This window comes from Microcaecilia unicolor, chromosome 9, assembly GCF_901765095.1.
Source record: "Microcaecilia unicolor chromosome 9, aMicUni1.1, whole genome shotgun sequence".
NCBI classification, from domain to species: Eukaryota; Metazoa; Chordata; class Amphibia; order Gymnophiona; family Siphonopidae; genus Microcaecilia; species Microcaecilia unicolor.
In genome coordinates, this window is record NC_044039.1 from 77,245,898 (window position 1) to 77,317,986 (window position 72,089).

At 45.3% G+C, this 72,089-nt stretch overlaps 1 long non-coding RNA gene across 1 annotated transcript; it reads left to right on the forward strand.

The window, feature by feature from the left end:
• The first annotated feature begins 16,055 nt into the window (after positions 1–16,055).
• On the forward strand, positions 16,056–31,110 carry LOC115478232. Its single transcript, XR_003943469.1, has 4 exons — positions 16,056–16,143; positions 16,499–16,501; positions 23,326–23,329; positions 31,100–31,110. It is a non-coding gene; the product is annotated as an uncharacterized LOC115478232 (long non-coding RNA).
• The last annotated feature ends 40,979 nt before the right edge of the window (positions 31,111–72,089 follow it).

Genomic DNA, 72,089 nt, shown 5'->3' on the forward strand with positions numbered 1-72,089 from the left:
AATGATGATATGTTTGTTGTACGGTGGTATGGTTCTCCAGATCAATGTTGATTCCAGTGTAATGCCTTTTCGTGATTCAAAATCTCACAATCCATCATGACTGATGTCTAAATAACTAAATTCTCATTCTTTATGTTCTCAACATGGTTCATGTTTTGCCATAGCTAGACATCCTCAGGAGAACTTATCTGAAACATAAAATAAACAAAAAAACAAAAATATAGTTTTCAGAGACTTAACTCTAAATTCACTATTTACCAATCTTTCTTGCAATTTATACTTTGTTCAACAAATAATTTTAAACTCGGATATCAGCTAACCTGTGAATGGAGCCAAACTCCACCCAAGACAGCTTACAAAAACGCCAGCACATGTGTTGTAGATTTTTATACATCACCTACTATCACTATCTACGAGAAAACTCCAAGAATTGTTAACCATTCTGTTTCCTTATTAAAGCCCCTAGGGGCCACTGTGTTCCATTTGAAGATGAACTGCTTTTCCTTTTTGTAAGAGGACCGCTGAAACATTGCCCCCATCAGGTAAAATAATTTGTACTAATACTACATATTTCAGATCTTGTTCAATATGATTAAATTGCTCTCAATTTTCAACTAAAGGAGCTTCTTTTTTGTGGACCCTCAAATTGCTTAGATGTTCCACTATTTGTTGATTTATTTTCCTTTTTGTGTATGCAATATACCATTTTCTACATGAGCGTAATATGCCATATACTACTTGAGCTGAATTTGAATCTGTGTGTCCCCGTAATTTAAAAGGTCTTTCTGTCACTGGGTTAATTACTACATTGGTTAGCCAGGCAAATTTACAGTAAGCATGTTTTAATTGTGTACTCATATTGTTTGCCCCTGAGAGTATTTCTCCCAGATTTCGTGCTCTAGTATACGCAAAACGGGCAATCTGATTATAACCATGCAAAGAAAGTAAGGGCCAATGTTTCTTGATAATGTTTCTTATCGATCTGATTTGACATGAATAAGGCAAAATACAAGTTAATCTATCTTCCTGGTCCCTAGTTGTCTTAGATGTTTGTAATAACCATTGGCGATGAGCATTCACTGCTCGCTTCTGTGCTTTGTTAATAATTTTGTTGGGATAACCTCTTTGTTTAAATCTTGCTTGTAATTACTTAGAAACTCTCAGGAATGCCACATACCTTTTCTAGCCTTAAAAATTGGCCTGTTAGAATCCCATCCAATCCCACGGAACCTCTCCCATTTCCAATGATTTATTAAACAAATCTTTAAGAGGACCCGCCAGAACCTCTCTGAGCGCCTTTAATATCCTGGGGTGGATCCCGTCCGGTCCCACGGCTTTGTCCACCTTTAGCTTTTCAAGTTGTTTATACACAGACGGTGCTATATCTACTCCATTTTCATTTGCACTTTTGCCAGTCCATTGCGGTCCTTCTCCAGGATTTTCTTCTGTGAATACAGAACAAAAGTATCTATTTAGCAAATTTGCTTTTGCTTCATCATTATCTACATAGCGGTTCGCAGCGTCTTTCAGTCTCACAATTCCCTTATTTGTCTTCCTCCTTTCACTAATATACCTGAAGAAATTTTTGTCACCCCTCCTTACATTTCTAGCCATTTTTTCTTCCGCTTGCGCTTTCGCCAGACATATCTCTCTCTTGGCTTCTTTCAGTTTCCTCCGGTATTCCTATCTGTGTTTGGCTTCTTGAGTTTTGGTGTATTTCAGGAACGCCAACTCTTTAGCCTTTATTTTCTTGACCATTTGCTTGGAGAACCATATTGGTTTCCTTTTTCTCTTGCTTTTATTTACTCTCCTTACATAAATGCTTGTGGCTCTATTTATAGCTTCTTTCAGCCTGGACCACTGTCCTTCCACTTTTTGTTCGTTCTCCCAGCCCATCAGCTCCTTCCTCAGGTATTCCCCCATTTTACTAAAATCAGCACGCTTGAAATCTAAGACTTCAGCTGTCATATCGAACCAAACCGTTTGATGGTCACTGCTGCCCAGGTGAGCACCCACTCGGACATTTGATACACTATCCCCATTTGTGAGCACCAGATCCAGCGTCGCTCCCTCCCTCTGGGTTCTGTCACCATTTGTCTGAGCAGAGCACTTTGTAAAGCATCCACTATCTCTCTACTTCTTTCCGATTTCGCAGATGGAACCTTCCAATCTACATCCGGCAGACTGAAATCTCCCATCAACAGAACCTCTTTTTTCTTTCCTAATTTTTAAATATCTGCGATCAGATCTTTATCTAGTTCCTCTAATTGTGTCGGGGGTCTGTAGACAACACCCACGTGGACAGAGGTTCTATCCTCTCTTTTTAAGGTGATCCATATCACTTCTTCCTTTCCCCAGGTCCCTGTCATTTGTCGCCATGATATCATTCCTCACATACAGAGCTACTCCTCCACCTTTACAACCCTCTCTATCCTTCCTAAATAAATTATAGCCTGGTATGTTTGCATCCCATTCATGGGAACCATTGAGCCATGTCTCCGTGATTGCAACAACATCCAAGTCTGCCTCCAACATCAGGGCCTGAAGGTCATGAACTTTATTGCTTAGACTGCGAGCATTTGTGGTCATCGCTTTCCATCTACATTTCCTGGTATGTGTTTCAACATTAGTGATTTGGGGGTTTCTTTTCTTGTTGGGTACCTTCATATCTTTTTGTCCCACTTTTACTGTTTTTTCTTTGGCTTCTGTTCTGTTTTCAAGAACATCACAGTGCTGTAATGGAGTAAAAGAATTTTGTAGGGGCAACACTTGTGAGGTTGGATGCTTTCTTGTCACATAACAAAGTCTGCCTGAACCTACCGTGATCCATCTATTCTTAGGTGGCTTTATCCTTTTTGGTAGTGGTGATAATTTGGTATGATTCTGTGCAGTATGATATTGTGCGGTCCAAGATGCTGCTTTAAGTGCATCTAGTTCCTGTTTTACTTTACTGAGCTCGTGTTTTAATCTAGTGAGCTGCAGACAGATAGGACAAGCCTTAAGTCTCCAGACAATTGGTCTTGAAACTAAAGCACCACAATTATTACAGAGAATAAAAGTCATCCTGATTGGTTGAAATGGGTATGAACAGGTGTGATATATAGTGATAATAGCAGCCTATGGATATGTTAGCTGAGATCCTTATTATTAGAGCAGTAATCCTTAGCTGGTGAGTAGAAGACTGGGGATTCCTGTGATAATGAGGGGTTTTCTTTTCAGAGACAGGACGTAATGGGGCAGTTCGGCAAACTGAAGAGTAGCAAATCTCCTGGACCGGATGGTATTCATCCTAGAGTACTGATAGAACTGAAAAACGAGCTTGCGGAGCTACTGCTAGTGATATGCAACTTATCCTTAAAATCGAGCGTGGTACCGGAAGATTGGAGGGTGGCCAATGTAACGCCCATTTTTAAAAAAGGCTCCAGGGGAGATCCGGGAAATTATAGACTGGTGAGTCTGACATCGGTGCTGGGGAAAATGGTAGAGGCTATTATCAAAAACAAAATTACAGAGCACATCCGAGGACATGGATTACTGAGACCAAGTCAGCATGGCTTTTGTGTGGGGAAATCTTGCTTGACCAATTTACTTCAATTCTTTGAAGGAGTGAACAAACATGTGGACAAAGGGGAGTCGGTTGATATTGTGTATCTGGATTTTCAAAAGGCGTTTGACAAGGTATCTCATGAAAGGCTACAGAGGAAATTGGAGGGTCATGGGATAGGAGGAAATGTCCTATTGTGGATTAAAAACTGGTTGAAGGATAGGAAACAGAGAGTGGGGTTAAATGGGCAGTATTCACAATGGAGAAGGGTAGTTAGTGGGGTTCCTCAGGGGTCCGTGCTAGGACCGCTGCTTTTTAATATATTTATAAATGATTTAGAGATGGGAGTAACTAGCGAGGTAATTAAATTGCTGATGACACAAAGTTATTCAAAGTCGTTAAATCGCGACAGGATTGTGAAAACTTACAAGAGGACCTTACGAGACTGGGAGACTGGACGGCTAATGGCAGATGATGTTTAATGTGAGCAAGTGCAAGGTGATGCATGTGGGAAAAAAAGAACCCGAATTATAGCTACGTCATGCAAGGTTCCACGTTAGGAGTTACGGACCAAGAAAGGGATCTGGGTGTCGTCATCGATAACACACTGAAACCTTCTGCTCAGTGTGCTGCTGCGGCTAAGAAAGCGAATAGAATGTTGGGTATTATCAGGAAAGGTATGGAAAACAGGTGTGAAGATGTTATAATGCCGTTGTATCGCTCCATGGTGCGACCGCACCTTGAGTATTGTGTTCAATTCTGGTCGCCACATCTCAAGAAAGATATAGTAGAATTGGAAAAGGTGCAGCGAAGGGCGACTAAAATGATAGCGGGGATGGGACGACTTCCCTATGAAGAAAGACTAAGGAGGCTAGGGCTATACAGCTTGGAGAAGAAACGGCTGAGGGGAGACATGATAGAGGTATATAAAATAATGAGTGGAGTGGAACAGGTGGATGTGAAGCGTCTGTTCACGCTTTCCAAAAATACTAGGACTAGGGGGCATGCGATGAAACTACAGTGTAGTAAATTTAAAACAAATTGGAGAAAATATTTCTTCACCCAACGTTTAATTAAACTCTGGAATTCGTTGCCGGAGAAAGTGGTGAAGGCGGTTAGCTTAGCAGAGTTTAAAAAGGGGTTGGACGGTTTCCTAAAGGACAAGTCCATAAACCGCTAGTAAACGGACTTGGAAAACTCCAAAATTCCAGGAATAACATGTATAGAATGTTTGTACGTTTGGGAAGCTTGCCAGGTGCCCTTGGCCTGGATTGGCCGCTGTCGTGGACAGGATGCTGGGCTCGATGGACCCTTGGTCTTTTCCCAGTATTGCATTACTTATGTACTTATGTAGTTGTAATATGGGTGGAGTTAATTTGTGATAAGTAATGTATTTGGGAAAGTTTTTTTATGAAGTGTCCGTCTTGGGGTGGGTGGGTTGAGGGGCAGGGTGGGTGGGCTTAAGCTTAAGACCTTAGGAATGTGTCTGCTGTAACCTATCTGTAGAGCTGCATTTAAATGTACCAGAAGAAATGTCCAGGTGTACAGCTCTAAGGATTGGGACAAGCAAATCACAATTTTAGCAGAGTAGATTAAAAAAAACAGGAAAGATATAAAGATATAAATGCAGAATTAAAGCCAGAGCAATTCTTATCTGTGAGTGTCCTTTAGGCAGGAGTCAAGAAAAGACCATGTGGTTTAACTGCTCCTCCTTCAACACAAGCTATCAGCCACACCTTAACCTACAGATTTACAAGCCAGATGGAGGGAGGATACACTTTTTTGAAGCAAACAAAGATCTAATTCTTTTGGTAGTTTTCAGATTAAACAGATATCAAACCAGTTTAAAACACAGCAAGTAAATCACAATATTAGCAGAGCAGATATAACAGGTTTTTTTTTTTCTAGGAAAGCTTAAGACCTTAGGAATGTGTCTGCTGTAACCTTACCGCATGGCTATTTCTTTTCCAGCAAAAAGACAGCTTTTTACCCACTGCAGTAAAAGGGGGCCTCAGCGCACATCAAAAATACGCTCTGATGCTAGCGCAGGGCCCCCCCCCCCTTTTACCACAGCTTAGTAAAAGAACTCCATACTCTTTTCAGACTGACACATACTTATCTCTTCTCAGGCTGTGCTGCTGCTTCTGCTGCTGATGTGTTTATTCAGCCAGTGCTTCACCCAAACAGTGCTCACAACCATTCTGTAAAGTTTTTGCATTTGCTTCCAACCCTTTTTCTGATTACAGCAGCAGCCCGTTCACATTTTTCCCTATTCTTATCCCATTTCAACAACACTGTTCCATCCTCTAGTACACTCACTGGTTCCACTAGCTCTCTCCAAGGTCTCATTCAGAACTTGATCTGACCAACAAAACGCACACAGTAAAAAAAAAAAAGCTCTTCCCATTGACTGGATTTTACGACAGTCTCTGCACTGGAAAAGGAGGAAAGGGCCACACCCAGCACACACCATTTCCAGCACTATTAAAATATTTTCTATTTTTGTAGCATTGGTGCTTACTTGGCACTAATTGGCCCTGATGATACCATGGGCAGCCTTTATGGATATTTTGAGCTGTTGAATTCAGTGAAGCAATTCTGTCCAGAGCAGTTGTAAAAGACTCATTCCATGATTCTGCTTGTTCATTCACCAAGTGTAAGATACTGGGCTGGGAAGAAGGTAAATAGTGGCAGAGATTTATCCAGATCAATGTTGGTGAAATTACGAAATTGACAAGCAGAGTGGATAGTTAAATAGTGAGCTTGCAAATACATAGCTAATAAGTGCACTTTGAAGCAGATCAAAAAATGATCTGTCCAGGCTAAAGACCATGATGAAAAGGAGTCAACATGGAAAGGAGTTGAAATAGCGGAGATCACTAAATCCAGCATATGCCCGCCCTAGTGAGTCAGAAAAGTGACTAGTTGAGCAAGATTTAAATCATCCAGTAACATTGAAAATGATTGTACCAAGGGATGAGAGGAAGAATCCATGTGAATATCAAAAGCCCCTAGAACAATAGTGCAACTAGAAAAGGTTCAGAGTAGGAGAAAAAAATGATAAGGAGGATTGAATACCTCCATTATAAAGAGAGACTAAACAGGTTAAGGCTAACTCCCGCAGTCGGTGCTGAGCCCAGATAGTCAATGCCGTACCGTTTTCTGTGACCAGCATTGAATATCCAGTTGTTAATCTGTTCGTGAGCCCTTGAGCCCAGGCTGAGGCCTAGGAAGGATCTTGGCCAAGGCCTAGGGTAGACCAAACAGGCACTATGCACAACCCCAGCCACCAAGCCCCGCACACACAAGACAAGCAACTAGCACCACCAGGAAAAAGGGAGATAGACCACTCAGGCGGGCCTCATGGCCGAACGGGAACCCACTGGTACAGAGTCCAAGCGTGCAGACCTCACGGAGTCATACACTAGGAAGGGAGAAAGAGCAACAAGGGGTCCCCAAGGGACTGGAGCACAAACAACACACACAGCGCAAGCTAGAGACACAAGGGAAAGGGTGACAGCCAGAAGCTACTATAGGAATACACAAGGCTGTGCCACACGGCAGTCAAGGCAAAAGGAAGCCACTCAAAGGAATACTTTAGGCTGTACCATACAGCATTCAAAGGTAAAGGGAAGCCACCAATAGGAATACACAAGGCCCTGCCACACAGCTAACAAGAGTAAAGGGAATCCACACACAAAAATGAAAAAGGCTGGCCCCACAGCACACAAGGGTAAAGGGAAGCTGCTTATAGGAATACATAAGGCTGTGCCACACAGCACACAAGGGTAAAGAGAAGCTGCTTATAGGAATAAACAAGGCTGTGCCACACAGCGCACAAGGGTAGTAAACAGAGAAAGTTGCCTTAACATACACAGATCAGACAAGGAGCAATGCTCACCAAAATCAGGAGACAGGCTCAGCAAACAAAGGGAAAAACAGGCTAAAGGGAAGGCTGCTCCTGGGACACTAAACAGCAGGAAGCAGGGCAAACACAGCAGACAAATGTAAGGCAAACAAAGGAAAACTTAAACAAACGAACAGGAGCAAATACAGGGACAGGAAGGCTGCCGACAGAGGCAGGACTACAGACGGCAAATACTAAATTCAGCACATAAAGGGTTACACTGAGGAAAGGGAAACTAAGCAAATGAACTGGAACGATACAAGAGACAAGCTTACCACAGACCACACTACAGCAGCAAGCAGGGAACAGACTCAGGTGCAGGAAAGTGAAACAATCAAGCTCACGCTGGGAACACCCAGCAAACACAGAAGCTACAAGCTATGAGGAGAGTAGCCAAAGTCCAACAAACACACAGTGTGCAACAGCACAGACTGAGAGAAAGGGGATCAGGCTTCAGCTGACAGGAATCAAACACCCCTGACAGGCCAATCAGAAGCGAGTCCCAAACATATCCCTGCCTGTCAAGCAGAATCATAACACCGATTTATTTTTGGCTGGTTCAAACTTAACCGGCCAAGCTGATATTCAACACTGGCCAGTTAAGTTTGAACCAACCAAAGATATTCCAAGTATTGATGAGGCCAAATATGGCCGCCAAAGTCACACTGAAGATTGGCGGATAGACAGTTATATCATATGATATAACTGACTATCCCCTAACTGTGGATTTTTCATTGAGTCAAGGCAGTCATGTCCCACTGAAAATTCACGGATAGCTGGTTATGGGGCATCTAAACGGTCAGGTGCCAATGCTTTTGAATATCGAGGGCACACACACACACACATATACATGGGGACCACATCAGCCTTCTTCCTTGTGGAAGTTAAGCTTAAAAATGGAGACATCTTCCCCCAGATTCTATATAGCATGCCTAGAGATCTGCACCAAAATCCAGACATATTCTATAACAACGCGCATAACTTAATTGGCTTAACCAGCTAATCAGTGTTGATAACAGCACTTAAAAAGCAATAATGAGCACTAATTGGTAATAATTAGAATTTACACACACAACCCACTTAGCATATTCTGTAACGCAGTACATCTAACTTCTAATGCATGCAGGCAAAAAGGGGCGTGGTTATAGGCAGAGAAATGGGCACGTCGTGGGTGTTCTAAAATTTGGCATGTTATAGAATATGGCCCTCTACGCCTAAATCTACATGCCACGTTTTTGTCGGTGTAAATGGAGGTACATAGTTTTAGGCACTAGAATATCAACTAAGTGTATTCTATGTACCATGCCTAAATCTAGGTGCCACTTATAGAATATGCTTAGGCAGAAATGTTTTCCGCATGGATTTTTTAGGCGCCACATATAGAATCCGGTCCATTATCCACCAGATTCTATAAAATCGGGCGCCCAAATTTCCAACTAGTGTGCAAACTTGGGTGCACAAGTTATAGAATAGTGCTAGTTGCACACCTAAATTAATTGTTAAATTAGGTGTCAATTGGCATTGAGTAACAATAATAGCCTTTAAGTGGCATTAATTGGTGCTAATCGGCACTAATTTGTAGTTACATACATAACTGCATTTAGGTATTATTCTATAATTATAGGGGGTCAGATATCAGTTAAAAAACTTTTTAAGAAGTGTCTTCGGGAGAAGTTTGGGCTCGTAGAAGAGGCTATACTACCATTTCATAAGATCTTTTATTTGCCCTGCAAAAGGAGAAATGAAGATCAAGGAGCTCAAGAAGTAGCTGAAATTGTCTCCCCAGATAGTTTAAATTTAACAACTTATTTGCAGACATCTCTAGATGATGTTAAAGAAAGAGCTTCTCTCCTTATTACATTTGTAAATGAGTCTGATAAAGACTCAATACATAGATTGTTTTTTCATAAGAAAAGGTTGAGTTTTTGGGTAAAAGAATTTGCATGTTTCCAGATGTCTCTACGCAGACATCTGGAAACATCTGAAGAAACTCATACCAAACCAACCTGCTGTGGGCACATTCTACATGCTACCCAAAATCCACAAACCTGGAAACCCTGGCAGACCAATCATATTGGGTATTAGCACGCTCACGGCAGTGGCGTAGCCACAGGTGGGCCTGGGTGGGCCAGGGCCCACCCACTTCAGACTCAGGCCCACCCAAAATTGTGACACTCTTGCTGTGGCTCGTGGGGATCCCCAAACCTTGCTAGCTGAAGATTTTCTCTCCTTGGGCACCAGTGCTCTTCCAAATGTCAGCCAACGGCACTTGCCTGGAGACCGGCCCTTCTGCACATGCTCAGTTTTCGCACATGCATAAGCACTGAGCATGCACGACAAGCCGGTAGCAGCATCAGTTTGAGGCAACTGCTGCCGGCTGCCTCGAGGAGGAGGAGGAAATCTTCAGGAAGCAGGGTTTGGGGATCCCCGCCTGCTCAAGTATTTAATATTTGGGGTCTGTGGTCAAGGAAGGGTGGAGAGAGGAGCAAACCAGAGGGGGATTGGGGGGGATGTGAATTCCATGCCCACCCACCTTGGGCTCAGGCCCACCCAAATTTGACCATCTGGCTACACCCCTGGCTCACGGAGGAAATATCTGGACTCATACAGGGAATTCAGAAACCTCTCATGCACAAAACAAACAGCTTCATACAAGACACCACAGACTTTCTGAATAAATTGAAAAATATCAAGCAATTACCACCAAGCATCCTTCTGGTCATGATGGATGTAGAATCACTATACAGCCACATTCCACATGCGGATGGCATAGCTGCATGTGGAAGACTCCTAAAAAAAATCCACACTGGGCCATCAATACTCACCAGAAACTATTACAAAATTAATCAAATTCATTTTAACTCACAACTACTTCCGCTTTAACAATGATATCTATCTACAAATAATGGGCACTGCAATGGCACCAGGACAGCACCCCAATATGCCAACCTCTTTATGGCTGAGCTGGAAGAGACATTTCTGAATACATACCAGACCAAACCCCTAAAATACTACTGGTACATCGATGACATTTTAATGATTTGGACTGGGGGGAAGAAACTCTGAAACAATTTCACAATTCCTTGAATTCATACCATCCTACAATCAGATTCAAAATTGACTACTCCCCAGAAAAAGTCAATTTTTTTGACACCACAGTCTCAATCAGCGATGGCTATATACAAGCATCCATATACAAGAAACCCACAGACAAATGCAGCTACCTCCACAACTCCAGCTTCCACCCTTCACATACAAAAAGATCCATTATTTACAGCCAAGCCACAAGATACCACCGTATCTGCTCTGACCCAGGGGACAGAGACAGACACCTCGAAACCCTGACTGCATCCTTCGAACAGAAAGGCTACAACCCCAAAATAATCTCCAAGAATATTGCCTCCTCCCTCAAAACACCCAGGGAAAATCTGCTACAGTACAAAGTTAAAAAAGCCACAGACAGAATCCCCCTTATAGTGACATACAACCCAGAGCTGGAAAAATTAAGAAAAATCATAAGATATTTGCAGCCTCTACTCCAGGAGGATGAATTACTGAAAGAGATATTCCCATCCCCACCATTGCTGGCTTTCCGACAGCCACCCAACTTAAAACACAAGCTAATTAGAAGTAAGCTCCCAACACAGACTCAAAAAGAAAAGAATGGCACACATCCTTGCAATATATCTAGCTGAAAACTATGCCAAAATATCTCAAAGGACCCCACGATCATTCACAAAGGAAAAATATTCAACATTAAGGAATCTTTCACATGCTCATATTCCAATGTGGTATATATCATTCAGTGTAAAAAGTGCGATGAAGGCTGCTACATTGGAGAAACAAGTCAGATGCTAAAGAAGAGATTTAATTTACATAGACATCATATGAAAAATGTCAGTACAAACAAAGATGTCACGCCTGTGGGACAGCACTTTACAAAACTAGAACACTGTACCAGTGATTTCATAGTAAGGATCCTGAAAGGGAACTTTAAAACAATATAGGAACGTAAGACCCTTGAAGTCAAAATGATTAAATATTTTGACACCCACCAGACAGGACTTAACAAAGATTTGGGTTTTCTAGCCCATTACAAAGCATAAAATTGTATTGCTTTGTAAATTGTAGTGCTCTCCTGTCTCCCTGACTCTCACCAACCCACCCCCATCCTGTTAGACTGTCACTGAAATGCTTTGATGTTTTCACTCATCCCCTGTCTCCATGCATATAGACTGTCACTGAAATGCTTTCATGTTTTGCTCATATATACTGTCATCTACCAACATTTGCTTATTTCCGATCTGACGAAGAAGGGCAACCTTCGAAAGCTAATCAAGAAATGTATTATGTCCAATAAAAAAGGTACCATCTTATTTTCTTTTCCATGTTTTATTTCTATTGATTACCAGGAAAAAAGAAGAAATTTCTTTACTATGCATAAGGAAACACTGGCACTTGATGGTCAGTTTTTTTCTACAATTTCCTGCTAAATGTATGATAAAACTAAATAAACAGATATACGTTTTTTGGGACCCTAAACAATTTAAAGTATTTCTAGATTCAAAGAAAACTGTTGCTTTACCAAGACCTTGGAATGATAGAATCTTGGAGTTACTAGAATTATTCAAAGTTATTGATTTGTAATGTACCTACATAGTTGATTTTCCTTATTTTAATAAACTTATTGATGTATTATTTAGTTAACATCATCTCTCATTTTTGTGTTGTTTCTCCTTTCTAGTTGTGGGCTTGGACTTTGTTGTTCAATATGATGAATTATTACTTTTATGTTTATTCTGCTTGAACCTCACAATTTTTCTGTAACAAAGTCTTCTTTTGTTAGGTTATTTGAAAATTTTTTTAAAATGAAAGAAAAACATAGGAGTCAATAATTAGCCAGCAGCAGTGAGCGTTTCCCAGATAATCAATGTTGGGCCATGTCCGGGCACTGACCTTGAATATCTAGTTCATGTGGCACCGACTACCACATTGCCAGTTCAGTCAATATTCAGAACAAGTGGCCATGAGTTGCCACATAAAGGTAAGACTGTGTTTTATGTGGTCCCATTTATGTTTTTATTGTATTTTATTTATTTTTTGATTCTTGCTATACCGCCACTTGCAGCAAGTAGTTCACAACAGATTACAATAAAAATAGTAACATAGAACATGTAGAAAAAGAACTACAATTTTTGATAGGAAAGAAAAGATAAGATAAGCACACATTCAAATGAAACGAAAGACAAGACAACGATAGTTTAGAGACAAATAAGTACTAGGTCTTCAGTCTTTAGTCACAGTGAAAGAGCCGAGAGCAGCGTCAATTAAGAAGGGGGAAAGGCTTGTTGGAAAAGTCAAGATTTAAGGAGTAATTTGAAAATTTTCAATGATGTTTCAGCTCTGATGGGAGGGGGTAAGGAGTTCCAAAGTGCTGGGGCAGCAAAGAAAATGCCTGGCATCTAGTTGATTCTAGGGTGGCTTGTTTTGGATTTGGGAGGACAAGATGATGGTCATTGACTGAACAGAGTGTACAAGGGGGGGCCGGTTAAGTGCTGAATATCAGTACTTAACCAGTCAAGTACTGTCACTGCTCCCAGAATGCCCCCCCAAAAAGCTGTTTTTTATTTAGACACTAACCCCTAATTTTCAGCAGCACTTAACCCATAACCGATTAAGTTTCGCTAAAAATTAGCGGATATCCCTTAACAAGCAATTTAACTGGTCAGCGGCCATTTCTGGTTGGTTAAATCATTTTGAATATCCACTAGACTGCAACTAAATGCTGTAGTGCACAAATAGAAAGGAGGTGGACCCATGGGTAGGTCAGAGGCGTGTCATGCAGTTGCAGGTGTAAATTGCAGAATGCAATCACTTATGTGCACAACTACCAACTTTAAATGCCAGCATTTATGCCAGTCTTTGACATGACATAAGTGCTTGTGCCGAAAGTTACATGTATGCCGACTTTCATCCTATGCTATAATGGAGATCTCCCCTCTCACCTATCCTGTTCAATCTCTTTATGTCATACCTTGCCTCAATACACCTGGGACTTAATGAACTACTATTATCTAATGTGGATGACATCCTGCTTCTCTTACCAGCAGGGGCGTAGCCACGGGTGGGCCTGGGCCCACCCACTTTGGGCTCAGGCCCACCCAGCGACTATGCAGAGCGATGACAAAAGAATTAATCCCCCGCCAGCACGCAGGCCTTCTTTCCCCTCCCTCCCTCCCTCACCTTCGGGCAGCGCCGCTGTCTAGCGCTACAGCTGAGCAAAGCTGCAGCGCACCGGGTTCGTATCCGTCCTGCCGCTACTTCTGCCCTCTGGCTCCGTGATCTTTGTTTGCTTATCTGCAGCGGTTCCGGATCTGTGCGCTCCCAGGGCTGTCCATGTATGCTGCCTGCGACTGCTTCCTCTGCGCTGGGCCCCGCCTCTTCAGAAGAGTAGTGGACCCGGTGCGGTGCAGCTTTGCTCAGCTGTAGGGATAGACTGCGGCGCTGCCCGAAGGGGAGGGGAAAGAAGGCCTGCAGCCAGGTGCCAGACTGTCGCTAGGGAAAGGGAGGGAAAAACGTGTGTGTGTGTGGTGGTGGTGTGTGGGTGGGGGGTCGGGGAGAGACAGGAGCACTGTTGGGATGAGGGAGTGAGACAGGGTAGAGCTGGGGAGGGACGGAGAGATGCTGCAAGGGGAAAGAGAATGAGAATTGTTGGATATGGGTGGGATGGGGAGAGGGAGAGAAAAAAACATTTTGGACATGGAAGTGGAAGGGAGAGGTGAGAGGGGAAATGTTGAACATGGCAGTGAGGGAAAGGAAGGATGGAGAGATGATGGTGGTGGGGGGGGGGGGGGGCAGAGAGAGATATCAAACCAGGGGCTCAAGGCAGGGAGAGGGAGAAAAGTTGGACATGAAGGTGGAGAAGAGGAGAGGAAAGGAGAGCTGCACAAGTGAGGGAGGGGAGAAAGAGGGAAGATGGATCCAGGGAGAGAAGATAGACAGTGGATGGTAGGGAAGAGAAAGGGAAAATGCTGGACAATGGGGGAGGGAAGAGAGAAAATTTTGTGCCCACCCACTTTGTGCTCAGGCCCACCCAAAATTGGCTGTCTGGCTACGCCACTGCTTACCAGTGATAGCATCAAGCATAGATCCAACTCAGTGTGTAGCAAATGGTATGACTACTGTCAGCACCTGGGCCATGACCAATAAACTGAAATTGAATGCGCAAAAAACTAAGGTCCTGTGGTTCCGAAATCAGGGAGTTGAGGTCCCATCATCAATATTTTTGACCAATTGTCAAATCTTCACAGACGAATCTGAAACCAGAATACTAGGGGTCTTGCTTAAACCTTCACTTACCTTTTCTTCCCATATTAACCAGCTATGGAAGAAAACACTATTCAAAATGAGACAGCTACATCTAGTCAGATCATTCTTTGACCAAAAAGCCTTCGCACTATTAGTCCAAATGTTAGTCCTACCTCTCTTGGATTACTGTAACGTTCTATTTCTTGGCATTAAGTGTCAATATAAAAAAAACTGTAAATCATACAGAACACAGCTGCTAGACTAATATACAGATTGATTAGATATACTAGCGTTTCAACTCATCTAAACAAACTGCACTAGCTTCCCATAGCAGAAAGACTCAGATTCAAAGCTGCTTGTTTAGTTTTTCAAACCCTACAGAGGGCTTCACCTGAACTGCTAAGGCCACTTCGCTATGTCTGGTCCAGTCTAACATACTGAAACAACAACTGATGCTAGCATCACTGTTCCACAAGACAATTAGAAACCAGAAAATCTCTCTATTCCCCGTTCTTGGAGTCAAAATATGGAACTCTCTACCTATTCCCATCAGAACAGAAAACAGCTACCTCAGCTTCAGGAAGAGACTAAAAGCCTTTCTCTTCCCAAAGACTGCTTCATAACAATCCACCATGACTTCTACCTCTTAGTATCATCCATTATCCTTTCCTTAGTGTTTTTAGTCTCATGCATTAATTCAATGGTCTCTAATGTTTCTCAAACCTCACACTAATGCTATTTGCTTTTGTCTCACCTAGAATGTAAACCGCACTGAACCCTGGAAAGGGGATATTAGTGGTATACAAGAACTGATTTGAAATTGAATTGAGTAGAACTCAGGTGTAATGTGGCTTACATAACAATTAGAAAAGCATGAGCATGTTCAAAATATATTAACAGAAAGTAAAATATATCATATAATGTTATACCAGTAAAACTTGAGTTAGGAACAGATGTAATTAAATACTTAGGGCATATTTTACAAAGCCGCACTAGTGATTCCTGTGTGGCAAATGAGAGGAAGCCCATAGGAATTGAATGGGCTTCCTCTCATTTGCCACACCAAGAATTGGTAGCGCAGCTTTGTAAAAGAGACCCTTAGCGTGCGTCTATTTATGGTCTGAGCCCTTAACGCCACCCACTGACTTAGCAGTAAGGACTCACTCGTTACCCTTGCAGTAACTGACCAACTCGCACCAACTGCTGATTACTGCCAGGAACACCCCCGAAGTAGAAAATAGAAACTTATTTTCTACCGCAGGTTTTCGGCGCACGTCAAACTCGAAATTGCCACCTGACGCACGTGCTAGCCAAGTGGTAATGTTGATTTGACATGTGCTACACATATGTAGGCCCTTACGAGCCTTTGTAAAAGGGCCCCTCAGTGATTTAAGCTAGATAATTGAAATATGGAGGAAAAAGGTAAAGGGCTATGATTAACTGGGATAGACAGGAGTAGTGGGATGTGGGATGAGGTAAAAATGCCATGTTTATTTGAGAAGAGTGCTTATTTCCTTAAAGGCTAGACTGAAGAAGTGAGTTTTCAATTGACTTCGAAATAACAAATAATCATTGGTGCATTTGATGGTTTTAGGTAAGGAGTTCCAAATTTTAGTGCCTTGATATGAAAAGTTAGCAGTATGGATTGTTTTGTAGGTTACTTTCTTACAATTCAGGAAATGTAGAATAAGATATTCTCTAGATGATTTAGAGGCATTACGTGAGGGTAATTCAGTGAGGCTGTTCATGTATATTGGGGCCGAACCATAGTTTGAATAATATTCTATCTTTTATTGGTGTCCAATGCAAATTGTACAGAAGGGGGTTGCTTTGGTGAAGCATGGTAGTCTGAATATGAGACGTGCAGCAGTGTTTTGAGTGGTTTGTAGTTTTTTGAGATCTCCTGTAAGTCCTGCATAAATAGTTTTGCAGTAGTCAAATTTTGTTAGGACTAGGGATTGAACTAGGGTACAGAAGACTGATTTTGCGAAAAATGGTATATGACCAGTATATATAACTTATTAATCAAACAAATTTCATGTAAGGCTACAGTACAGTTTGCTGGACAGTGTGAAGGGGTCTACAGAACATTGCCCCTCTCCCTTAAGAACAGCCCCTCCAATAGCCTGGACCACCTTAAGAGCACGAGACTTGCCCCGGGAGGAAGTGAGCCAGGAGGGGCAGAGACCAGACCTGGGAGTATAAAAGACAGGGCCAGGCTTTGATTAAGGAAGCCCAGGGAGAGAAGATTTGAATCCCCAGCACATGACATGGATGGTACTGGTCTATAATTGTGACCTAGCTGAGGTAAACCATTTGATTTACCAGATTGAACTACATAAATTTTTTCTTTGAGGTCTGGCTGGAGCCAGACCTGAACCCGGTGGAGAACTGTGGACCTTTTGGCTGTTTGGCAACCCCATCACAGTCACAGCCTGTGCTTGACCTACTGCCAGAGGCCGCTAAGACTGAACATCTTGACCTACTGCCAGAGGCTGCTAAGACTGAACATCAAACTGCAGAAGTTTCCCTACCCTATATCTTAGGCCCTGTGAAAGAAACAGGCCCAAGATTTCCCTTGAATAAATACTTATTTTGGTTTCACCCCTTTGTCCAGCTGTATTATTTCATCCATCCACACCCAATCCTCACTCGGGTTCTCATATGCAATTTATTATTTGTAAATTTTGTCAGAATTGTCCAGTTTTACCCAGTGGAATAAATTAATGCAGTTTTTTAATCAGTTGTATCCTTAAATATGATCACAGTGCAGCTATATGCCTACTTGAAAGAAATATTCAGACTGTTCACATGCATTTTGTAGCATTATTCATGAACAGCAATTTCAGACAAGCGATTAAAATTTCCATCTGTTTCTTTTCCAAAATATACAGCAGTGAGCCTATCTTCCCTCATCGGATAACTTTGCCCACCTGCTGAACATTTCATTCTGACAGCTAAAGGTGACAATTTGTTAGCAGAAATGTTTTAATTGAGTGAATTACTGCAACAGTGAGCAGTTCTGGATGGGGCTCAAATGCACCTGAATTAACTTGACAATATGCTCTGAGTTTTATTTTGGTTCATTCTACAGCCTGTTTGAGATGTCTGTTTTATAATACTTTGCTGTTGTACAAATAGATTCCTAAATATACCCAACAATGCTCAAAAGTGTTGGACTCGACTTTGCCACTGTTGATATTTACCACTGATAAGTTGCTGTAATTAGCAGTCATAAGAAAGAAAATCTCTAATAAATGACATCTCCAAATCAAAATATTCATAGCAAAATGTAAAAACTAGGCTCCCCTTGTGTCACCAATTTCAAGACAGATCCAATGGGCACCAACCCTCTTCCACAGGGTATGGTACAAAAGACATCATCTCTCCATGGTGTGACAACAGTTTCCCCAGAGGTAAGGGAGAAAGGTTGGCATTATAAAATAAAATAATGATTAATGGGTAGTATTCAGCTAGCAGTGGCCAGCTGATACTTAATATCTGAGTCTTCGACAGATGATATTCAGTGTTGTACAGTGGCATAGCTAGGTGGAGAGCCAGTGGAGTGACTGCTCCCCCAAACAGATTTTGGACGGCACCGGCACCTAATTATCAGGTGGTCCGTCACTCCTACGCAGTGCGCGCACATGCCTCTCCGCTCCCCCTAGCGTCACAACCTGGCTATGTCTCTGCCGCTGTACCCGCATAGCTAGCCAGGCAAAATTAGGACTACCTTTTATGCAGTCCTACCTGCCCGGTTATGTAGGTACTGGAACTGAATATCGTCCGTGTCCAAATAACTCCTGGCTCCTCTGTGACTCTGCCCTGGACCACCCCAGCAGTTACCAGCAAGTAACATAGTAGAATACGTCAGATAAAGACCTGTATGATCCATGCAGTCTGTCCAATAAGATAAACTCATTTTGCATGAAGTGATACATCATATGTATACCTGATCTTGATTTATCCTTGCCATTTTTAGGGCATAGACCGTAGAAGTCTGCCCGGCACTGGCCTTGTTGTAAAATTTCTGAAGTTGTTGTCAAAGCCCCTGAATAGCTCCACTCCAGCCCATCCAAATCTATTCAGCCTCGATCAGAGCACAGACCGTAGAAGTCTGCCTAGCACCGGCTTTCCTATTTAATCTCTGCTAAGCTTCTTTGGATCCGATTCTTCTAATCGGGATTCCTTTGTGTTGGTCACACGCGTTTTTGAATTCTGTTACCGTTTTCATCTCTACCATCTCTTACAGGAGGGCATTCCAGGTATCTATCACTCTCCCAGTGAAAAAAATACTTTCTGATATTATTGCTGAGTTTGGAAGAAAGGCAGGAGAGAGGAGATGAACAAACGGATGTAGAAATGTTATTGGAAATTAGGGAAGCTAACAAACCGGGCAACACAATAATAATTGGTGATTTCAATTACCCCAATATTGACTTGGTAAATGTAACATCAGAGCATGCTAGGGAGGTAAAATTCTTTGACGAAATCACGGACTGCTTTATGAAGCAGCTGGTACAGGAGCTGACAAGGAAAAATTCTAGACCTAGTCCTTAGTAGAGCACATGATCTGGTGTGGGAAGTAATGGAAATTGAGCCGCTTGATAACATTATTATAATATGATCAGATTTGATATTAGCTTTGGAGTAAGTATACATAGGAAATCCAAAATGTTGGCGTTTAACATTCAAAATGGAGACTATGATAAAATGAGAAGAACGGTGAACAAAAAAACTTAGAGGAGCAGCTGCAAGGGTCAAAAATTTACATCAGGCGGCCTGCCAAGGGGAGGAAGTGACATCAGCGGAGCAAATGGCCGCATGATCATGGAGCTCCGACGCACCTGAGCACCACAGCTAGACAACGGCGTAGTGTCACGGAGAGATGCAGGCGAGCCAAGAGGGCATAAATTTATCACAATTTGCGTTCGCGGGTGGAGCGGCCTAGAAGCGCATGGCGGGCCAGGCAGGGCCACCTCCCGACACTCAGAGCAATAGGGAGGAAGGATCGGGAGTGGAACTATTCCAAACGCCAGAACTGACTCCGCAAGTGAGTTACTTCCCGGAGTTCCGGGAATGGATGCAGGAGATGCGATCAGACCTCAAGGCAGTCCGGATGGAGATCGTCGCCTTGGGGGTAGAACTGCGGTGGGAAATAGCAGGCCTAGGTCGCAGAGTAGACGAGGTGGAGACCCGCATAGATGACCAGGGAGAAGCGTTGCAATCGCTGGATCTACAGGTATCTGACCTTAGACTTGGTCAACAGCAAATCAATAATAAATTGGAGGCCCTCAAAAACTGTGGCAGGCGCTGCAACTTGCGCTTTAGAGGCCTGCCAGAGTCCCTGTTATATCAGGACGCAGAATCAGTTGTCCAGAAAATAGTCAGTGCCTTGCTGTCCACGCCTGAGGCCCCATTGGCGCCGGAGTCAGTAGTCCTGGAGAGGTCCCACAAGGCATTGGGCCTGATGAGAAATAATCAACCAAAAGATATCATCACCTGTTTTCGCGATTTTAAGCTGAAGGAACGAGTGCTGAAGGCAGCAAGACAAATAAAGGACTTCCAATGGGACTCCTATAATATTGATATTTATCAAGATCTAGCTGCAGCTACGTTAAAGAAAAGAGCGGATTTAAAACCTATAACTGCTCACCTACGCGAGCTGGGCATACGATATAGATGGGGACACCCATTTGCATTGATCTTTTACAAGGATGGCAAGCAGCATCATGTCCAGATGGTGGAGGAAGCGTGTGCAGTGGTTCCTGACGGAGAGACAGGGACGACCCCGATGCCAGGAGAAGGGCGCCGACGGGAAGGCGGGCAAGACTCCCGCCCAAAGTGGCAGCGAGTGGGGCATAAGAGACTCCAGCGACAACAATCTGCGCATCGCTTGCCATGAGATCGGGAGCTGCTACAGAGGAGGAAACTGAGAAAGATGTGACTGATGGCGTCAGGATGTTGAAAGTTAAAGGACATATCAGGGACAGGAGTAAGATGCTCCACAGAGTGGTGATTCATAGAGAACCCAGATGCTGAGCTGTTGCGGCATCCAGATATGTAAGCAGGGGATATTTGTGTGGAACTGGTGTCTGGGGGTGGGGGGAATAATTCAAGTTGGGTGAATCGGAGGGTGCAGGATGGTCATTTCTAGCCCAATTAGCATTTGCTTGAATATGGAAGCGGTGCTCAGGTTTAGAGGGGGGAGGTGGGGAAGGGGGATAGAGGAAGATCAGGGAGGTGGGTGGGGAAGGGTGAGGGCTGGGGGGGAGGGGAGGTGGGGCGGGAAGTATAGGATCACTCAGGAGGGCGGCGGGATGCATAAGAGAAGCTCACAGAGAAGGGTGGATGACTCTTAGATATGCGAATCTGAATGTGCGGGGCCTCAATTCGCCTCAAAAGAGGAGTCAAATGTTTAGAGATACGCTACGCCTAAGGGTGGACATAATGTTCGTCCAGGAGACGCACCTGAGGCACGAGAAGCTAATACGACATAAAAGGTACCCTTTTGTGTACTGTGCTTCAAGTAAAGATGACAAAAAAAAGAGAGGAGTTCTCATTGCGCTGTCAGGTGTGTGCCCGTGGATTATACAGGACACTGTAAGGGATATGGAGGGGAGGTATATGGTGGTGATTGCAACTCTATATGATGTGTATTATACATTGATATGCGTGTATGTGCCCAATGAGGGGCAGGCCAGCTTTTTGGAGGGTCTTGAAAAAAAGATACAAGACAAAGGAAAGGGCTCCCTATTGATAGGGGGAGACTTCAATCTCACATTGGACCCCCAGGTACATAACTCAGGAGGCAATGCGGGGTATGCCCAACGGGACCACCATAGGATGTGGGGATGGATGGGGCGCTGGGGACTAATAGACTTGAGGAGAGAGAAACATGGATCTGAGTGAGACTATACCCACTACTCGCCAAAATATAATTCCTATTCAAGAAATGACTACTGGTTGGGAGATAGAGGGGTGTGGGGTAACATAAAGGACATACAGATTGAGCCATGTACTTGGACTGACCACTGCCTAGTGTGGATGGAGTTGCTAACAAGGGGGGAGCATAAAGGGCGCAGGAATTGGCGAATGAATGAAGCTATGCTGTTGGAACCCCAAACTGTTCAAGAGATAGAAAAATATATAGTAGAATATATTGCTATCGATGTTGATGAGGTTCACCCTACTAGCTTGTGGGAGGGTCTCAAAGCAGTACTGAGAGGGAATCTTATTGCGCTTCAATCTCGTATATATAAGGCTAAGAAATTGAAGGAAGTGGCGCTCAGGGATAAATTGACACAGCTAGAAAGAGATCATAAAGCTAATACCTCAGATAGCCAAAAAATAGGGGAGATACAGCAGATCAGGGGGCAACGTAATGAGATGCAGATGGCAGATATTGCGATGCAATTGCAGGCTGCACAGCAAGAGCACTTTGAATTCGGTGACAAAGCCAGCAGGATTCTGGCACTTAAGCTTAGAAAGAAAGAGCAGCGTAACTATATAACAGCCATCAAAGATAGCGGGGGAGCCCTTCTAACTGAAACAGATAAAATACAAGAGTCCTTTTGGGACTTTTACAACCAGCTATATCAGGGGGAGCAAACAGTAGCCCCGGAGGAAAAGGAGGCATATCTGGAGGGAGTACATAAGTACATAAGTACATAAGTAATGCCATACTGGGAAAAGACCAAGGGTCCATCGAGCCCAGCATCCTGTCCACGACAGCGGCCAATCCAGGCCAAGGGCACCTGGCAAGCTTCCCAAACGTACAAACATTCTATACATGTTGTTCCTGGAATTTTGGAGTTTTCCAAGTCCGTTTAGTAGCGGTTTATGGACTTGTCCTTTAGGAAACCGTCCAACCCCTTTTTAAACTCTGCTAAGCTAACTGCCTTCACCACTTTCTCCGGCAACGAATTCCAGAGTTTAATTACACGTTGGGTGAAGAAAAATTTCCCCGATTTGTTTTAAATTTACTACACTGTAGTTTCATCGCATGCCCCCTAGTCCTAGTATTTTTGGAAAGTGTGAACAGACGCTTCACATCCACCTGTTCCACTCCACTCATTATTTTATATACCTCTATCATGTCTCCCCTCAGCCGTCTCTTCTCCAAGCTGTATAGCCCTAGCCTCCTTAGTCTTTCTTCATAGGGAAGTCGTCCCATCCCCGCTATCATTTTAGTCGCCCTTCACTGCACCTTTTCCAATTCTACTATATCTTTCTTGAGATGCGGCGACCAGAATTGAACACAATACTCAAGGTGCGGTCGCACCATGGAGCGATACAACGGCATTATAACATCCTCACACCTGTTTTCCATACCTTTCCTGATAATACCCAACATTCTATTCGCTTTCTTAGCCGCAGCAGCACACTGAGCAGAAGGTTTCAGTGTGTTATCGACGACGACACCCAGATCCCTTTCTTGGTCCGTAACTCCTAACGTGGAACCTTGCATGACGTAGCTATAATTCGGGTTCTTTTTTCCCACATGCATCACCTTGCACTTGCTCACATTAAACATCATCTGCCATTTAGCCGCCCAGTCTCCCAGTCTCGTAAGGTCCTCTTGTAATTTTTCACAATCCTGTCGCGATTTAACGACTTTGAATAACTTTGTGTCATCAGCAAATTTAATTACCTCGCTAGTTACTCCCATCTCTAAATCATTTATAAATATATTAAAAAGCAGCGGTCCTAGCACGGACCCCTGAGGAACCCCACTAACTACCCTTCTCCATTGTGAATACTGCCCATTTAACCCCACTCTCTGTTTCCTATCCTTCAACCAGTTTTTAATCCACAATAGGACATTTCCTCCTATCCCATGACCCTCCAATTTCCTCTGTAGCCTTTCATGAGGTACCTTGTCAAACGCCTTTTGAAAATCCAGATACACAATATCAACCGGCTCCCCTTTGTCCACATGTTTGTTTACTCCTTCAAAGAATTGAAGTAAATTGGTCAGGCAAGATTTCCCCACACAAAAGCCATGCTGACTTGGTCTCAGTAATCCATGTCCTCGGATGTGCTCTGTAATTTTGTTTTTGATAATAGCCTCTACCATTTTCCCCGGCACCGACGTCAGACTCACCGGTCTATAATTTCCCGGATCTCCCCTGGAGCCTTTTTTAAAAATGGGCGTTACATTGGCCACCCTCCAATCTTCCGGTACCATGCTCGATTTTAAGGATAAGTTGCATATCACTAGCAGTAGCTCCGCAAGCTCGTTTTTCAGTTCTATCAGTACTCTAGGATGAATACCATCCGGTCCAGGAGATTTGCTACTCTTCAGTAGCACCACAGAGGGTATCGGGGGAAGAAGCAGAGAAAATCTCAGTGGACATCACGCTAGAAGAGGTGGTAGAGGCCATAGCTGACCTGCCAAATAATAAGACTCCGGGCCCGGATGGATTTCCCATCAGGTTTTATAAAATGTTCAGTAAGTTGCTGGCCCCCATCGTGGTGAAGGCGATCTCCTCCTTTGGTAATATTCAGGAGCTACCCTATTCATGGAGACTGGCGGAGGTGGTCCTCATATTAAAACCAGGAAAGGACCCACAACAATGCGGCTCATATAGGCCAATCTTGCTGCTCAATACTGATTATAAGATTTTCACTAAAATTCTAGCGCGTAGGCTACGGGGGCTAATGCCACACTTAATACATGAGGATCAGGTAGGCTTCATAGAGGGCCGGCAAGGCTGTGATAACATTCAATGCCTCCTGCATGTGATTCAGCAGGTTAGAGATGAGACTACCCCGGTAATACTGTTCTCAGTGGATGCTGAGAAGGCATTCGCCCGGGTGGACTGGGCCTTTTTGTTTAAAATGCTGTGACAGGTGGGCCTAGGGGACAAGTTTCTCCACTGGGTGAATTTGCTTTATACCAGCCCCCTAGCAGCACTGAGAATTAATGGCTCGAGGTCCAGGCCGGTCGAGCTCCTTAGAGGCACGCGACAGGGATGCGATCTCTCTTCCCTACTATTTGCCTTGTCTATAGAACCCTTAGCTAAAACAATAAGGGAGCATGCAGGCATACGAGACGTGCTCAGAGGCAGGAAAGAACATAAGATTATGCTTTTTGCTGACGATATTTTGATGACGTTGGCCAACCCATCCCGGTCCCTCCAGTCCGTCATGGCAGTGCTCCAGCAATATGGCCGTATGTCAGGATTTAAAATTAATGTCACAAAATCAGAGATACTTAATATCTCGACACCCCCACATGAGGCAGGGATGATAAAAAAGGCCTACCCATTTGTGTGGGCAGCAAAGTCCATAAGATATGTAGGTGTTCAGATCACTGCTAAGGCAGAGAATTTATTCACTGCTAACTACCCAAAAAAGGCCCAAGAGCTATTCATAGAATTAGACAGGTGGGAGGGTCTCCATATATCTTGGACGGGGAGGATTAATGCAATCAAAATGATTCTCTTGCCAAAGCTACTATACCTTTTGTAGCACTGCCTGTGCCAATTCCACGTTCCTTTTTCAGGCAGCTTAATAAGAGAATGTTTGCTTACATCTGGAAGAAAAGACCTCCAAGGGTGTGCCGTGCGGTAATGTACCAACTGCCAAAGGTGGGGGGCATGGGAGTTCCCAACTTTTTCCTATACTATCAGGTGGCTCTGTTAAGAAATGGCTCCATTGGGAAAGAGCATGGATGGGCACTCGCTATCTGGGTAATACGCTGTGGAGGCGGAAAGAGGACATATTGTCTGAGGCGCGAAAGCTCCCGATAGGGATGAACCACCTGCTCTACACATGGCTCTCAACAAGGAAGAAGGTATTTCCAGATAGACTACTTTTTGCAGACAGCTATCTGTGCTGCCCCGGGTTTCCCTTGGGGTGAGGTTGAAAGGGCATATCAGCTTTGGGCGAATAAGGGCTTATGCAAACTAGGGCAAGTCTGGGAAGATGGGAGAGTAAAGGGATTTGAGGGGCTAAAAGAAGAATATGACTTGGGCAATAGAGACATGGTCTATTATCACTGCCTGAGGAACCATATGCTTAAGAAGGCTAGAGAGGAACTGGAACTCACAGAAACTGGGCTAGAGCGAGCACTGAGAGGGGGAGGGGAGGGGGAGTTTAACGCGGATTTACCGGGCATTATTGCTCCTGACCACCCCTATAGAATTTTATACACGTAGATGGGAAGACGCCCTGCAGAATACACTTTCGGCTGAGTGGTGGGAGAGTAGCTTTAGATTCTTATTAAAACCGTCTATAGCTCAACCACTGATTGAGAACAGATATAAAATGTTATACTGGTGGTATTACACACCAGAGAGGCTACACAAGATTTATCCAGGGGTCCCCGCACACTGTTGAAGAGAATGTGGAGAAGTGGGAACCTTTATGCATGTCTGGTGGGGGTGCCGCAAGGTGCAAACATTCTGGCAGCAAGTGCTCGAAAGGGTCAATAGCCTGGGTAAAGGGACATACCCGGCCAGAGCAGAACACTACTTGCTTCATGTGCGACCGCCAGGATGTCGTGCACAGGACCATAAGCTCGCTATAATAATCTTTGCAACAGCTAGACTAGTCCTGGCACGGGCATGGAAGCAGGTGGAAGTTCCATCGATGCACAGAGTGGGTCTCAAGTTGGACCATGTTTATCAGATGACTACATTAACAGCACTGAGGAAAGGACACATTCAGAAATTCCAAAAAGTGTGGGAGTCTTATGAGAAGAATAAGGATGTCTTTAACCAGCAGGCTGATAGAGGGGGGCGGAAGGGGGAGGGCCTAGGGTGTAGGGGTTTAGGATGTTGCGATTTAAATATACTAGGGGCAACATGTTATACTGTTCAATGTTTTCTGTATTAAAGGTTGCATGGATCTGCATACCCAGAAAGTTGTTGCTTTTGAAAATATAATTAAAAAATCTTTAAAAAAAAATTTACATCAGGCATGGATGCTGTTCAAAAACACCATCCTAGAAGCCCAGGCCAAATATATTGCGTGTATTAAAAAAGGAGGAAGGGAAACCAAACGACAGCCGGCATGGTTAAAATGTGAGGTGAAGGAAGATATTAGAGCTAAAAGAATATCCTTCAGAAAATGGAAGAAGGAACCGACTGAAAATAATAACAAAACAGCATAAGGAATGTCAAGTCAAATGCAAAGTGCTGATAAGGAAGGCAAAGAGGGACTTTGAAAAAAAGATTGTGTTGGAAGCAAAAACATATAGTAAAAATTTTTTTAGGTATATTAAAAGCAAGAAGCCAGCAAAAGAATTGGTTGGACTGCTAGATGACTGAGGGGTAAAAGGGGCAATCAGGGGAGACAAAGCCTTAGCAGAGAGATTAAATGAATTCTTTGCTTCGGTCTTTACCGAGGAAGATTTGGGAGAGATAATGGTGCAATAAATGGTATTCAAAGTTGATGAGTCGGAGAAACTGAATGAAATCTCTATAAACCTGGAGGATGTAATGGGACAATTTGACAAATTGAGGAGTAGCAAATCTCCTGGACAGGATGGTATTCATCCCAGAGTATTGATAGAATTGAAAAATTAACTTGTGGAACTATTGGTAGTAATATGTAATTTACTAGTAAAAAAGGCCCGTTTCTGACACAAATGAAACGGGCGCTAGCAAGGTTTTCCTCGGAGTGTGAATTTTTGAGAGAGTGTATGTGAGAGTGACTGTGTGTGACAGAGAGAGAGTGAATGTGCGAGTGTGTGTGTGTGTGAGAGAGAGAGAGAGAGAGAGAGAGAGAGTAAGTCTGGGTGCGAGTGTGTCTGTGAGAGAGAAAGAGAGTGTGTGTGTGAGAATGAGAGTGTGTGCAAGTGCGTATGTGAGACACAGTGTGAGAGAGAGTGTGGTTCACACAGATACAGTGTGTGCAAGAGAGAGAGTGTGTGTGTGAGACACAGACTCTCTGTGAGACTGAGTGTATGAGACCAAGAGAGTGTGTGAGTGACTGTGTGACACAGAGAGTGAATGTGATACAGTGTGAGACATAGAGTGTGTGAGAGACAGTGTGTGAGAGTGAGAGAGAGAAAGACATTGACTGTGAGAGAGAGAGAGTGTATGAGAGAGAGAGAGAGTGTGTGTGACAGAGATACCTCCCCCTCTCTCTGGTGTCAGCCCCCCCCCCCCCCCTCTCTCTCTCTGGTGTCTGAGCGTTACTGTGCAGGACGTTGAGCTCTGGCTGTGCTTCAAGGAACTGACCAATCCTATTTAATAGAATGCACCTCCAACATTCTGAAGCCAAGAAACCTTGTGTGGTTGGTTACTTCTGCTTGTGACGAACCCGGAAGTACGTGATGTCAATTCAGGAGATGGATACAGAGAACAGGAATGCCTCAGCCATGCAGTCAGCTTCAGAATGTTGGAGGTGCGTTTTATTATATAGGATATTTAAAATCGAACATGGTACTGGAAGATTGGAGGGTGGCCAATGTAATGCTGATTTTTAAAAAAGGTTACAGAGGGGATCTGGGAAATTAGAAATTATAGACCGGTGAGCCTGACGTTGGTGCTGTGCAAAATGGTAGCGACTATTATAATGAACAAAATTATAGAGCATATTCAAAAGCATGGATTTAGTGAAGGGAAATCTTGCCTCACCAATCTATTACATTTCTTTGATCGGGTGAACAAACATGTGGATAAAGGTGAGTCGGTTGATATTGTGTATCTGGATCTTCAAAAGGCATTTGACAAAGTACCTCATGAAAGACTCCAGAGGAAATTGGAGAGTCATGGGATAGGAGGTAGTGTCCTATTGTGGATTAAAAACTGGTTAAAGAAAACAGAGAGTAGGGTTAAATGGTTAGTATTCACAATGGAGAAGAGTAGATAGTGGGGTTCCCCAGGGGTCTGTGCTGGAACCTCTGCTTTTTAACATATTTATAAATGATCTAGAGATGGGGTAACCAGTGAGGTAATTAAATTTGCTGATGACATAAAGTTATTCAAATTGTTAAATCGCAAGAGGATTGTGAAAAATTACAAGAGGACCTTATGAGACTGGGAGATTGGGCACCTAAATGGCAGATGATGTTTAATGTGAGAAAGTACAAAGTGATGCATGTGGAGAAAAAGGAACCCGAATTATAGCTACATAATGCAAGGTTCCACGTTAGGAGTTACCAACCAAGAAATGGATTTAAGGCATCGTCGCTGATGAAACAATGAAACCCCCTGCTCAGTGTGCTGCGGCAGCTAAGAAAGCAAACAGAATGTTAGGTATTATTAGGAAAGGAATGGAAAACAAAAATGAGGACGTTATAATGCCTTTGTATCGGTCCATGGCGCGACCGCACCTCAAATATTGTGTTCAATTCTGGTCGCCACATCTCAAAAAAAGATATAGTGGAATTAGAAAAGGTACAGAGAAGGGCGACGAAAATGATAAGGGGTTGGGACGACTTCCCTTTGAGGAAAGTCTAAAGTGGCTAGGGCTCTTCAGCTTGGAGAGAAGACAGCTGAGGGGAGATATGATAGAGGTCTATAAAGTAATGAGTGGAGTGGAACGGGTAGACGTGAATCATTTGTTTACTCTTTCCAAAAATACTAGGACTAGGGGGCCTGCGATGAAGCTACGAAGTAGTAAATTTAAAATGAATCAGAGAAAATGTTTCTTCACTCAACGTGTAATTAAACTCTGAAATTTGTTGCCAGAAAATGTGGTAAGGGCGGTTAGCTTAGCAGGGTTTAAAAAAGGTCTGGACGGCTTCCTAAAGGAAAAGTCCATAGACCATTATTAAATTGACTTGGAGAAAATCCACTGCTTATTTCTAGGATAAGCAGCATAAAATGTATTGAACGTTTTTGGGATCTTGCCAGGTATTTGTGACCTGGATTGGCCACTGTTGGAAACAGGATGCTGGGCTTGATGGACCTTTGGTCTGTCCCAGTGTGGCAATACTTACATACTTATGAGATAGGATAGAGAAATTGAAATCCCCCTGGCACAAATGAACAGGAGTAAGTGAGAGCGAATAGATTCAGGAGTAACCTAAGTAAATATTTCTTTATAGAAAAGGTGGTTGGATTCACTTAATGGCTTCCCAGCAGAGGCAGTGAAGACAAGGACTGTATTTGTATTCAGGAAGGCATATGATAAACACAGAGGATCTCTAAGGGAGAGGAAAAGTTGTACAGCATATTAGTAATACAGGTAGGAAAACGTGATAGGCCATGTGGAGGGGAATTTTCGAAAGGGATGTCCAAGTTTTGATTTGGACGTCCTCGCAAAACGTCCTGATCCAGGGGTTTTCGAAACAAGATGGACATCTATCTTTTGTTTCAAAAATACCATCAGGGACGTCCAAATCCTTAAAATTGGTCGTCCCTAGACATGGACCTTTCTGATTTTCAGCGATAATCAAAACCAAGGACATCCATCTCAGAAACGTCCAAATGCAAGCCATTTGGTCATGGGAGGAGCCAGCATTTGTAGTGCACTGGTCCCCCTGACATGCCAGGACAGCAACCAGGCACCCTAGGGGGCACTGCAGTGGACTTCAGAAATTGCTCCCAGGTACATAGCTCCCTTACCTTGTGTGCTAAGCCCCCCAACCCCCCCCCCCAAAAGCCACTACCCCCAACTGTACACCACTACCATTGCCCTTACAGGTGAAGGGGGGCACCTAGATGTGGGTACAGTGGGTTTGTGGTGGGTTTTGGAGGGCTCGCTGTTTCTTCCACAAACGTAACAGGTGGGGGGGATGGGGCTGGGTCCGTCTGATTGAAGTACACTGCACCCACTGAAACTGCTCCAGGGACCTGCATACTGCTGTCACGGACCTAAGTATGACATCTGAGGCTGGCATAGAGGCTGGCACAAAATATTTTGAAATGTTTTTGAGGGTGGGAGGGGGTTAGTGACCATTGGGGGAGTAACGGAAGGTCATCCCCGATTCTCTCCAGTAGTCATTTGGTCATTTCAGGCACCCTTTTGTGCCTTAGTCATAAGAAAAACAGATCCAGGTGAAAACGTCCAAGTGCTCGTCACGGACGTCCTTCTTTTTTTTGATTATGGGTCAAGGACATCCAAGTGTTAGGCAAGCCCAACTCCCGCCTTCACTACGCCTCCGACACACCCCCTTCAACTTTGGCCGTCCCTGTGACGGAGTGCAGTTGGGGACGTCCAAAATCGGCTTTCGATTATACTGATTTGGGTGTTTCTGTGAGAAGGACGTCCATCTTCCGATTTATGTCGAAAGATGGACATCCTTCTCTTTCGAAAATGAGCCTGATTGTCATTTTCTGTTTCTGTGTTTCTGTTGCATTTTTTGTTGAACTTATGCTTGATTAGGCCTTTAATCAGAGAGACAAAAAGCCCCCAACTTTTCCCAAACACTGGCCCAGCTTTAACAGCAAGCCCTATAGTCATGAATGTTCCTGGCATGACATCTTCAGTCTGCACCAGCAATAGAACAAGAAGTCAGCAAATTGTGGGGGTAACTATACCTCCACACTTAAGGCTATGTTTACTTAAGACACTTATTAATGTGTTATTTACCGTGTCCCATTTTATGCAAAAACAACATTTGAGTTTTGATAAACATCTTCCTCCCCTAATACATCCCCTGAAGAAACCAATGAATTTCTTCCCTTCCCATGATGAAATTGCTATTTTCAGAAACTTTGCAGAATCTAGTGAAGGAAAAACTGTTGACTCCCTCATACCTCTCTAACTCCCTGTTTTACAAAGCCGTGCTAGTGGCTGTCGGTGCAATAATGCTGGCACAGCCCACACATGGCTTTGTAAAAGGGGGGTAAGATATTTTTTAAAATATATCATTTGCAAATATTTTGGGAATCATGGGAAAGCTCAATAATGCATGTTAACGGTGTTAGCACAGATTAATTCACTAGCACACTTTAGTAATCCTGGCCCTAAGTTCTCTAGGTTTCTGGTCTTACCTTTCCTGTTTGCCACTATAACAAAGAGGGCTAAATCCATAACAGTTGAGGGAAAGTCAAACTGAAGCTTAGACCACAAAGCACACCTCTGCTAATGCTTTTCTTGTTCCCTATGGTTACACCCTAGGTTCACATTCTTTATCTACAACTGAAGAGGCACAAATAGTTATCCAAATTCAGAGAACAGAAAGCCCTCATTTCCTGAACCATATTCTATCCAGCTTTCAGTCTTTCTGTGCTAGCTAAAAATAGATAATCTGGATGTTAAAAATCCAATTTGAAATAGCTTGGCAAACTCTTAATGTTGGATGGGAAAAAAGAAGGAGGTTTTGTTTTACTAAAGTGTGATAAAGTTTTGCAATTACTGTGCAGGAATTGTCAAAATTACGGTGTGATAACTGCAAAACTACTGCCTTCACTCAGCATCTGCCCATGCAGTCAACAGAGAGGAAAAAAAAGCATTTTAGCAGCATATTTTAACTGCATGCTTGAGATACCATTAAGGGTTCTGCATTATTTGCTATGTTAACAACATGCAGGAAAGGGTATGATACATACCTGTAGCAGGTGTTCTCCGAGGACAGCAGGCTGATTGTTCTCACGACTGGGTGACGTCCGCGGCAGCCCCCACCAACCGGAAAGAAGCTTCGCGGGACGGTCGGCACGCAGGGCACGCCCACCGCGCATGCGCGGCCGTCTTCCCGCCCGTGCGCGACCGCTCCCGCCAGTTGAATGACTAGCAAAAGATGAAACACACAACTCCAAAGGGGAGGAGGGAGGGTAGGTGAGAACAATCAGCCTGCTGTCCTCGGAGAACACCTGCTACAGGTATGTATCATACCCTTTCTCCGAGGACAAGCAGGCTGCTTGTTCTCACGACTGGGGTATCCCTAGCTCTCAGGCTCACTCAAAACAAGAACCCAGGTCAATGGAACCTCGCAACGGCGAGGAAACAACAGAAATTGACCTACGAAGAACAACTAACTGAGAGTGCAGCCTGACCAGAATAAATTCGGGTCCTGGAGGGTGGAGTTGGATTTACACCCCAAACAGATTCTGCAGCACCGACTGCCCGAACCGACTGTCGCGTCGGGTATCCTGCTGGAGGCAGTAATGTGATGTGAATGTGTGGACAGATGACCACGTCGCAGCTTTGCAAATTTCTTCAATAGTGGCTGACTTCAGGTGGGCCACTGACGCTGCCATGGCTCTAACACTAAGAGCCGTGACATGACCCTCAAGAGCCAGCCCAGCCTGGGCGTAAGTGAAGGAAATGCAATCTGCTAGCCAATTGGAGATGGTGCGTTTCCCGACAGCGACCCCTAGCCTGTTAGGGTCGAAAGAAACAAACAATTGGGCGGACTGTCTGTGGGGCTGTGTCCGCTCCAAGTAGAAGGCCAATGCTCTCTTGCAGTCCAATGTGTGCAACTGACGTTCAGCAGGGCGGGTATGCGGCCTGGGGAAGAATGTTGGCAAGACAATTGACTGGTTAAGATGGAACTCCGACACCACCTTCGGCAGGAACTTTGGGTGGGTGCGGAGCACTACTCTGTTGTGATGAAATTTGGTATATGGAGCATGAGCTACTAGGGCTTGAAGCTCACTGACCCTACGAGCTGAAGTAACTGCCACCAAGAAAATGACCTTCCAGGTCAAGTACTTCAGATGGCAGGTATTCAGTGGCTCAAAAGGAGGTTTCATCAGCTGGGTGAGGACGACGTTGAGATCCCATGACACAGTAGGAGGCTTGATAGGGGGCTTTGACAAAAGCAAGCCTCTCATGAATCGAACGATTAAAGGCTCTCCAGAGATGGCTTTACCTTCCACACGATAATGGTAAGCACTAATCGCACTAAGGTGATTCCTTACTGAGTTGGTCTTGAGGCCAGACTCTGATAAGTGCAGAAGGTATTCAAGCAGGTTCTGTGCAGGGCAAGAACGAGGTTCTAGGGCCTTGCTCTCACACCACACGACAAACCTCCTCCACTTGAAAAAGTAACTCTTTTTAGTGGAATCCTTCCTAGAGGCAAGTAAGACCCGGGAGACACCCTCAGACAGACCCAACGCAGTGAAGTCTACGCCCTCAACATCCAGGCCGTGAGAGCCAGAGACTGAAGGTTGGGGTGCAGTAACGCTCCGTTGTTCTGCGAAATGAGAGTCGGAAAACACTCCAATCTCCACGGTTCTTCTGAGGACAACTCCAGAAGAAGAGGGAACCAGATCTGACGGGGCCAAAAGGGCGCTATCAGAATCATGGTGCCGCGGTCTTGCTTGAGCTTCAGTAAGGTCTTCCCCACCAAAGGTATGGGAGGATAAGCATACATGAGGCCGGTCCCCCAATGGAGGAGAAAGGCATCCGACGCTAGCCTGCCGTGTGCCTGAAGTCTGGAACAGAACAGAGGCAGCTTGTGGTTGGTCTGAGAGGCGAAAAGGTCCACCGAGGGGGTGCCCCACGCTCGGAAGATCTTGCGTACCACTCTGGCATGGAGCGACCACTCGTGGGGTTGCATGACTCTGCTCAGTCTGTCGGCCAGACTGTTGTTTACGCCTGCCAGGTACGTGGCTTGGAGGAGCATGCCGAACCGACACGCCCAACGCCACATCCCGACGGCCTCCTGGCACAGGGGGCGAGATCCGGTGCCCCCCTGCTTGTTGACGTAATACATTGCAACCTGATTGTCTGTCCGAATTTGGATAATTTGGCAGGACAGCCGATCTCTGAAAGCCTTCAGTGCGTTCCAGATCGCTCGGAGCTCCAGGAGGTTGATCTGCAGATCCTTTTCCTGGAGGGACCACAGACCCTGGGTGTGAAGCCCATCGACATGGGCTCCCCACCCCAGGCGAGATGCATCCGTCGTCAGCACTTTCACGGGCTGCGGAATTTGGAATGGACGTCCCAGGGTCAAATTGGTCCGGATGGTCCACCAGAGCAGTGAAGTGCGGCAACTGGTGGAGAGGCGGATGACATCTTCTAGATTCCCGGTGGCTTGGAACCACTGGGAAGCTAGGGTCTATTGAGCAGATCTCATGTGAAGACGAGCCATGGGAGTCACATGAACTGTGGAGGCCATATGACCCAGAAGTCTCAACATCTGCCGAGCTGTGATCTGCTGAGACGCTCTGGTCTGCGAAGCCAGGGCCAAGAGGTTGGTGGCCCTCGCTTCGGGAAGGTAGGCCTGAGCCGTCTGGGAATTCAGCAGCGCTCCTATGAATTCCAGAGACTGAGTTGGCTGGAGATGGGACTTTGGGTAATTTATCACAAACCCCAGCAGCTCCAGAAGTTGAATAGTGCACTGCATGGACCGGAGGGCTCCTGCCTCCGAGGTGTTCTTGACCAGCCAATCGTCGAGATATGGGAACACGTGCACTCCCAGCTTGCGTAGGTAGGCCGCTACCACCACGAGGCACTTGGTAAACACTCGTGGGGCAGAGGCGAGCCCAAAGGGCAGCACACAATACTGAAAGTGCCGTGCGCCCAGGCGGAATCTGAGATACTGTCTGTGAGCTGGCAGTATCGGTATGTGAGTATATGCGTCCTTTAAATCCAGGGAACATAGCCAATCGTTTTTCTGAATCATTGGCAGAAGGGTGCCCAAGGAAAGCATCCTGAACTTTTCTTTGACCAGGAATTTGTTCAGGCCTCTCAGGTCTAGGATGGGACGCATCCCCCCTGTTTTCTTTTCCACAAGGAAGTACCTGGAATAGAATCCCTGCCCTTCCTGCCCGGGTGGTACGGGCTCGACCGCATTGGCGCTGAGAAGGGCGGAGAGTTCCTCTGCAAGTACCTGCTTGTGATGGGAGCTGAAAGACTGAGCTCCCCGGGGGACAATTTGGAGGCCGGGAGGCCAAATTCAGGGCGTATCCGCACCGCACTATTTGGAGAACCCACTGGTCGGAGGTTATGAGAGGCCACCTTTGGTGAAAGAATTTTAACCTCCCTCCGACCGGCAGATCGTCCGGTACGGACACTTGTAGGGCGGCTATGTTCCCGTGGATCCAGTCAAAAGCCCGTCCCCGGCTTTTGCTGTGGAGGTGCAGGGGGCTGCTTAGGTGCACGCTGTTGACGAGAACGAGCGCGCTGGGACTGTCCCTGTGCCTGACGAGGCCTTCGGGCCGGCTGGTTGTACCTACGCTTCGCAAAAGAATAGGGTGCAGCCTGCCGGGCCCGGGAAAAACGTCCACCTGTGGAGGTGGATGCTGAAGGCGCCCGGTGGGAGAGCTTGTCGAGAGCGGTTTCCCGCTGATGCAGTTGGTCCACCATCTGCTCGACCTTCTCACCGAAAATGTTATCCCCCCGGCAAGGGACGTCAGCCAGTCTCTGCTGGGTGCGGTTGTCCAGGTCAGAGGCACGCAGCCATGAGAGCCTGCGCATCACTATACCTTGGGCCGCAGCACGAGATGCCACGTCACAGGTGTCAAAAATACCCCTGGACAGGAACTTTCTGCACGCCTTCAGCTGCCTGACCACCTCCTGATAAGGCCTGGACTGCTCCGGCGGGAGCTTCTCGACCAGGTCCGCCAGCTGTTGCACATTGGTCTGCATGTGGATGCTCATATAGAGCAGGTATGACTGGATGCGGGTCACGAGCATGGAGGATTGGTAGGCCTTCCTCCCAAACGAGTCCAGAGTGTGAGACTCCCGCCCCGGGGGCGCCGAGGCGGTATCCCTCGAACTCCGTGCCCTCTTGAGAGCAGAATCCACGACCGCTGAGTCATGGGGCAATTGGGGCCGCATGAGCTCTGGGTCAGAGTGGATCCTGTACTGGGACTCTGCTTTCTTGGGAATGGTGGGGTTAGTTAATGGTCGCACCCAGTTCCGGAGCAGCGTCTCCTTCAGGACATTGTGCAGCGGCACCGTGGAGGACTCTCTAGGTGGTGATGGATAGTCGAGGACCTCGAGCATCTTGGCCCTCGGCTCTTCCACAGAGACCACGGGGAAGGGAATGCTGATAGACATATCCCGCACAAAGGAGGCAAAGGAGAGACTCTCAGGAGGTGAGAGCTTCCTCTCCGGTGAAGGCGTGGGGTCCGAGGGAAGGCCCGTAGACTCCTCTGAGGAGAAATATCTAGGGTCCTCCTCTTCCCCCCACGAGTCCTCATCCTCGGTATCGGACATTAGCTCATGTAGCTGAGTCCTGTACCGGGCCCGGCTCGACGTCGAGGCACCGAGGTCTCGGTGTCGTCGAGCGGTGGACTCCCGCGCCGGCGGGGACGGAGCTCCCTCCATCGACGTCGACGGGGACTCCACCTGCGTGGCGGTCGAGACCGGCACCGCAAGCGGCGGCGGTGTCGACAGCCCCGGCGCCGGGCTAGAGCTCGCCGGCGCCACAGTCATCGGCGCCGAGGGCACAAGCACCCCCGGCGCCGGCACAGCCTGGCGCATCAGCCCTTCCAGGATCCCCGGAAGGATGGCTCTGAGGCACTCGTCCAGGCCCGCTGCCGGGAAAGGCGGTGGGGCCGGTAAGGGTGTCGGTGCCGGAAGCTGCTGGGGGCCAGGAGACGGCACCGAGGTGCCGGAACCCCGACGCGTCGGTACCTCCACAACCGACGGAGACCTCTCCTCACGACGATGACGCTTCGGCGTCGTCTCCTCTCCGACATCGGGATGCACCGAAGGCGACCGGTGACGACGCTTCTTGTCTTTCTTCCGATGCACGTCACCGGCGCCGGAGGGCATGGAGGAGGAGGAGGTCGATCCCCCTCGGTCTCGAGGTACCGGGTCAGACAGGGTTCGGTCCCGCGGCCCACGAGCTGAGGGCGTGACCGGGGCCGACTGCCCACGCGGCCTCTCACCCCCACTCTCACCGGAAGACCGGCGGGCCAACGGGACCTGTTCTCCTGGGGTCGCTGCCATCGGTGCCGATGTCTCGGGCATCGATACCGGTACCGAAGGGCCGGGCGTCGATACCGATGCCTTCGAGGTCGACGTCGAGGGGCCGGCGCAAGTTCCAAAAAGACGGTCCCGCAGAACTTGCCTCGCAACCTGAGTCCGTTTCCGGAGACCGAGACACAAAGAACACGACTTGAGATTGTGCTCCGGCCCGAGGCACTGGAGGCACCAAGCGTGGGTGTCGGTCTGCGAGATCGGCCGGCCGCAGCGACCACACTTTTTAAATCCACTCGGGACCTTCGAGGACATCGACGGAAAAATCGCGTCGGCGAAGTCAAAGTCGTCAATGGTGGCTAAAATCACACCACGAAAACAAACGACCGAGCGGCCACTAGGCCGCAATGTGGCGTCCCCGCTGGAAGCGAGGGAAAAAAGGGAGCGCGTGTCCCACACGCGCAGGGTTTCTTTTTTTTTTTTTTTTTTTTAAAAGGAAACCGGGCGGTAACTAAAACCGATAAACAAAGTTAGAAAAAAGCACGATCAGCGTATACGCGATCGAACGATCCGGCGGCTGAACAGAGAGAGCGCAAAACACGACTCTCTCCAGGCGTGGAAAAAAAGGAACTGGCGGGAGCGGTCGCGCACGGGCGGGAAGACGGCCGCGCATGCGCGGTGGGCGTGCCCTGCGTGCCGACCGTCCCGCGAAGCTTCTTTCCGGTTGGTGGGGGCTGCCGCGGACGTCACCCAGTCGTGAGAACAAGCAGCCTGCTTGTCCTCGGAGAAGATACTGTTCATAACTGCAAGGTGCTGTCCATGGCCATTCCCCACCCCATTCCACACTGTGCAGTTAATGCGAGAATTAGTGTATGATAAGGGTCGAGTCAACTCATTAATTATTAGCACAGCTCTGCACTAGTTTATTAATTGATTATTTATTAAGATTTACTTAGTCATTTTGAAAAATTCACTCCAGGCCGTGTATAGCAGGAATAACCTAACATAAGCAATATCAGATTAAAACAGTTAAAAATTTCAACAGGACTTGAATGCTGTAATGAGACTTTACTTTAAATCAACGAATCACAATTTTGGTGGAGAAAAAATATGGTTGTACCCAGTTGTAACAAAAGTGACTCAACAAAAGCGAAAACAGTTTCTTTCAATGAGGTTAAAAACAGTGGAATTGGGAGGTTCCTTCCTGTTAGCGTACCCATGCAAATGTATTGTGAGGTTTAATAGTACTAAATACATTTTTTATGTTCCTGATCAGCTTAAGTTGCTCATAGATTCAAAACAACGATAGAGATAACAAATAATAGATTGAGAATGCGGTGTCATTTTCTTATAGAAATTGTTAATATAAAGGCAGCTTCACTTATTCTAAACCCCCCAACTTTTTGAGGTCTAAGAAAGCCATTTAAAGTGTAATGTTAAAAGAATAAGTAAGAAATGTTTTCTTGTCTGGCTGTTTTTCACTTAACAGTAATATTTCTGTTTAAGTTTAATATAAATTAATAAAAATTATGAAACATAAAACAGTTAAAAAACCCAAAACATTCAAATAAAAAGGGTCTGTGATCGAGGGAGTTCTATAGCAGCAGGTTTCCCTAAGAACACTCCCTCACTGAGGTTGAAGTTTAGCCACCTTACGGCAGGTGGTGCTAACCTGCCATGTCAGGCTGAGTCAAAGGGGTGGGGTTCAGACCAGAAGATGAGTTAATGCTCTGGAGCAGATCAGGGAAACCCCGAGGGAAGAAGTCTCCAGGAGGATACCAAGCAAGGATCCTCCGAAGGATTTCTGGCTTGGCTGCAGTACTTGAGGAGAGTTCAAAGGAAGAGGAATGGTTCTAGCTCAGACCTTTGCAATCTTGTGTAATAATGTTTATGTTTAATAAAATTTGATATACCGTCCTATCTGAACAAGCTGGTCAGGGTGGTTTACAAAAAAATACAATATATCATAATGCTAAAAAGAAAAAAACATGAAAAGAAAGGAACTCCAAAGTAATATAGGACAGAAACTTTCATACCAAGAACATGCATAGTTAAAAATAAAAAACAGATCAGGTAATTCAGCCTTTGATGCCCGAAAGCCTGGAAGAAATAAAAAGTTTTTTAAAGTGACTTGAAAGTTCTAAATGATGGTTTGCTGTGGATAGCAGGAGGAAGATCATTGCACAGTTTTGGACCAAGAAAGTAGAAAACAGTATGTCAAATAGATTCAAGTTGGGCTAATTTAAGGGTGGGTAATACAAGATGGTGAGAATCAAGTGATCTGAATGATCTGGTCAGTGTATATAAGGAATAGTAAGGGAGGAAAGGAAAGTAGGTAAGCCTATGTAGTAGGCAGAGGAAAGGGAAAGGGCAACTGATGGAGACATGTAAAACAACTGGGTTAAGTGATCAAAGTGTTTAGCCGAACAGAGGAAATGAGCTGCAGAATTTTGTAGTGTTTGTAATCTAATTGCAGTAATCTAATTTAGAAATTAAATAAGCACTGATTAGGGTATGGAGAGATGAGAAATCTAGATAGAAACTAATAGAACAGAGTTTGTGTAAAATATAAAAGCCTGACTTCACTATGTTGAAGATCTGTCAAGAAAAGGACAATTCAGAGTCGATGATCATGTCTAGGTACCTGAACAAAAGCGATCAAACGCACATGAGGGATGGTTGGTTGGGGAAGAGGGCCAGTGATCCAGCAGGCTATAGTCTTTTCAGGGTTAAGAACTAGTTTGTGGGTAGTAAGACATTTGTGGATGGCCGGGAGGCAGTGTTCCACAGGGGTGAGATCAATCTGATAGGGAGAAAAAGGGAAAACAAGAAAGATATCATCAGCATAGAAATAAACGTTCACATTGAGGTTTTAGATTGAGGAAGCTAGGGGACTCAAGAAGATATTAAAAAGTAATGAGGATAGGATAGAACCTTAAAAGAGATTGAGGAGGCCATGGAACTAGAGAATGACATGGGAACGGGGACCCACAGTAACCGTGGGGATGGGGATGGGGACAGAGCTTGCGGGGATAGGGCGGGGATGAGGACAGGGACAGATTCCATGGGGACGGGGTGGGGATAGGGACAGAGCCCTTGGAGACGGGGACAAACTTTGTCCCCGTGTCATTTTCTACCTTGAAGCCTGTTAATGAACTGGACTGCTATTTATGCCGACAACGATATTTTGATTTTTTGGAAAAACAAGAAAACTTGCTGGCTACAACTAGCAAAATTTGCATGGGGGATCCTGTACATTCTGCAACCACCACATCTTCTAAGAAATCTTCTATTGCAGGAAGGACTGTGGAAGACAGGAGAGCTAGACCAAATCCTGAGATTGTTAATGACTTCTTATTCATCCACAGATTAAAAAATCATAACAGTGCTTCATAGGGCATATTTCTTCCCTCTAGGGCATACAGAATGGGTTGTATTTTGTACCCGTGGACGATTTAACAGGGTGGATTAGGATTCTTTGGGGTAGTAGAAATCAGCTATTGTTGGGGTTGGAAGGGTAGAGGGTGGTGGTGAGGAGGGTTATTATAGCTGCTCGCTGTTATTATTGTTTTCTATTTGTAATTTATACACAATAGGTGCACAGCATATTTTTCCTTTTTATATTTTAATAAAAACATTTAAATATAAAATCATAATTGTTTGAGGTTTCTGCAGATGAGGACAGAGCCCATGGGGATGAGGCAGGGATGGGGACAAAACCTGCGTGGACGGAGACAGGGCCTGTGGGGATGGGGTGGGGACGGAGACAGAACCCATGGGGACGAGGACAAACTTTGGTCCCGTGTCATTCTCTACATGGAACCCAAATGAACCAAAAACATGCATTGGTGGAGAAAACAAGAGAACCAACTAAACACAGACCCGGATACACCAATTTCAGTTATTCGAGAAAGGAGGAGAGAGTGATCAACCAAGTCAAAAGCTGCAGACATCCAAAGAGATAAGTAAAGAAATATTGTTTCTATTAAAAGTAGAGTGCAGATCAGTGACCAAGGCTGCAAGAATAGATTCAGTATCATGGTTTTGACAAAACCTTCTAAGAAGTCTTAAGTCTAAGCCTCCAAGGGATTCCAGGGATGTGTGAGATCACAAGTAAGGTAAATGAAAAGTGCCAAGGTAGGCTAATTATCCCTCGGCTATTGGAACTGTGGTTATGACAAATAATACTTTACATACATTCTTATATTCTGCAATTACCCAAATGGATTTTAAACAGATTACAATAAGAAAAAAGGAAATTATTGCATACTGACGAGTGTAGCAAAGCCAGGGGCAGGCTAATGAAGTTGGGACTGTGAGTGACTTTATTGGAAGTACAAATCCTGTGAAGAAACAGGGCTGATTATTCTCCTTGAATGTACATAAATAAAAGTATTTTGACTTTTACCTGCAACCTGTGTGATTCTGCCAAATTTGTGTGAGGTCCTGTAGCCATGCTATCACTGGGTCATGGATTTGATATACTGCCTTTCTTTGAACAACCAAAACAGTTTGCATATTATATACAGGTACTTTGTCCCTAGTAGGCTCAGAATCTAAGTTTGTACCTGGGGCAATGGAGGGTTAGGTGACTTGCCCAGGGTCACAAGAAGCTGCAATGCGAATTGAACCCAGTTCCCCAGGTTTGTAGCCCACTACAGTAACCATTAGGTTACTCCTCCACAAATAAAAATACACCATATAATATATTATGCTACTTCTAATGTGACACAACACACACTAAAACATCGTAATAGACAACACAGGGAGTAAACAGAGGTGGAACATATAGACAGATAAGATAGAGTAACAGGAATTTGATAAGCATGACTAACTTAAGGGGAGAAAAAAGCTTGCTCATAGAGCATGTATGTATAGTAAGCAAGTCCTGCTGCAGTAAATGCAACTAATATTAATCCTTGAGTGTGTGACTGTCTGGTTAGTTGCTTCTTCCAACAAAGTCTTGGGAAAAGAGCCAGGCTTTCACCTCTTTCCTGAAGTAGAGGTAGTTTAGCTTTTGGTAAAGCCTTTTGGGAGTGCAACAGACGTTCAAATAATGATACAGACATTCAAATATTTGAAAGGTACTAATTTACAAACCTTTTCCAGAGACAGGAAGGTGATAGAACTAGAGGACATGAAATGAGGTTGCGGGGGGGGGGGGGGGGGCATGTAGAGGGTGGAAGATACCTGGAATGCCCTCCACGGGAGCTGATGGAGATGAAAACGGTTACAGAATTCAAAAATGTATGGGATAAACACAAAGGAATCTTGTATAGAACGCATGGAACCAAACAAGCTTAGCAGTAATTAGATGGCAACACCAGTAATTGGGAAGCAAAGCCAGTACTGGGCAGATTTCTGTGGTCTGTGTCCTGATCATTGCTTGACAGATTCAGCTTCCATAATTGGAGAACAAGGCCAGTGCCAGGCAGATTTCTATGGTCTGTGCCCTGAAAATGGCAAGGGCAACTCAAGATCAAGTATATGTATGTAGTATCACATCAAACCTTATACTATGAGTTTATCTTGTTGGGCAGACTTGATGGAATCTGCCGTCATCTACTATGTTACCACGTTGCATTTCAGAGAATGCTAATTTCTCCAATAAGAGGGCAATTATATAGCCCTCCCACCCCCACCCCCAGTGTGTATAAATGTTTAAAAAAACTAGCAATTATGTGTGTGGTATACACTTACCCCTAAAAGAACCTAAATGCTACTCTGTAACAGTACAGAGTGGCATAGTCTGTAAATACAAGGGATATATATACATGGACAGTGTATGGACGGGTAGATGGGCAGAGCTCCCTCTTACACACATAAGACTAGATTCTATATATGGTGCCTGAAAAATCAGCGCCGAAAAATATATGACTAGGCATATTCTATAAAGTACACTTAGATTTAGGCGTGGAGAATACGCCTATCTAGTTTATAGAACATGCCTAATGGCCATGACTGCACCTAACTCTAGCTTAAGTTAGGCATGGACCAGGCATGCGCATAGATTTTTGGAATGCCCACGGTCTGCACATTCCATGTCCATGACCATGCCCCCTTTTTGACAGTCAACATTAGAATTTACATGCACCAGTTTACAGAATACGCCTAGCAAGTTGTGCACATAAATTCTAATTCATTCCAATTAGTATCAATAATTGTGTTCAATTCTGGTCACTGCATCTCAAAAAAAATATAGTGCAATTAGAAAAGGTGTAGAGAAGGGTGACAAAAATGATATAGGGGATGGGATGACTTCCCTATGAGGAAAGGCTAAAGCGGCTAGGGATTTTCAGCTTGGAGATATGATAGAGATCTATAAAATAATGAGTGGAGTGGAAAGGGTAGACGTGAAGCATCTATTTACTCTTTCCAAAAATACTAGGACTAGGGGGCATTCGATGAGGCTACAAAGTAGTAAATTTAAAACAAATCAGAGAAAAGGAAATGGGACTTGATATACCACCTTTCTGAGGTTTATGCAACTACATTCAAAGTGGTTTACATATATTCAGGTACTTATTTTGTACCAGGAGCAATGGAGGGTTAAGTGACTTGCCCAGAGTCACAAGGAGCTGCAGTGGGAATTATTCGGTTCCCCAGGATCAAAGTCCACTGCACTAACCACTAGGCTACTCCTCCACTCACGCCACTCAAATTGTTTCTTCACTCAACGTGTAATTAAACTCTGGAACTCATTGACAGAGAATGTGGTAAAGGCAGTTAGCTTAGCAGGGTTTAAAAAAAGTTTTGGACAGCTTCCTAAAGGAAAAGTCCCTAGACCATTATTAAATTGGACTTGGGAAAACTCCTGCTTATTTCTGGGATAAGCAGCATAAAATGTTTTGTACTTTTGTGGGGGATCTTGCCAGGTATTTGTGACCTGGATTAGCCACTATTGGAAACATGATGCTTGGCTTGATGGACCTTTGGTCTGTCCCATTATGGCAATACTTATGTACTTATGGCTTGTTAAGTAATTAACTAGCATGCAAATACAGAATATGTCCAGATTTGCCCACACAATTTCGGTCATGCTATATAGAGTCAGGGGGATAGATTATAGAATACTGTAAGTTATGCACACTCCTGCCGCATTTACACACCCATAGTTACAGCAGGTCTATGGAGGGTGTAGTTTCAGATGCATAAATGTTAGATGCACTGATTCTGGGTTACATTAGTATTCTATAACTAAATACATTATAGAATAGGCTTCCACCGTAAGCCCTTGGGGTACTTAAATGGAGGTGCTAAGTAGTAGAAGTGTCCCCTAACTACTTATCAAATATCTAGTATAGTGCTGACTTGTAACATGTTCTATGCATGTCAGATGTTTAGAGGGGCATTTTCAATATGACTTCTAAATCCAACTTTGGATGTTTTACTGAAAACATAAAAAAATGAAGTAGTGAAAATGACCATTTTCAAACCAGAAAAACATCTATATTTTTCCTTTGAAAATGACCATTTCCTACATATTGTTGTGCTTTGTACATCTATCTTTTTTGACCATTAAAAAAAAAAGGACATGAGAAAAACACACAAAGTCAAGCCATTAGGACGTAGGAGGAGCCAGCTTTCCTAGTAGACTGGCTACACAGGCATCCCAGGAGAGAGTGGGGCACCCTAGGTGGCACTTCAGTGGACTTCACTTAAAAGGTTCTAGGTACACATCTAACCATTACCCCCTTATATTGTATGATGAGCCCTTCAAAACCCACCAAAACCTACTGTATCCAAATATATTTATTTATTTATTTTATTTATTTACGGCATTTATATCCCACATTATTCCCACCCACGGGCAGGCTCAATGTGGCGTACAATAGTCTATTAAGCAACAGTAATACAAAATACAGTAATTTGTGTCATAGGAGGGAAGGCGGAACAGGAGGGAGAGGGAGAGAGGGGAAGATGACAATTTGTCGCTATGGCAGCCGTGGTTCAGAAGGAGGAGACACCACTACAATAGCCCTTATGGCTGCAGGTGTCACCTATATGTGGGTACAGTAGGTTTGGGGGGCTGACACTTTCTACCACAAGTGTAATAGAGTGAATTATGGGCCTAGACCACCTTTTCCATAGTGCACTGCAACGACCACTAGGCTATTCCAGGAACCTGCTTGCTGCTCTAATAGGACTGGCCATAACATCTGAAGCTGTCATAGAGCCTAGTACATACTGTTTCATTTACATCTTTGTGGAGTGCAAGGGATTTAGCGACCACTGAAGGAATAAGGGGGTGTCATTCCTTTATTCCTGCAGTAGTCATCTGGGTATTTAGAGCATTTTTTGTGGCTTATTCGTTACGAAACACTAGGTCAAAATGTCCAACCTATAGCCCTGGATGTTTTGGTTTGTTCCATTATGGTAGAAAAATGTCCATGTGTTAGGAACACCCAGATCCCACCCTTAACACATCCCTGGCATGCCCCCTTGTAATCTAAATGTACTTCTGATGGACTTCATAGAAAAACATCTAAAATTTGGTTTTGAAAATACCAATGTGGACATTTTTGTGAGAAAAACATCCAATTTCAGATTTATGCCACTTTTTGGATGTTTTTCTCTTTTGAAAATGAGCCCCTTAATGTATCCAAATGCATTTTGATTGTGTTGATATGTAGCCATGATATTATGGACAGCTCATAGGTTATCACTCTAGATTGCCATTTTGGAAATATACACAAAGCCCAATTATGTGTTATGAAGGCAGTCTGTAAAGAGATGAATTGAAACCTTAACTTTTATTTCATACCCATTCTATAGTATAGTAAGTCTTTTTAATAGATCATTGTATAAATGGTCCATGGCAACTAAGTAATTAATATGGAATTGTACCCCATGAAATTTGTCAGTAAAACTTTTTTCTAAGTATACATTCCGCATCTTTACTGTTGTACATTATTTTTCTACTGTGTCCTTCCATTCTCAAGGCAAAGAACCTATTTATTATTGCTAATTGAATTTTAATGACCAATGTTTCTTGACAGTCTGGTACCACCAAATTAGCAGCAATTTTATCGTGAGTCTCTAAGGCAATAAATATACTCTCTGGGTTAGAAGAAATCATAAATTATTATAAAATAAGTAATGCCTTATTCCCTTCCCTTTACTTGAGCTATAAGAATATAGGAAGCCATCTAATTAAAAATGACAAATATTATAGATATACACTAAAATAAAAAAGACATCCAGTAAGATAAATATGACATTTAGCCTGATCGATTAGATGTTAATAAATTAGCTAATGGTGCTCATTTTCAAAGCACATAGACTCATAAAGTTCCATAGTAACATATGTAACTTTATAGGTCTATGTGCTTTGAAAATGAACCTCATAATGAAACTAGAGAGATATTAGGACAGAGATTGAAGTCAATTTATCACTTCCCTTCTCCCCGCTCCCTCTCCATTACCACAACTCACACACATACAACATATTGGGGCTCATTTTCATAAATGGCATAAAGTGACATTTGGATATTTTTCTCCAAAGAACGTCCAAATTGCGATTTTTGTAACTCAGATTTTAGAAGTTTTTTTTCTGCAGTGCATCCAAATCACAAGGAGGCGTGTTGAGGCATGTTGGAGGCGGGCTTTGGGCATTCCCAAAACATGGACTTTTTTTGCCATAATGGAACAAAGCAAAAACGTCCAGGGCTAAAAGTTAGACGTTTTGATCTAGACCTAGTTCAATCACACCTAAGTCACAAACAGGTGCCACTGGATGGATTAAGGCATGACTCCCCCTTACTACCCCAGTGATCACTAACCCCCCACCTACCCTCTGTCAAGCCTCGGTGTAAATTAGTGAGTCCCTGTGTCAACCAAAGTTTGACAGCCGAACAACCCTGCCCTTACCTGCGGATGGAGATGGAGAGCAAGGTACTGGAATCACCACCAGGCGAAAGAAAGCAAAAGCAGTCTTCAGGTCAGGCAAAGTCTCAAGGCAGGCAGCAAGCAAAAGCAGTGATAGGTCCAGGCAAAGTCTCGAGGCAGGCGGCAGGCAAAAGCAGTAGTCAGGTCCAGGCAAAGTCTCTAGGCAGGCGGCAAGCAAAAGTAGTAGTCAGGTCCAGGCAAAGTCTCTAGGCAGGTGGCAAGCAAAAGCAGTAATCAGGTCCAAGCAAAATCTCTAGGCAGGCGGCAAGCAAAAGCAGTAGTCAGGTCCAGGCAAGGTCTCTAGGCATGTGGCAAGCAGAAGCAGTAGTCAGGTCCAGGCTAGGCAGGCAGCAGGCAAAAGCAGTAGTCAGGTCCAGGCAAAGTAAAAACAGATCAAGCAGCAGAGGAAACAACGAGAGTCACAAACGCCCAGGTGTCTACACAAGTAGAAGCCGAAGCAACGAGTGCAACGAGATGCTGCTCCTAAATAGCCCCCCCCCCCATCAGGAAGATAGGGAACAGCTGTTAGGAGGCGGAACAATCAGTCAGCCATCAAAGAACCCCGGATTGGCCGGTCAGCAGGAGGGAGCAGCGTCAAGCCGCGAGTGGCCAATCTGGGCATCGGGGGAGTGTTTTCAGCGTTCCTGGGCTCCGCACCCAGAAGAGATTCCTTTCTTTAGGGATGCCGGCGCTGCCAATATGGCCGGCATTCCCCAGCCGCAACAGAAGAAAAACGGAGTGGCGGTGCAGCCCAGACGGCCGGCAGAACACCCCTGGAGCGACGGATAAGACCAGCGTCGGACCGACCCTGCCGGTCAGCGCCTCCCCCTGCAGAGCTGGAGAGCGAGACGGCCGAAGAGAGAGTGTCGCAGGTGAGGGACGTGACACCCTCACAGATGTGAAAGAAACTACATAACAGCCTCTATGACAGCTTCAGATGTTACAGCCAGTCCTATTAGAACAGAAAGCAGATCCCTGAAGTAGCCTAGTGGTCGGTGCAGTGTACTGTGGAAAAGGGGACCCAGGTCCATATCCCATTCTAACTGGTACATTTGTGGTGGAAAGTGTGAGCCCTCCAAAACACACCAAAAAGCTACTGAACCTACATATAGGTGACACCTGCAGTCTTAAGAGCTATTGTAGTGGTGTACAGTTGAGTACAGAAGGTTTTTGGTAGGTTTTGGAGGGCTCCCCAAACAATATAAGGGGATAATGGTAAGATATGTACCTGGGACCTTTTATGTGCAGTCCATTGGAATATGCCTTAGGGTGCACCACTGCTCTGCTGGGATGTCTGTGTGGCCAGTCTACAAAGAATGCTGGTTCCTCCATACTAGGGTTACCATATGTCTGAATTTACCTGGACATGTCCTCTTTTTGAGGACATGTCCGGGCGTCTGAATGGGTTTTGCCAATCCGCCCGTTTGTCCGGATTTCTGGACAAACAGGCGGACAGGCAGGGGGCCTATCCCAGCCTCCCCTTCCCTTACTTACTATCTACTGCCCTGGTGGTCTAGTGACCTCTTCGGGGCAGGAAAGATCCCCCTCTTTCCTGCCCGAAGCACTGCCCTTGCCCTGCATCCTGTTGCTGTGACGGTGTTGGGATTCAAAATGGCCACCGAGAGTTGAAGCGGCCTTGCGAGACTTCAACTCTCAGCGGCCATTTTGAATCCCAAGACTGTCACAGCAACAGGATGCAGGGCAAGGACAGAGCTCCTGGCAGGAAAGAGGGGGCTCTTTCCTGTCCCGAAGAGGTCACTAGACCACCAGGGCAGTAGATAGTAAGTAAGGGAAGGGGAGGCTAGGATAGGCCCCCGCCTATCCAAGGGGAGAGTAGGTGACCCGGGGGAGGGGAGATGACGGGGGCAGGGGAGGGGAATATGTGACCCGGGGGAGGGGAATATGTGACAGGGGGCGGGGCGAGGATGCGAACGGGACATGGCATGGGCGGGACATGGCATGGGCGGGACATGTGTCCTCTTTTTGAGAGGACAAAATATGGTAACCCTACTCCATACGTCCCAATGGCTTGTATTTGAGCATTTTACCCATATACTTTTTTTCCCCCAAAATAATTCATTGTTATAGTTGCCTTGCTGCACCAACAGTAAACAAACATTAATATCACTTCACTGGGACTCTAGACTGGGTATTTAACTTTAATGGTATATTTGCTGGACATTTTGGGCCCGATATTCAGACCACAGGAGTTAGCTGGGCTGACTCCTGCAGTCGGCGCAGAGCCCGGATATTCAATGCTGGGCCATTTGTGGTGACCAGCACTGAATATCCAGGTATTTTTTGACTGGGTTCAACTTAAATGACGTGAAGTCAATATTCAGTGCTGGTCAGTTAAGTTGAAACCTGTCAAAGATAGGCCTGCTATTTCGTTGGCCGAATTTGGCCACCAAACTTAGCCAGTGATGCGCTTAATATTAGCGGCTAGCCGCTAATATAACTGGTTATCTGCTAAGAATCTTATTCTATAAATTTTATGCTCCTAAATTTATGCTCCTAAAATTTATGCTCCTAATTTAGGAGCATAATTTATGCTCATAGATTTATGCTCATAAATTACAAGTATAATCTATTTTGGAGTATAGACTATGCTCGTAATTTAGGAACTAAATTATGCTCATAAATTTAGGAGCATAACCTTTATAGAATACGGCCCTAAGCACTAACTGGCAATATTCAGCAGGAGATAACCAGCGATCTCTCACTGAATATTGCTGGATAGCCAGTTAAGTGCCCAGCTAGGAGCCGTTCCAGGCTAGTTAAATGGCTTTAAATAGCAGGTGGATTGTATGGGAGGGTAGTAGATGAGTTACTGACCGACTGTTGTTCTTTTTTTTATGTCAATTCAACACATAGAGGGCAATTCAATAAAGGGGTGACTATTTTTAGGTGCCAAGAAAGCACCTATTTGGAGCTTATTCTACAAAGGAAAGCAGGCATACACACTCTGCCCAAACTTTGCCCATGTGTACACTACCTTCAAACTATGTGTCATTTTATAGAATAGACAAATCAACAGGAGTAGAGGCTGACTACAGACGAAACCAACTCGGGAGATGGTGTTTGGAAAACACTTTATTAGTTGCTTAGCAACTAATAAAGCGTTTTCCAAGCACCACCTCCCGAGTTGGTTTTGTCTGTAGTCAGCCTCTACTCCTGTTGGTTTCTCTGTGACGTCGTGGAGGTTTCTCCTGTTTGTTGCTCCTGAATTTATAGAATAGTGCATAACCAGAATATTGGTATTTACACACGTATGTGCACAAATATATGTTTATATGCAGGTATTCTGGTCATTGTTCTTGGTACCTAAATGTTGACACCCTCCTTATAGAACTGTGTTCTGTTCTGATTGAATGTGGAAAGTATTCATCTTACTTCTAAACAGTTTTCTCTTGGTATGAATGATGCTGTCTTTATTTCTCTATCCTGTCTAAATAGTGGAATTCTTTTCTGTTTCAAGGAATCATTTTAAGTTGTGAACCATTTTGCTGTATTTTTATGAATAGTGGTACATCCATGGTACCTTAAAGATGCTACTTCTGCATACTGGTCTTCAAGGGCCTTGCAATCTCAGAATGTGATGTTATTGGCAACTGGAGATCTACTTTCTGTGAAATATGCTTGTACTCAGAATATGGCTTTTTCTATTGCTGAGCCATAGGTTTGGAATGCTCTGCCTGGCACTTTAAGATTGTGCAACAGCATGGTGCAGCAGTTTCATAAATTGTTGAAGACACACCTTTTCTTGAAAGTATGGGGCTGTCCTTTTCATTTCCTGATTGATGTAAGAAGAGTTTTATTTGTGTATGATTTTATTGTGAGCCGCTTAGCTATAGGCGGCATAGAAATGTTTTAATTAATTAATTAAAATACCAAATAAAATTTAAACCATAAGCCATAGAATTACCTCTTAAGAGTGTAAGGCAGCTGCATTAGTTTGCAATTTATTCAAACTTTCTATACCACTTTATCTGACTAACAGGCCAAAGTAGTGTACAGACTAAATTTAAAAAAAAATTAATAGAACATCAGTTATAAAATAGGAAAGGAATTCAATCGAACCAGAGAATCAATCAAATCGACATACAAACATCAAACTAAACTACTCCTGTGTACATGTCAAAAACAACAAAAAAGCATTACACTTCAGGAGTGAACCTCTTAAACAAGTCCGTCAGTCGGCCCTCCTAATTTTTGGAGGAAAAGAAAAGTCTTCAAATCCTTTTTAAACTTGGGAAAGGACAACTCTGCTTGAAGTAGTACTAGAAGGCAATTCCACAAAGTAGGGGCAAAGACAAATAATGGAGAGCCAACTGAAATTCTGGTATATAGTGCATAGTTAGTTCACCATGTTGTTTTCTTGGACCATTTGCATGCTTTGGGGATCAGGGGATGGTAAGGAAGTGGATTGGTTCTTATCTTGTGGGAGTTCACAGGCAGTAGTATGGGAAAGAATTTGCTCAGAGGTTAAGTTGCTCCTTGGGGATTCTCCAGGGATCCCCTTTGTCTTCAATTTTGTTTAATGTTTAGTTATTATTCTCTCTGGGAACTTGTCAGTTCTTAGCTTCAAAGTTTATATTTATGCAGACAATATCCAGATTATACACTCTTGGCAAGGGGATATGTTTCAAACCATGATATCATTTGTAGTCTGTTCTGATACTATGCAGTATTGGATAGGAATTTTTAAAACTTCAATCCTGATAAAACAGAAGTTTTATGGATGAGTTTGTTTCTTTTACCTTATGATTTGAAGGATTTGACCTATAGGAATTTTAAGCTTCCAGTGCTGAAGCATGTAAAAAGTTGGGGTGTTTGTGGTAGTATGAACGAGGGTAGGCTCGGAGCCTGGATAAAATAGAGCCACAGAGCAGGTTAAGGTAAGCAGAAATAATATTTATTAAAGGTGTCAAGTAAGGGGTCCTGTTCAATTCGCAGGTAGGGGAGAAAGTAAACACAAAGTAGTCCATAAATGTAAGATTGTTTTCTCGTGGCCTGCTCCTGCAGGGTCACGGTGTGCCCTAATGTCTCTTAGCATGGCAGCACATGCCACTTGACTCTGGTCTAGATCCTCAGAGTTGCCAGTACAATCTTCAGCAAACAGCATAGGCCGGCCTTCATCCAGCCAGGCCAAAGATACAAATCTGAGTAACCCCTCATTATATGAGGATTACTGAGAGAAGAGGTCCCCTTGAGAATCACTGAGGCGAGTGACCAGGAGGTCCCCAGAGTGGGAGGAGGCCCAGCCCAGGGGGAGTGTTTTATACAAGTTGCAGGGAGATGAAGGTTCCCGGTGAGTGACAGGGAGGGAGGAGTTACTTAGGGGATAAAGGTTAGAATTATGCCCAGTAGGGGGGCTGATGATCCCCTGCCCAGAGATCAGGAGGAATAAAGGGGAATCCTATGGAGGACCACAACAGGTGGGCGTAGGAGAGCCCTAGCCTGGGAGCAAGGGGAATGGAGCTGGAGAGAGCTTGATCCCAAGACAAGGGTGGATACAGAGTGGGGGGTCACCACTGGAAGAGGGTCAGATCAGAGGAGGGTCTGAGCCTGCAGAAAACTGAGTCTGTGCTGAGAGGAGGAGAAACAGCCCGCATGAATCACACTGCTCACAGGATAAGCATGAAAGGGAGAACTGTATAAATGTACACATCTGGTATACTTGCCCTTGTAAATATGCATGAAGAAAAAGTAGTATGGGAGTTCACCTGAGGGATAGCAGAAGAATTGGAACCGAGTTGGTTTTATCTGAAGTTGGAGTGGTGAATCCTGTTTGATGTTGCTGCCATTGCAGAATTGGAGAATAAAGGCTTGAGTTCTTGCATAAGCTGTTGCCTAAAGCATGGTTTTTGCACACAGAGAACCAATGGAGTTGTACCCCAAAGAGTGTGAGTGTCCCCAAAACCGCCGGATTGCAATTCCGGAACTCCCAGCTCGTCATGAGTGTGGACTGGAATTAACAGAGAAGTGGTGTGACCGTGTGTAAGTGGTGGAATTGTCCCTGTGAGCCCAGGTCTGAGCAAACTGAGACTAGCCTAGGGGCAAGACCTGGGCTATATCTGTAAAAGTCTCGAGTTGAACTTGGTCTTCCTGACTGTCGCAGCTGCAGTTCACAGATATGTGTGTTAGAGGCATACGCAGACCAGTGTGGCTGCTTTCCTCTGGGCCTCCTTAACCGGGCTCTGCTCTTTGCTTCTATACTTCCTGGACCACAACTTCCTGACTCTGCCCCTCTCATGTCACTTTTCCCCTGGATGGGACTTGTGAGTTTTAAGATGGTTTTGACACTGTGAGGGAGTGTCATTAAGAGGGAGAGGTTGCATGCTATATACTCCCTCACAGGGTTATACTAGAGTCAGATTCTGCTCTGTGTTTATAGCCCCAATAGGGATGGCGACTAAAAAAGCTTGGCAAAGTTAAAGATGGTTAAACAACTTTGCCTTAATTATGGGCAGAAGAGTTTGGAGTAGTGGTTCAGGCTATGATTTTAAGCTTGTTTGACTAGCATAATGCTATTTATGGAAGTTTACTGAAGCTACTGTTGAATAGGTTATAAAGGATTCCGAATGCTAAAGCAAGATTAATAACACATAGCTCTTGGTGAGATAGGGATTCCTGTTTGTTGAGGTCTTTATATTGAGTTTCATTATGGGATTGTATTTGTTTTAAATCTGAGTGGTAGGATTTCAAAATGTGCTTCACTTTGATCATCAAGCTTGTTACGATATTGCCTATGTTTCCTGCTCTCTTTCATATCGCCACCTGGTGGCTAGACCTGGTGTCTGCCGTGGACTGACTGCTTGCCGTTCCCATGCTCCAGAGGTTACTCAGGTCCGGTCCGGATCTTCCAGCCCTCCAGTCTGTCTTGGGACTTTTTGGAACTAAGCAGTACCCGTTCCGGGTGACCTCCCTTGTGGTTTGCCTTTATTAGCCACCTGGAGGCTTTCCACTTTGCCTTGCAACAGAGGTCCTCAGAGGAGTCTTGTTCTGTGAGAGTTTTGTTGCAGTGCTACCTTGCTACTTTTCGTATCAGCCAGACCCTGTCTGTTTTCTGGTTGATCCTTCTGCTTGCTGCCCACCCCAGACCCGGCTTGTTTACTGGCTTTGCTTCTGCCTGCGGCCTGTCCAGGACCCGGCTTGTTCACTGGCTTATTCTTCTGCTGCTGCCTGCCCCAGACCTTGTTTGTTTCGTGGACTTTTCTCCTGCTCGCTGCCTGTGCTTCTGTTCCAGTCCAGTCCGGCCCTGTCCGGTAAGTCCTGCCGGCCACCTGCAGCCAGGGGCTGAACTCCTGGTGAATCGCGGCTAAGTGCTGGTGAAGACTTGGGTTCCTGCTTGGCCTGGTCCAGCTTGTTGCCTCTGCTGCTACTCCTGGCCAGCTGCTCCTGTCTGGTCTGTGTCTTGCTGTCGGTTTGAGGGGTTCTCCTGCCACTGCCGGCCGTCGGTAGTGGTCCAAGGGCTCACTGTTCGTGATAGGCGGAGAAGCGTGACAAAGCTCTAACAAAACACAACAGTTAGCCCTTCCAATGGCTAAATCCTTTCGATGGAAATGGACTGTGGATCATTCCTTCTCTGGAGTCATGCCAAGTCTGTGAAATGCTTTTATAATTTAGTTTTTTTTTATTGTACATTTTGTTTTTGCATTTTGTATTATATAATCCATTTTGTCTTATTCTCTCTCTCTTCCAAAGTACATGTACTGAGATCTTTTAGTCTGTCCCCATATACTTTATGATGAAGACCACTGACCATTTTATTTGCAGCCCTCTGGACCAGTTCCATCCAGATTATATCCTTTCGCAGCAATGGTCTCCAGAACTATACATAGTACTCCAAATTAGGTCTCTCCAGAAACTTATACTGAGGTACTATCACATCTTTTTCCTGTTGGCACACTCCCAAGCACCCTTCTGGCTTTTGCTGTCACTTTTTCCACCTGTTTGGTGATCAATCATCAAATATGATCACCCCTAGGGCCTGCTCTCCTTTTGTGCACAGAAGTAATTCACTCCTTATTCTGTACCACTCCCTTGGGGTTTTGCAACCTAAATGCTAGACCCTGCATTTTTTTAGAATTAAATCCTAGCTGCCAAATTGGGACCATTCATCTGACACAAATTCCCTCTGGTGAAACTGATGTTTTGGATCCTACACTTTAATAAGTAGCTGACATTCAATTAAAAATTACTGATCAATAGTCAGTCTGCTCTGGGACTGAAATACTGTCTCACTGTAGGCATATTGGCACTACCTGTCTTGATGGTACAAGTCCTTGTATGCTGGATTGACACTAATTGAATGCTGTTTCAGTCTGTTCTACTACAGTACACATGTGATGCCAATCACTGCAGCAGCATATTTAGATACAAATTAAAACTAATAATTAGTCAGTACAATTTGAATTATAAATGGGACATCCTTACTCCCTAGGCTGTAGCCAACAAGCAACTTATTCATGTGTGTGATGTTGACTTCCATAGGTCCATAATCCTACTATTGTTCTCTCTATCTCTTCTTTTAAATTCAATACCTTTTGACTATATTTCCTTAATGGAAGCTTTCTCTTTTTTTCTGCTTCTCTCTCAATATCTCTTTTCTCTCTCTTTCAGAATTTAGCAATTGTTTTGTCTCACCCTTTATACATTGCTCTAAAACTGTAAGTAATTTGGATATAACAACTGCAAAATATCATTTTTTTAAGTTTGCTGGATGGAAGGGAGAGAGAGAGAGGGCAGCCGCTGGATGGAAGGAAGAAATATGGAAAGGCCAGACGCTGGTTGGAAGGGAGAGAGAGAGAGAGAGAGAGAGAGAGAGCAGACACTGGATGGAAGGGAGAGAGTGAAGAGAAGATGAGGAAAGCATAAACCAGAGACAACAAAGGTAGAAAAAAGATTTTTTTATTTTTTATATTTATTTTTTTTTTGGGGGGGGGGGGGGGTTAGGAACAAGCAGTATTTTAGCTGTGGTAACAAATAGAAAATGAAAATAAGGTGATCTTTTATTAGACTAATTTTAATACATTTTGACTAATTTTAATACATTTCAGAGACCGAAACCCCCATCCTCAGGTCAGGTCAGGATACCATAAAGCGAATGCTACATACCTGTAGAAGGTATTCTCCGAGGACAGCAGGCTGATTGTTCTCACTGATGGGTGACGTCCACGGCAGCCCCTCCAATCGGAAACTTCACTAGCAAAGGCCTTTGCTAGTCCTCGCGCGTCCATGCGCACCGCGCATGCGCGGCCGTCTTCCCGCCCGAACCGGCTCGTGTTCGTCAGTCCCATAAGTAGCAAAACAAAGCAAGGGAAGACACAACTCCAAAGGGGAGGCGGGCGGGTTTGTGAGAACAATCAGCCTGCTGTCCTCGGAGAATACCTTCTACAGGTATGTAGCATTCGCTTTCTCCGAGGACAAGCAGGCTGCTTGTTCTCACTGATGGGGTATCCCTAGCCCCCAGGCTCACTCAAAACAACAACCATGGTCAATTGGGCCTCGCAACGGCGAGGACATAACTGAGATTGACCTAAAAAATTTACCAACTAACTGAGAGTGCAGCCTGGAACAGAACAAACAGGGCCCTCGGGGGGTGGAGTTGGATCCTAAAGCCCAAACAGGTTCTGAAGAACTGACTGCCCGAACCGACTGTCGCGTCGGGTATCCTGCTGCAGGCAGTAATGAGATGTGAATGTGTGGACAGATGACCACGTCGCAGCTTTGCAAATTTCTTCAATAGAGGCTGACTTCAAGTGGGCTACCGACGCTGCCATGGCTCTAACATTATGAGCCGTGACATGACCCTCAAGAGCCAGCCCAGCCTGGGCGTAAGTGAAGGAAATGCAATCTGCTAGCCAATTGGATATGGTGCGTTTCCCCACAGCCACTCCCCTCCTATTGGGATCAAAAGAAACAAACAATTGGGCGGACTGTCTGTTGGGCTGTGTCCGCTCCAGGTAGAAGGCCAATGCTCTCTTGCAGTCCAATGTGTGCAGCTGACGTTCAGCAGGGCAGGAATGAGGACGGGGAAAAAATGTTGGCAAGACAATTGACTGGTTCAGATGGAACTCCAACACAACCTTCGGCAAGAACTTAGGGTGAGTGCGGAGGACTACTCTGTTATGATGAAACTTGGTGTAAGGGGCCTGGGCTACCAGGGCCTGAAGCTCACTGACTCTACGAGCTGAAGTAATTGCCACCAAGAAAATGACCTTCCAGGTCAAGTACTTCAGATGGCAGGAATTCAGTGGCTCAAAAGGAGGTTTCATCAGCTGGGTGAGAATGACATTGAGATCCCATGACACTGGAGGAGGCTTGACAGGGGGCTTTGACAAAAGCAAACGTCTCATGAAGCAAACAACTAAAGGCTGTCCTGAGATCGGCTTACCTTCCACACGGTAATGGTATGCACTGATTGCACTAAGGTGAACCCTTACAGAGTTGGTCTTGAGACCAGACTCAGACAAGTGCAGAAGGTATTCAAGCAGGGTCTGTGTAGGACAAGAGCGAGGATCTAGGGCCTTGCTGTCACACCACACGACAAACCTCCTCCACAGAAAGAAGTAACTCCTCTTGGTGGAATCTTTCCTGGAAGCAAGCAAGATACGGGAGACACCCGCTGACAGACCCAAAGAGGCAAAGTCTACGCTCTCAACATCCAGGCCGTGAGAGCCAGGGACCGGAGGTTGGGATGCAGAAGCGCCCCTTCGTCCTGCGTGATGAGGGTCGGAAAACACTCCAATCTCCACGGTTCTTCGGAGGACAACTCCAGAAGAAGAGGGAACCAGATCTGACGTGGCCAAAAAGGAGCAATCAGAATCATGGTGCCTCGGTCTTGCTTGAGTTTCAACAAAGTCTTCCCCACCAGAGGTATGGGAGGATAAGCATACAGCAGACCCTCCCCCCAGTCCAGGAGGAAGGCATCCGATGCCAGTCTGCCGTGGGCCTGAAGCCTGGAACAGAACTGAGGGACTTTGTGGTTGGCTCGAGATGCGAAGAGATCTACCAAGGGGGTGCCCCACACCTGGAAGATCTGTCGCACTACACGGGAATTGAGCGACCACTCGTGAGGTTGCATAATCCTGCTCAACCTGTCGGCCAGACTGTTGTTTACGCCTGCCAGATATGTGGCTTGGAGCACCATGCCGTGACGGCGAGCCCAGAGCCACATGCTGACGGCTTCCTGACACAGGGGGCGAGATCCGGTGCCCCCCTGCTTGTTGACGTAGTACATGGCAACCTGGTTGTCTGTCTGAATTTGGATAATTTGATGGGACAGCCGATCTCTGAAAGCCTTCAGAGCATTCCAGATCGCTCGTAACTCCAGAAGATTGATCTGCAGATCGCGTTCCTGGAGGGACCAGCTTCCTTGGGTGTGAAGCCCCTCGACATGAGCTCCCTACCCCAGGAGAGACGCATCCGTGGTCAGCACTTTTTGAGGCTGAGGAATTTGGAAGGGACGTCCCAGAGTCAGATTGGACCAAATCGTCCACCAATACAGGGATTCGAGAAAACTCGTGGACAGGTGGATTACGTCTTCTAGATCCCCAGCAGCCTGGAACCACTGGGAAGCTAGGGTCCATTGAGCAGATCTCATGTGAAGGCGGGCCATGGGAGTCACATGGACTGTGGAGGCCATGTGGCCTAGAAATCTCAACATCTGCCGAGCTGTGATCTGCTGGGACGCTCGCACCCGTGAGACGAGGGACAACAAGTTGTTGGCTCTCGTCTCTGGGAGATAGGCACGAGCCGTCCGAGAATCCAGCAGAGCTCCTATGAATTCGGGTCTCTGCACTGGGAGAAGATGGGACTTTGGATAATTTATCACAAACCCCAGTAGCTCCAGGAGGCGAATAGTCATCTGCATGGACTGCAGGGCTCCTGCCTCGGATGTGTTCTTCACCAGCCAATCGTCGAGATATGGGAACACGTGCACCCCCAGCCTGCGAAGTGCCGCTGCTACTACAGCCAAGCACTTTGTGAACACCCTGGGCGCAGAGGCGAGCCCAAAGGGTAGCACACAGTACTGGAAGTGACATGTGCCCAGCTGAAATCGCAGATACTGTCTGTGAGCTGGCAGTATCGGGATGTGTGTGTAGGCATCCTTCAAGTCCACAGAGCATAGCCAATCGTTTTCCTGAATCATGGGAAGGAGGGTGCCCAGGGAAAGCATCCTGAACTTTTCTTTGACCAGATATTTGTTCAGGGCCCTTAGGTCTAGGATGGGACGCATCCCCCCTGTTTTCTTTTCCACAAGGAAGTACCTGGAATAGAATCCCAGCCCTTCTTGCCCGGATGGCACGGGCTCGACCGCATTGGCGCTGAGAAGGGCGGAGAGTTCCTCTGCAAGTACCTGCTTGTGCTGGAAGCTGTAAGACTGAGCTCCCGGTGGACAATTTGGAGGTTTTGAGGCCAAATTGAGGGTGTATCCTTGCCGGACTATTTGGAGAACCCACTGATCGGAGGTTATGAGAGGCCACCTTTGGTGAAAAGCTTTCAAGCTCCCTCCGACTGGCAGGTCGCCCGGCACTGACACTTGGATGTCGGCTATGCTCTGCTGGAGCCAGTCAAAAGCTCGTCCCTTGCTTTTGCTGGGGAGCCGAGGGGCCTTGCTGAGGCGCACGCTGCTGACGAGAGCGAGCGCGCTGGGGCTTAGCCTGGGCCGCAGGCTGTCAAGAAGGAGGGTTGTACCTACGCTTGCCAGAAGAGTAGGGAACAGTCTTCCTTCCCCCAAAAATTCTTCTACCTGTAGAGGTAGAGGCTGAAGGCTGCCGGCGGGAGAACTTGTCGAATGCGGTGTCCCGCTGGTGGAGCTGCTCTACCACCTGTTCGACTTTCTCTCCAAAAATGTTATCCGCACGGCAAGGCGAGTCCGCAATCCACTGCTGGATTCTATTCTCCAGGTTGGAGGCACGCAGCCATGAGAGCCTGCGCATCACCACACCTTGAGCAGCGGCCCTGGACGCAACATCAAAGGTGTCATACACCCCTCTGGTCAGGAATTTTCTGCACGCCTTCAGCTGCCTGACCACCTCCTGAAAAGGCTTGGCTTGCTCAGGGGGGAGCGCATCAACCAAGCCCGCCAACTGCCGCACATTGTTCCGCATGTGTATGCTCGTGTAGAGCTGGTAGGACTGAATTTTGGCCACTAGCATAGAGGAATGGTAGGCCTTCCTCCCAAAGGAGTCTAAGGTTCTAGAGTCCTTGCCTGGGGGCGCCGAAGCATGCTCCCTAGAACTCTTAGCCTTCTTTAGGGCCAGATCCACAACTCCAGAATCATGAGGCAACTGAGTGCGCATCAGATCTGGGTCCCCATGGATCCGGTACTGGGACTCGATCTTCTTGGGGATGTGGGGATTAGTTAAAGGCTTGGTCCAGTTCGTCAGCAATGTCTTTTTTAGGACATGATGCATGGGTACAGTGGACGCTTCCTTAGGTGGAGAAGGATAGTCCAGGAGCTCAAACATTTCAGCCCTGGGCTTGTCCTCCACAACCACCGGGAAGGGGATGGCCGTAGACATCTCCCGGACAAAGGAAGCAAAAGACAGACTCTCGGGAGGAGAAAGCTGTCTCTCAGGAGAGGGAGTGGGATCGGAAGGAAGACCCTCAGACTCCTCGTCAGAGAAATATCTGGGGTCTTCTTCCTCTTCCCACGAGGCCTCACCCTCGGTGTCAGACACAAGTTCACGGACCTGTGTCTGCAACCGTGCCCGACTCGACTCTGTGGAGCCACGTCCACAATGGGGGCGTCGAGAGGTAGACTCCCTCGCCCGCATCGGCGAAGCTCCCTCCGCCGACGTAGTCGGGGAGCCTTCCTGGGAGGCGACGGCAGCCGGTACCGCACGCGGCACCGACGCCGGAGACCTCACCTCGGGCGATGGGCCAGCCGGCGCCACGCTCGACGGTACCGGTGGCGCAAGCACCGCCGGTACCGGAGGGGTAGGGCGCAACAGCTCTCCCAGAATCTCTGGGAGAACGGCCCGGAGGCTCTCGTTCAGAGCGGCTGCAGAGAAAGGCATGGAGGTCGATGCAGGCGTCGACGTCAGAACCTGTTCCGGGCGTGGAGGCTGTTCCGGGCTGTCCAGAGTGGAGCGCATCGACACCTCCTGAACAGAGGGTGAGCGGTCCTCTCGGTGCCGATGCCTGCTGGGTGCCGACTCCCTTGGCGACCCAGAGCTCTCGGTGCCGACCCGGGAAGGAGACCAATGACGATGCTTCTTCGATTTCTTGGAACGAAGCATGTCACCGGAGCTTCCCGGCACCGACGAGGAGGACGTAGAATCCAGTCGTCGCTTCCTCGGGGCCCGAAGGCTCACCACCACCAGCAGGGGAATGGACAGCCCTCACCTGCACTCCAGACGAAGCACCACCGTCCGACGACATCAGCAGACGAGGTCTCGGTACCACCGACGTCGATGCAGCTATCCGATGTCTCGGCGCCGATGCAGAGGGCCGATGCCTCGATGCACTCGATGCACTGGCGGCCGAGGATGAAGCTCTGGACGCTGAAGACGTCGATGCACTCGATACCCCCGGTGCCGATGCCGACGAAGAGCCCGAGAACAAAACGTTCCACTGGGCCAATCTCGCTACCTGAGTCCGCTTTTGCAAAAGGGAACACAGACTACAGGCCTGCGGGCGGTGCCCAGCCCCCAAGCACTGAAGACACGACGCGTGCCTGTCAGTGAGCGAGATGACCCGGGCGCACTGGGTGCACTTCTTGAAGCCGCTGGTAGACTTCGATGTCATGGGCGGAAAAATCACGCCGGCGAGATCAAAAGTCAAAATGGCGGAAAAGGCACCGAAAAAACAAGGGGAAGAAAACTTCGACCCGAGGCCTAAAAGCGGCCTACCCCGACGATGAAAGAAAACTTACCGGGGCGAAAAGCTGAAAATAGCGGGGGAAGAAAAGACCAAGAGTCTTTTCCCACACAGAATGGATAATAATTTTTCTCTTTTCGAAAACACACGACGAACGCGCGAGGTCGACTTTGCGGGGCCCGACACGGCGAAAACACGACCGTACCGAGCGCGGACAAAAGAAGACTGACGAACACGAGCCGGTTCGGGCAGGAAGACGGCCGCGCATGCGCGGTGCGCATGGACGCGAGAGCACTAGCAAAGGCCTTTGCTAGTGAAGTTTCCGATTGGAGGGGCTGCCGTGGACGTCACCCATCAGTGAGAACAAGCAGCCTGCTTGTCCTCGGAGAACAGCAGTATACTGTACTGAACTGAGGAAGGAGGTTTTGGGCTCTGAAAGCTAATTGGAGAATGTATTAGTCCAATAAAATGGTATTATCTTATTTTCCATTTTTTGTTTTATTTCTGTTTGTTAATTTGTAAAGTGGTGATTTTGTATTTGTCAGTTTTTCAAACTTACATCTATCTTTTTATTTATATTTTGCACGGTACTAGGGGACATGCATCACTGTTTCTGTGGTGTCGCACTGTATGTAGAATCTGGCATTTTGGGGGTTGTTTAATTTTTGTCTATAAATTTCTATATTTAGTTTGTGGTTACTTATTCTATACAGGATGAGGGTGTATCTGTGTTCTGGTTTTCTGTTGGCAGGATCACCTTTACTAACCTGGCTTGTTTAGTTTTACAATGAGTATATTGATGTTCTAGCGCCCACTGCAATGTTTAAGATGCTGCCTTTTCCTAGGTACACCCTTGTTGTGTGACTCGTGGATTATTACTAAAAATATATTTTTTCAAATAGAGGAGGGTGTGTTCAAAAATGATCGGCCCTGGGTGTCAAATACACTAGGTACACCACTGGTCATACATCCATACCCCGAGGTTTCTAGTTCATATTGTTGCCTTCATATCTTTATTACTGATTTCTGGTCCTTGTTTCTTGTTTGTTGAGAGTCTGTGTTTTGCATGAGTGACCACTGTGTGGTATTCTGCTATCATGTAAGTCCTTTTTAGAGATCGTGTTGCAGTCCTGTTTGGGGGGGGGGGGGGTTCAGTAGGTAGTGCATTGGTGTTTTAGTGCCCAGTGTAATATTTACAGTACTTGCCTTTTCGGTGGATGCAAAATATATGTTTAAATTAACAGCTTGATACTCCATTGTGCAGTGTTAGGGAGTCTGTATTTTTTATATTAAGATGTTTATATTTGTTATAAAGCAAAATTGAAGATATGAACCATTGTGATAATTATGTTGCAGGTTACTGTGATGTGTGTTGATGTTGACCAGACTCAAGTCTACTATAATGGCAAAGTTTAAGTTATGGGATAATGCAAATTTATTTTTAAATATCAGTGTTTCCAAAGGTCTCCTTTTACAAAGCCTAGGTAGTTATTCCCATGCAGCAAATGTGATGAAGCTCAATGAATTGAATGGGTTTTATCGCATTTGCGGCACTGGGAATCACTACCGCGGCTTTGTAAAAGGAGACCAAAGTTTCTATAAGTATGTATGGTGTTTATGCTTGATGCAGGATAGACAGTTTACTTAGAAATCAGTCATCAAGTGTACTCGGGCATTATTTATGAGTATACCAAGCACTACTCATGTCTATATGCCTAGTGCCCCCTCATGTTAAGTTTCAACCCCTCCAAAATGTCAAGTCTGGCTATGCCACTGGTGCACAATGTCACAGTTGTGGCTGTATCCCATGCCTACACTCAACTCTCCTCCCAGTGACCAGTCCCTGTGGCTGCTGTGGACTTCTTTCTCCCTGTTTCCCTAACGTGTTCCAAAGATCATTCCATTCCTGTTCTGATGTTCCAGTATTCCAGCCTTGCTTTGGTGTTCCTTTAGCCAAGCCTCGCTTTGGTATTTTTGCAGCCAAGCCTTGCTCTGGTGTTCCTGCTGCCAAAGCCTCATTCTTACTTGTGACATCATCAGTAAATGCCTTTATAAAGCGCCTAGAAACCTTCCTGCTTTGCCTTTGCAACAGAGGTCTTCAGATGAGTTCTGTCTGCGTGTGCTTGTTGCACTTCTTTCCTGCTTGCACCAGTCCTGCCTGCCCTCAGCGTCTGAAAAACTACTATCCTTTAATAACAAATAATGTTTTTCAAGAAAGACTCAAGCCAGTTGAAAACAGAGCCTACCAGTCCAACTTCAGAAAGTAAACCTAATACGCTGTCATGGAGGGGCATAATCAAATGGTGCCGGTCATCTATATGGGCGATCATGTCTAAGGCCAGCACCGTAAAGAGGTGTCCCGCACCGTATTATCGAAACAAGATGGCCGGCCATCTTTCGTTTCGATAATACGGTTGGGGCCGGCCAAATGTCAGAGATGGCCAGGTTTGAGATGGCTGGCATCGGTTTTCGCCGATAATGGAAACCGATGCCGGCCATCTCAAACCCGGCCAAATCCAAGGCATTTGGTCGTGGGAGGGGCCAGCATTCATAGTGCACTGGTCCCCCTGACATGCCAGGACACAAACCGGGCACCCTAGGGGCACTGCAGTGGACTTCATTAATAGCTCCCAGGTACATAGCTCCCTTCCCTTGGGTGCTGAGCCCCCCCCCCAACCCCCCAAAAAACCCACTCCTCACAACTGTACACCACTACCATAGCTCTTATGGGTGAAGGGGGGCACCTACATGTGGGTACAGTGGGTTTCGGTTGGGTTTTGGAGGGCTCCCATTTACCACTACAAGTGTAACAGGTAGGGGGGGATAGGCCTGGATCCGCCTGGCTGAAGTGCACTGCAGTACCCCCTAAAACTGCTCCAGGGTCCTGCATACTGCTGTTATGGAGCTGGATAAGACATTTGAGGCTGGTATAGAGGCTGGCCAAAAAACTTTTTTGTTTGTTTTTTTTAGGGTGGGAGGGGGTTTGGTGACCACTGGGGGAGTACAGGGAGGTCATCCCCTATTCCGTCTGGTGGTCATCTGGTGAGTTGGGGCACCTTTTTGAGGCTTGGTCCTAAAAATAAATGGACCAAGTAAAACTGGCCAAATGCTTGTCAGGGCCGGCCTTCTTTTTTCCATTATCAGGCAAAAGCGGCCATCTCTTAACCACACCCCTGTCCCGCCTTCGGTACACTGCCGACACGCCCCCTTGAAATTTAGCTGGCACCGCGATGGACTGCAGTTGAGGCCAGCCAAAATTGGCTTTCGATTATGCCGATTTGGCCAGACTTGAGAGATGGCTGGCCATCTCCCGATTTGTGTCGGAAGATGGCCGGCCTTCTCTTTAAAAAATAAGCAGGATGGTTAACAGTATCAGGGGCTGCAGAAATGTCAAACCGTAACAGCACCATCTCATCACCTCTGCACAAGACCCACTTAACTTCAGTAGTGTAAGACAACAGCAGGGTCTCAGTACTGTGAAAGGATCAAAACCCATGCTGTGACCTATGCAACAAAGCACGTCTGTCCAAGTAATCAGACAACTGGGATTCATCAGGTTGTTCTGGTACTGGAATCAGAACAATACTCCCCATTTCTCAGGGAAATCATCCCAAATCTAAAGTGATATTAACAAACAAAGCAAGCCAGTTTAAAAGATCAGATGAAGGATTTCTCAGTAAATAAGGAAGAGCCCCTTTTACCAAGTTGCGGAAAAGGGGGCCTGCACTGGCATCGGCACGTGTATTTGATGCACGCCGAAGTCCCCTTTTACCGCAGTGGGTAAAAGGTAGGTCTTTCTTTTTTCAGGAAATGGCCGTGCAGCAAATGAAGCACTTGCCGCACAGCAATTTCGGGGGGATCACTTACCACCCACCCAGTGGCGTTCCTAGGGGGCTGACACCCGGGGCGGATTGCCGATGCGCCCCGCCCCCCGGGTGCAGCACCCCCCCCCCCCCGGAACAGCGCAACACCCCCCCCCGGCGAAAGAACCCCCGATCCCCCGGCAAAAGAACCCCCCCCCAGGTGCATGCCACTGGGGGGGGGGGGGGGTGCCGCACACCTGCCGGCTCTTCGTTTTCATGCTCCCTCTGCCCCGGAAATAACCTGTTCCGGGGCAAAGGGAGCATGAAAACGAAGAGCCGACAGGCGCGCGGCACCCCCCCAGTGGCGTGCACCCGGGCTGACCGCCCCCCCCCATTGGTACGCCACTGCCGCCACCCACTGAGGTGGTCGTAACGGCTCCCATGCTAACCCAGCAGTAACTGGGCAGCATGCGGCACTGGCCAATTACTGCTGGCACTACAAAAACAAACATATATTTGTAGCGTCGGATATGACATGCACTGGGGATGGGAACTACCACTGGGCTGCTATGGTAGGGTGGCAGTACTTCCTTTTTAGTGAGTGGTAAGCCTGCATTGGGCTTACCACTGCTTTGTAAAAGGGGCATGAAACATACTATCCAATAGACATCCTGATCTAGATAATTTATTTAGCAACGGACCCAAAGCTGATAAGAAAACAGGCTCAAATCTGAACCAAGTCCTACCAGTTGAGATGTTTTCTAAATTTATATTATCAGCAAGTAAATCAGCATAACAATAAGCAGTTGCCAAAGTTGCCTGAAAAGATTGATGACTATTATTGACTTTTGAGACAAAATAATCCGCCAATGCCTGTGCAGGAGGCTGAGTTGTATTAGAAGAAATAGGGCATTTCAAATGTTGTTACAATAAATAATTTTCGCAGATTTGGTCACTTCATTCCTACTAAAGTTGAGTAGTATGTTCTCCTAGCTAAATTTAGATCAGCTTTATACGTTTTCAAAACTAGTTTCCAACTAGTCCTCACTGATTCATCTTTAGATTTACGCCAGCTACATTCATGTCTACGACATTTCTTTTTTAATTCCAATAACACAGCTGAGAACCAAGGAGATTTCAGTCTTTTAGAAGAATTAATTCTACGTTCTGGAGCAATGGCATTCAAAACTTGCAATGTAGAAAATGTCAAATTAGATAATAAATGATCTGGACAGACATTAGAAATATCTAACAAAGAAATAACCTGAGACCAATAATTATTTACATCAGTTTCACCCCTCAATCCTTTTTCAACATTTCCTATCCTGATCCCTTTCAATACTTCATAAGAACTTACCCATCCACCCTCACTCTCCCAGTGCCTACCAGGTGTTACCCTGGTATGTGGTAGAGGGGGAAGGGGTTAAATTGGTAGCTCCTTGACTCAGAATGCTGGCTTCAGCTTCTTCATGGTCCCTTTTATTAAGCCACAGTAGGGCTACCGCACCGGTAGCATGTGCCAAATCGACCCTACCACCGGGGTAGCGCGGGTATCCAGTAGTAGTTCCGAAGCTGGCATGCACAGTTTCCCATGATAGAAATAATTTTCTACCATGGGGGGGGGGGGGGGGGGGGGGGGCCTTCCCAGCGGTAATCGACAGTGCGGCCACATTGTTGCACGCTGCCTGATTACTGCACAAGTAGCGCATGAGCCCTTACCGCCAAGTAAATATGTGGTGGTAAGGGCTCAGGCAGTAAATAGCCACACATTACTTTTAATATTAGCACACTGTCATTTACTGTCCCATTTAAAAAATAGGCATTTTTACCTACTGCAGTAAAAAATGGCTCTGCATGCACCAATTTCACTAGCGCAGGCCACGTTTTACCTCAGCTTAGTAAAAGAACCCCAAGCAGCTGTTTTGCAGTATTACCACTAGGGGACTGAGGCTGCAATTTTCAGTCAGGGAGCTACCAGAGCAGGAACACCTGGAGATTGCTCATGCTCTTTCCTGCTAATACTCACTAATGGGTGCCCTTGTAGGTGCTGAGGAGTGGGGAGAATGGGTGATAAGAGATCAACTTAGGCTGTTCTAAGTAATCTGAATAACATACTGAAGATTACTACTATTCAGTAAATCACCACTCTATGCAGATGTTCAGTGCCACTCGCTATCTTGATATTTTTTTTTTACTGCATGGATACTATTTAAAAAAAAACACTGACCATAGTGGCAAAATATTGACCTAAATTTTTTTCACAGTGCTAAATATTTGTTAAAAGGCTCCATATCAGCAAGCCTTTTATAAAATACTATCAAATTTTTACATGAGCAGACCTAAACAACTGCTTTCTTAACTTGATGCCATACCCAAAATTAGGCTGCATGACCATTGTCCTCCACCTTCTCCCCTAGTCACTCACCCCCACTCAAAAATGACTTTTATAAGGAAATAATGTTTGTATATACTAGTTTGTATTTTTGTTTGTTTATGAGATTCTTGTAATACCGCCTTTCTGTGGTAAAAGTGGTTTACATATTACATACAGGTATAGTAGGTATCTTTTACTATTTTTCAATTATATATTACATTTACTTGGTTATGATTATGTTAATATTTGGATTTAAAGTGCAGTTGGGTGTACTTGTCTAAACTAGCTTTTGCATGGTTTCCCTGCCTTGGATTTTTTTTACTTTTTTCATAGATCCTTATTGTCTTCCTTTCTTACTGTATTTGTGATACACTGGTTATTTTTTCTATTTCTCTCTCGAGATGGCAAACACTATTCTAGTTTTAAGTAATGTTTCTCACATTAATATCATATGTCTCAATGCTTCAGCCTTTTTTTTTTTTTTTAGAAGACATGGAAGACATTTTATGAAGTCATCAAGCCTTAAGTCATTGCCTGTTATACTTCTGAAAGTAGCACAGGTCCACAGAGATTCATAAAACCTTTTTTTTCTGAACAACTTCTGTGCTAACCACAATGATGGTTAAATGTTAAATTAATTTTAAATTAGTCTTTAATCTTACTTCAAAAACTTCAATTAAAATTCATCTTGAAAAGATATTTATTCAAAGCAACCTGGCATAGCACTCATGCTTAATTGGAAAGCTACCTTTTTTTTTCTACTACATAGTAAATGATGGCAGATAAAGACCTGTACAGTCCATCCACTCTGCCCGGCAAGATAAACTCATTTTACATGGTATGTGATACTTTATATGTATACTCGAGTTTGATTTGTCCTTGCCATTCTCAGGGCACAGGCCGTAGAAATCTACTCAGCACTCTTCTTGTACTAAGTTCTGAAGCTAATGTTGAAGTCCCTTAAAATTTACACTCCAGCCCATCCCTATCTATTCAGTCATGATCAGGGCATACACCATAGAAGTCTACCCAGCACTGGTTTTGTTTTCCAATTACCAGCATCGCCACCTAATCTCCGCTAAGATTCCGCGCTGATCCATTCCTTCAAAACAGGATTCCTTTGTGTTTATCCCACGCATATTTGAATTCCATTACCTTTTTCATCTCCATCACCTCCTGCGGGAAGGCATTCGACATATCCACCACCCTCTCCATGAAAAAATACTTCCTGACATTACTCCTGAGTCTGCCCCCCCTTCAATCTCAATTCATGTCCTCTAGTTCTACTGCCTTCTTGTCTCCGAAAAAGGTTCATTTGCAAATTAATACCTTTCAAATATTTGAACGTCTGTATCATGTCACCCCTATTTCTCCTTTTTTCCAAGATATACATGTTCAGGTCAGGAAGTCTCTTCTCGTACGGTTTGCAATGCAAATCCCATACCATTTTTGTAGCTTTTCTTTGCATATCCTTAACAAGATATGGCCTCCAAAACTGAACACAATACTCCAAGTGGGGCCTCACCAATGATTTGTAGAAGGGCATCAACACCTCCTTTCTTCTGCTGGTTATGCACCTCTCTATGCAATCTAGCATCCTTCTGGCCATAGCCGTCACCTTGTCGCATTGTTTCTTCACCTTCAGATCCTCAGACCCCATCACCCCAAGGTCTCTTTCCTGAGTTGAGCTTACTAATCTCTCCCCTCCTATTAGCTATCATTTGGTATGTTCTTGCAGTTAGGAAGCCCCTGAACCAGCTGAGAACGCTTCCTTCAATCCCAAAGTATTCCAGGATGTTTAATAGTATTTTATGGCTAACCATAACCATGTCGAACGCGCTGGACATGTCAAAATGTAGAAGTACGCTGTTGCCAGTTGCAATTACTTGTTTGAATTTGGTTAGTAGAGTGATTAGCACTGTTTCGGTGCTGTGGTTAGATCGAAATCCTGATTGAGATTCATGTAGTATTGAGAATTTGTTTAAGTAGTCGGTAAGTTGTTTAGTTACCATGCTTTCCATCAGCTTGGTTGCCAGAGGGATAGATGCTACCGGACGGTAGTTGGTTATGTCGCTTGTTTTTTTTCTTTGAATCCTTGGATATTGGGGTAAGTAGAATATTTCCTTTATCCTTTGGGAAGAGTCCTTTGGGAAGAGACACAGATCGCTTTGCTAAGGCTTGGTGAATTATATGTCATGATCTTCCCAGGTACTGTTTAGCCAGTATGCAAATGTTTAATTAGTGTTATAATTGATCCATTTTCAGTTACCTGTTATTGTTTGCCTAATTATTTGTTCAGCCTGTTTGTCTGGAGTGATAAAGAATCCTGGTAGTTTGTGTGTTGGGTCTGTGAATGCTTTCCGGGAACTGTGGGACCACTAGGAGTGTGGCCCCAGTAACCTAGAAATCATTGGGGATAATTGGAGAGTGGGAGACGTGCCTAGAGGCAGTTGTTATCCAATGGTGGGAGGAGGGTGCTAGCATACAGCACGTGGCAGGTGCAGGTGGACCTGAGCTATGCTGGGGATAGACCGTCTAAGTGGCTACGGGGTAACCCCATGCAGGTGGCTAGGAGTTTCGTGACAGACACATAAGGGTCTATGTGTTCTTATAAAATAGGATAAAAATAGGCATCTGCATGGCCTTCACACATAGGTGACTTGTTATAAAGTTATTCTCACATTGTCCAATTAATTATTGTACAAATTTTGGTTCTCAAAATTATTTTCTCTCTCTCTTTTTTTTCAATAGACACAATTGTCTAATATTAGGGCCCCAAGATGAGATTGAAACTACTGCTTACATCAAATGCAAAACTTCCACTTTTCTCTCCTCTCATCCCTTGAAATTGGGTCAGGTTGACCGAAGGAATCCAGCTATCTGAGCTCATCAGATATGACAGTAATTGATTGCACTGGCTCCAGAAAGAACAAATGCTGAATGTCAAATTCTGTTTTCCCTGCCCAGGAATAAATATGAGAATGTGTCAGCAGCTAAGTATATCCAGCACTCTTTCAGAACAGCAAGGACATGAAGACAAAATAACTTTAGTAAAGTACTTCAATGGAAGTACTAACCTGACAGCACTATGTGGGAACTTAGGATTAGTAGCATGGAATGTTGCTTCTATTCGGGTTTCTGCCAGGTACTTGTGACCTGGATTGGCCACTGTTAGAAACAAGATACTGGGCTAGATGGACCACTGGTCTGACCCAGTATGGCTATTCTTGTGTTCTTATGTAACCAGGGTTCAGTTCTCAAATCTATCTTCTTGGACTGACTGACACAAAATAAAATTAACTTGGAAATGAAGATTATTTTATTTATTTATTTATTTATTTGCTGCATTTGTATCCTACATTTTCCCACCTCTTTGCAGGCTCAATGTGGCTTACATTATGCCGAAATGGCAGTAGCCATTTCCGGAGAAGAAATACATATTATTCGTAATTAACAATAAAGTACAAAAGATATGAGGTACATTAGAAGTAAATGGATATATAACACATTTCAGGAATTTGAAATCAAGGGTAATGTATAACGTTCAGTAAAGAAAAAGAAATAAAGTAATCAAATAGAAGAGTTCACTGTAACTTGTTCTGATTGGGTTTAGATGTCAGGTCATTTCTGAAGGATCCTTTTGATTATGATTATATAAGAACCAAATGTGAAGGTGTTGAAACATGGGTAGCAGGGCCAAGGTGGAAAAGG